This window comes from Gossypium hirsutum, chromosome A06 (assembly GCF_007990345.1).
Source record: "Gossypium hirsutum isolate 1008001.06 chromosome A06, Gossypium_hirsutum_v2.1, whole genome shotgun sequence".
NCBI lineage: Eukaryota > Viridiplantae > Streptophyta > Magnoliopsida > Malvales > Malvaceae > Gossypium > Gossypium hirsutum.
In genome coordinates, this window is record NC_053429.1 from 124,270,458 (window position 1) to 124,342,546 (window position 72,089).

General features: G+C 31.8%; 4 protein-coding genes and 1 long non-coding RNA gene across 16 annotated transcripts; 2 read left to right on the forward strand and 3 right to left on the reverse strand.

Annotated features, from left to right (window-relative positions):
• Positions 1-737: 737 nt before the first annotated feature.
• LOC107928053 (xylose isomerase) lies at positions 738-12,480 on the reverse strand. The gene is made up of 20 exons (XM_041116189.1): positions 12,374-12,480; positions 12,176-12,280; positions 11,942-12,016; positions 11,742-11,871; positions 11,551-11,642; positions 11,396-11,446; positions 10,540-10,616; positions 10,342-10,396; positions 4,761-4,862; positions 4,317-4,368; positions 4,001-4,046; positions 3,855-3,910; positions 3,216-3,267; positions 2,853-2,932; positions 2,541-2,611; positions 2,222-2,262; positions 1,727-1,826; positions 1,531-1,602; positions 1,373-1,450; positions 738-1,067 (listed from the first exon to the last, which is right to left on the reverse strand). Exons 3-20 carry the CDS (start codon positions 11,945-11,947, stop codon positions 1,032-1,034), a joined length of 1,197 nt encoding a protein of 398 aa, XP_040972123.1. The 5' UTR covers positions 11,948-12,016; positions 12,176-12,280; positions 12,374-12,480; the 3' UTR covers positions 738-1,031.
• A 1,410-nt stretch (positions 12,481-13,890) lies between these two features.
• LOC107928034 (integrator complex subunit 9 homolog) lies at positions 13,891-20,681 on the reverse strand. Its single transcript, XM_016859188.2, is given in 12 exon segments — positions 13,891-14,526; positions 14,626-14,677; positions 15,191-15,276; positions 15,403-15,520; positions 16,569-16,660; positions 16,727-16,819; positions 17,798-18,008; positions 18,129-18,306; positions 18,309-18,451; positions 18,783-18,997; positions 19,100-19,456; positions 19,877-20,681. Coding segments are annotated over 12 exon segments (2,064 nt in total). The 5' UTR covers positions 19,886-20,681; the 3' UTR covers positions 13,891-14,016.
• Positions 20,682-43,475: 22,794 nt separating this feature from the next.
• On the forward strand, positions 43,476-47,609 carry LOC107928098 (protein NRT1/ PTR FAMILY 5.1). Its single transcript, XM_016859264.2, has 4 exons — positions 43,476-43,762; positions 44,109-44,326; positions 45,357-45,913; positions 46,612-47,609. Exons 1-4 carry the CDS (start codon positions 43,660-43,662, stop codon positions 47,483-47,485), a joined length of 1,752 nt encoding a protein of 583 aa, XP_016714753.2. The 5' UTR covers positions 43,476-43,659; the 3' UTR covers positions 47,486-47,609.
• Positions 47,610-48,163: 554 nt separating this feature from the next.
• LOC107928096 (uncharacterized) lies at positions 48,164-55,895 on the reverse strand. Of its 12 annotated transcripts, XM_016859263.2 has the most exons (9): positions 55,685-55,892; positions 55,066-55,375; positions 54,115-54,996; positions 52,772-54,006; positions 52,055-52,115; positions 51,841-51,956; positions 51,029-51,119; positions 50,288-50,335; positions 48,164-48,447 (listed from the first exon to the last, which is right to left on the reverse strand). In XM_016859263.2, the coding sequence occupies exons 3-9, from the start codon at positions 54,967-54,969 to the stop codon at positions 48,349-48,351; spliced, it is 2,505 nt and encodes an 834-aa protein (XP_016714752.2). In that variant the 5' UTR covers positions 54,970-54,996; positions 55,066-55,375; positions 55,685-55,892; the 3' UTR covers positions 48,164-48,348. The 12 variants fall into 12 exon arrangements, with proteins under 12 accessions (XP_016714752.2, XP_040972124.1, XP_040972126.1 ...); XM_041116190.1 differs by having other exon boundaries at positions 52,772-54,996; positions 55,741-55,895; XM_041116192.1 differs by lacking the exon at positions 55,066-55,375 and having other exon boundaries at positions 55,741-55,892.
• A 13,069-nt stretch (positions 55,896-68,964) lies between these two features.
• LOC107953183 (uncharacterized) lies at positions 68,965-70,703 on the forward strand. The gene is made up of 2 exons (XR_005928906.1): positions 68,965-69,842; positions 70,414-70,703. It is a non-coding gene; the product is annotated as an uncharacterized lncRNA (long non-coding RNA).
• Positions 70,704-72,089: the final 1,386 nt, after the last annotated feature.

The window sequence follows — 72,089 nt, forward strand, 5'->3', positions numbered from 1 at the left end:
TTAACTACATCTATCTCAATGAGCCGTTCATCGAATCGTTGCAATTGATGTTCGATCCCAAAGAGAGGGAAGTGATATTATCCCTCCAGGACTAGAGCTTCTTGTTTTAGATTTATCAAACTCAATTAACCATTGACAATTAATTTGTAATGTGGGTGGATTTGGTCAGATCCACTATGCGTCCACCAAAGTCTTTTGTTCTTCTTGGTATCTATTGTTTTTGCATCAATCCTTTTGGTTCTTAATAAGAAACGGTTTGAAAAGATTCAAGTGTCAAAAATAAATTTCTAGATTCGTGGATTTATCAACATGGCAATTAGGTTAGTTTAATGAAAAAACGTATGGAATTTCTTTTGCTTGTTTCTATTCTATCTATAGGAATTGCTTTTACCGCATTTAAAACAAAATATGTATGTTGTGAAATGATTATTTGTAACATATGTATTTTTTAGCTGAATATTGTGGATTTTAGTATAGATTCAATGAATATTTAAAATGATTTTTATGATTTTTTTTCAAATTTTTATTGATTGAATATAGTTTAAGATTTGAATTTTAAGTTTGTTAAATGTCAAAACATAAAAAGTTTATGTTATGCTAAAAAATATGAATTATGTTGTGAACGAATTAATATTGAATAAAAAACAAGAATTTAAAAAATTTAAAATAAAATAAAATATTATTTTAAATTAATAAAATGAAATAAATAAATAAAACTAAAAGTTGAACATTTAAAATACAAAAAAGAAACACCATGTCTTCTACTATACATTGATTATTTTTGTTACCTCAAAAAACTAACATTGTTTCAAGTATCAAATCGGACAAAAAAAATTAAATATCAAAATAGGAAAAAGAGTACCAAATTGGACCTAAAAAAATTAAATACCAAATTAAAAAAAAAAGTCAAATTTAGGCACAAAAGACTAAAAAAAGAGAGAAGAAAATTACATAAACTGTACTTATTGATAAAACACCATCAATTATTCCTAATGCTAAATTGCAAAAGACATTGCTAGTCAAGGTCCCTCTTATAGCACAGAGTTGAAGATCATTTCCGCAAGTTCCTGCAACAACATAAACAATATAATCAATTTTCAAATTTGATCTGGTTCAATTTGATTCATACAATATTACGGATTTGTTTATGTCAATGGCTAGTAAATGAAAGTTCGAGAGAACATCTAACATGCAAATGAGTCATGAGCCCTGAACCTTAAACCCTGTACTTCACCGTAATATTCAAGAGACATTTCATAACAGTCTATCATGAAGTTAATTAAGCATATAAACCTATACTGCTCTGACCCTACATTCTTTGAGATACCTTTTATATACACATGCATATACACGAAGTTATATATTCAAGTACCTGCTTGGCTGAAGCAACCGTAGGTTCGCCCCATTCCATTGCTTTCTTCTCAAGCATTTCAAAATCAGCTTTACCAGCCTGTAGGATAATATATTACTTCAATCAGTCATCGGAAATGCCTTGCTTTAGTCCAAAAATGAAATTAAAAAAAAAATCACCTCAATGAGGGCACCGAGTTCATTATGGAAGCTTGAATATCGTTTATGAATAAGCTTAGCCAAAGAACCATCCTATATAATCATCAAGTTCATTAATATCATGTATCTATATCGTATTCGTGTAATTTATCGTGTCATAATCATGTTTAAAGTATTTTACATTTATGTATTTGTTTTATGTTCGTATTGGTATTACCTCAATCAACTTGGCAGCATATCGGAGTCCACGGGCTAAGGTGTCCATTCCAACAATATGAGCAATGAACAAGTCCTCAACATCTGTGCTCTCTCTCCGTCTACAAAACCATGGATGAAGAAAATGAGAGTTGAACTTGTATGTGATAGTCGTATACGGACTATATTGCTCAAATTCCTTGTTTTTCTTAAACTATCCATGTCCGACAAATAAGAAAATTTTGACTAATACCGTGTTAGACAAGTACTCATATCCAATACTCACGACGAGTTCAAGTAACATAGGGTACAAGATGTGTCTGATAAGGATAAGTATAAATTCTTTAATGGCTTTCCACTGATTTGGAGGATGCTTACAAAGTTATATACCTATACCATATCCAGATATGTATCGAACAGAGGAATCAAATACGGATTCTTGAACAAAATGAAGAGTTGGAATAATATAGGATACGATACAACTGCAAGAAAATAACAAGGGAAAGTTGACACTCACAATTTTGCATCAAAGTTTAAGCCTCCTGGTGATAATCCTCCCTGTCATAAACAAAAGTAACCAAATATGATAAATAAATTCTCATCGAACACCAAAGGTCTGTTGGGTCAAACGATAAGAAGCTAGTGTCCCTGAAACAAAGGAGTATTGTGAATGGAGAAAATAAACACCGGGAGAGTTTTCTCCTTGTTTGAGAACAACTTAGCTCAACTTCGAAATATTTGGTCCAATGGCAACTACCGGATACTGAAAAGTCTTAGCGTAAGGAAGAAAATCTCAATGAACTATCAAAAGGTATTAAAAAGAATCAATCACATACATTTTTAATCACACTTAGCATGATCATAGTTGCCTCTCGAGTATCTGTCAAGAACTGATCTGTATCCCAACCTGTATAGCAAACAAATCCGGATTCTCAACTCTAGGAGGATTTTAATACCAAGTTTATAACAAAAAATAGAAACTTTTTAAGGATCTTTGTTACTCTGACTCTTCATTTTTGTTGAAGAACTCATGTTTGAAATTTATGTTAAACAGATATCTGGATATCTATATAAAGATATAATAGAAGATTCACCAGAACATGAAAAGACATTGGTAAGAGAAGAATGGTTTTATTATTAAATAGTACCTGTCTGAGCATCGCCAGAGTTTGCATCAATATTTCCTAGCAATCCATTGATTCTTGCAGTCTCAACATCATGATGGCAACTGCGAATTAATGCATGCATTTGGTTTAGCTTACCCGACGATAGACATCTTCAGGCGACTTGTGCAGGTCAAGCATTTTGACAAGGTGATCTATAATTCAGGACCAATCCAGTCCAAATTACTGTTTTACTAATAAAATATTAAGGGTCACCTCAGGCCCGAACCGAGCTTGGATAAAGAATTTCAAAATATTTCGAGTTTTGACCTGATCTAGGAACACCTTTTCTTTGAAATAATAAGTATATTGAAAAACAAGAAAATTGACACATGGAACATCACAAACCTGTGACCAGAGAGTGTGGCATGGTTGCACTCAATGTTAAGTTTGAAATCCCCTGCAAAAGTGAATGGTGAATAGGTATATATATACATACAAAAATTTATATATGATACTCACACTCGATTAAGGAACATTAATTTAAAACAGTTGACTTCATTATAATGTCTATTTGGAACCAAATACAAAGAAAATAGTTCTGCACCACAAAATATCATAAAACACAATGAGTGCAGAAAGTTGAAACCATGATTAGGAAATTATGAAAGTAGACCAGACCAAGAGTCAGATTATTTGTCTAAATTCAAACACTTACTCAATATTGGAGTGGATTTAGATAAAAACATTAAGTTTGGAAAACAAAATTGGGTAAAAAGTTAGGTCTATGTTGAACTAGCTCCAACAGTTAAGTCTTGAACCTGTTTTTCACATCAAAATTAAATATTACATAAACATTAAAAACATGTTAAATTATCCATCTTTAAATATGGATGAGAGTATTGAAAAATTTTAAACTTATATTTGGACTAAGTCTAATTTTGAAAAATAAGAACAATGTTGATACTATACATAAATCAAACTGAGTCTGTGAACACCTCTATACGATAGTTATGAGAGATGAGAAGAGAACTCGTTAGAGCTTACCAATCAACCCATATTTTCGCAAGAAATTAGTTGTTGTTGCAGCATCCCAATCATATCTGGGAAAAAATTAAGCATAGTTCATAAAACAATAAAAAGGATTTGATTAGTATAAATTACATAAAATATATGGGATTGTTCAAACATACTGATGTTTTGTAGGTTCTTGAGGCTTAGGTTCAATCAATAGAGTTCCTGGATCAAATTATGTTCCACCAGACTTTCAACAAAACGTAAAAAAATAAAAAAGAATCTCGTATTTTATATTGCTCTGATTCCTCGTTTTTCTTGAAATATCCGTATTTGATATCCTTGTCCAACACATATTCAAACATAAATATAAAAATATCTCAAATACATACCAATATACCAACACTCATACATAAATCCGAACAACATAGCTAATTTTCAGGAAGGGAGGGAAGTTTCCATGCAATGTTTAAGATTATTATAATGGATAATTACCGGTGAATCCAATCTTCCTCTTGTAGGCAGCCGCAGCTTCAAGAAATTTTGCCTATCAAAATATCAAACAGTTTAATTTGATGATAACTAAAGAACTGCGTTGGATTATGTTGCTCCGAGATTTTATTTCTAAAGCATTTTTATTCGATATCTGAATCTGACACATATTTGAACATGAGTATTAAAGATATTGTTTTCCAAATACACTAAAAATTTTAGTAAAAAAGAATACACCGTGTTGGAACAAAACTCGATTGTAAGTGTTGGATATGGGTAATTTTCAACTTTTTTTCTCAATTTTTTTTTATTGTATCTGAAGGGTTTTCAGGGGGACATATCCACATACCCATGTCCAGAAACATGCTGAATATGAATCAGAAAAATGAAAAATATGAATAACATAATTGAAAAACATAGTAAGAAATGTAGAAGAAACATAGATACCATATGATCAAGTTCAAATTCCATGTCTGTGTTCAATAGTGTTTGATAACCTTCACGACCACCCCAAAACACATAGTTTTCTCCACCTAGATAGTGTGTCACCTATAGAAAAAAAAAATTAACAGAAATAGGACACCAACATAATCTCTGAATCAAGGAATTAAAAAACTGGATCGGAGGTGGACCTTCATTTCTTCGTTCAAACAGTTAGTTCAACCATGGAGAGATTGTCTTTTAAAAGCAATTTAAAAAAATTAAAGGAAAAAAATCATAAAAGAATAAAGGACAAAAATACACAGCTCCCTTTTGTTGTTATTATTGGAACCCACCCATTGTTTGAAAAGTAAAAAAGGGTGGGCACCGAAAGTAGAAAGTAAAATTGGTTGGCAAGTTGGGTTAAAAGTTGGCATGGGATAATTGCAATTTTGGTCCCTAATTGTATAGGGACATTGCAAGTTGATCCTTGAACCTCAACTATAAATAGGCCTAACCATTTCTTACTTTCTTCATCCCACACTTGCCATTCTCTACTTAAGGCAATTGTTCTCTCTCCCTATTTGTAAACTTTCACTTGTATTTTTGGAGTGAAATATATTTGGTAGTGCCCGAGGACGTAGGCAAAATTTGCTGAACCTCGTTAAAATTCTAGTGTTCTTTATTTTTGTTCTGCATATTTTGCAAGTGTCATTGTAGTGATTTATTGTGCTATTAAATTACGATAGAGGGATATTCTGGCTAGGAAAGATCTGGTATGTAAGCGATCCTCGTGATCCACCTCTCTTTCCTGGGAATTGAACTTAGTGTGATTTTTCAGTACAATAATTTTACTCTTTCACACGCTTCCGCGCAACAATTGGTACCAGAGCCAGGTTCGTACTTGGGGAATACGACCGTTTACCGTACTATTCACGTATACGGCACTATTCACGTATACGGTACTATTCACGTATACGGCACTATTCACGTATACGGTACTGTTCACGTATACAGTAGTTGGGATTGAGGAGAAAAATGGCAGCAGCATCGTCATCAGCAAGGACTACTGTGACAAATGCAAAATTTGAAGTAGAGAAATTTGACGGTACCAATAATTTTGGTATGTGGCAGTGTGAGATCCTGGATGTCTTATGTCAGCAAGAGCTGGATATAGCCCTTGAAGAAAAACCTGACAAGATGGATGACAAGGAGTGGGCCAAGATCAATAGACAGGCGTGTGGTACAATCCGCCTATGTTTGGCCAAAGAGCAGAAGTACTCCGTCATGAGGGAGACATCAGCGAAGAAGCTGTGGGATACATTGGAAGAAAAGTTTCTAACGAAAAGTCTTGAAAATAGGCTTTATATGAAAAAGAAACTTTTTCGGTTCACTTATGCACCCGGTATGTCGATGAATGACCATGTGAACTCATTCAATAAAATTTTAGCAGACTTGCTAAATTTGGATGAGAAATTTGAAGATGAAGACAAGGCATTATTGTTGTTGAATTCCCTTCCTGATGAATATGATCATCTTACCACCACATTGCTTCATGGGAAAGATTCAATCACATTTGATGCAGTCTGTAGTGCGTTGTATAGATCTGAGACTCGAAAGAAAGATAAAAGAGATCACAGAGATACAACTGCAGAAGTCTTAACAGTAAGAGGTCGTTCACACAGCAGCAAACCTGGTAGAAGGGGTAAGTCCAAAGGGAGACCCGCCAAAGATGAATGTGCCTTTTGTCGTGAGAAAGGGCATTGGAAAAAGAATTGTCCTAAGTTACAAAAGGGCAAGTCTATTTCTAATGCATGTGTAGCGGAGCATGATGAGGAGTCAGACTTTAGCTTGGTTGGCATGGCAATGGCATGTCAAACGGATGAGTGGATATTGGATTCGGGATGTACTTACCATATGTGTCCTAATAAGGACTGGTTTTCTAGTCTTGAAGAACTAGAAGGTGGAGTTGTTTTTATGGGCAATGATAGTGCCTGTAAGACAATGGGTGTAGGTACAATCAAATTGAAGAACCATGACGGCTCAATCCAAGTTCTGACAGATGTTCGCTATGTACCCAGCTTGAAGAAAAATCTCATCTCATTAGGGGCCCTAGAATCTAAAGGGCTCACAATCACTTTGAGAGATGGATTACTAAAGGTAGTAGCTGGGGTATTGACGGTGATGAAAGGCACTAGAAGAAATAACTTGTACTATTTAAATGGAAGTACAGTTATTGGATCAACATCAACAGCTTCTGCGAAAGATGCAGATTCAGAGGCTACCAGGTTATGGCATAGGCGATTGGGACATGCTGGTGAAAAAGCTTTGCAGACTTTGGCGAAGCAAGGCTTGTTGAAAGGTGCAAATTCTTGCAAATTGGAATTCTGTGAACATTGTGTTCTGGGCAAGCAGACGAGGGTAAAATTTGGTTCAGCAATTCACAATACGAAAGGAATTCTGGACTATGTTCACAGTGATGTGTGGGGACCTACCAAAGTGGCTTCTTTGGGAGGTATGCACTATTTTGTCACTTTTCTTGATGATTATTCAAGAAAAGTATGGGTGTATCTAATGAAAAGAAAAAATGAAGTTTTGGATGCATTTCTGAAGTGGAAGAAGATGGTGGAGACTCAGACAGGTCGAAAGGTCAAACGACTTCGATCAGATAATGGTACTGAGTACAAAAATGATCCATTTCTACAAGTATGTCAAGATGAGGGCATTGTGCGACACTTCACTGTTCGAGATACACCACAGCAGAATGGGGTGGCAGAACGCATGAATCGGACTATACTGGAGAAAGTTCGATGTATGTTGTCCAATGCTGGATTGGGCAAGGAATTTTGGGCTGAGGCAGTTACATATGCGTGCCATCTAATTAACCGATTGCCATCAGCTGCAATAAATGGAAAAACTCCTATGGAGATGTGGACTGGTAAACCTGCTACTGATTATGATTCTTTACATGTTTTTGGTTCCACTGCATATTATCATGTAAAAGAATCTAAGTTAGACCCAAGAGCAAAGAAAGCATTATTCATGGGTATAACTGGTGGTGTAAAAGGATACCGTCTCTGGTGTCCTGATACAAGGAAGATTGTTTTCAGTAGAGATGTAACTTTTGATGAATCAACCATGATGAAGAACGAGGATTCACAAAAGGATGACAAAACCAGTAGTACTTTGCAGCAGGTGGAGTTTGAAAAGGTTAATGATGATCCAGCTAATATTGAAAGAACAAATGATGAAGAAGTTTCGACCCAAGAACTTCTACAGCAACAAGATTCAATTGCATATAGGAGGCCAAGAAGAGAGATTCGTAAGCCTGCTCGCTTTGACGATATGGTGGCCTATGCACTTCCAATTGCAGATGATGATGTTCCTTCCACTTACACAGAAGCAATAAGTAACTCTGATGGTGTAAAGTGGAAGCAAGCTATGAATGAAGAAATGCAGTCTCTTCATAAAAATAGGACTTGGGAGTTGGTGAGACTGCCTAAGGGAAAGAAGGCAATTGGATGCAAATGGGTATATGCAAAGAAGGAAGGATTTCCTGGTAAAAATGAAATTCGATACAAGGCTAGATTGGTAGCAAAGGGTTACGCTCAGAAAGAAGGAATAGACTACAATGAAGTGTTTTCTCCAGTTGTGAAGTATTCGTCTATTCGAATTTTGCTAGCCTTGGTTGCGCAATACGATCTTGAACTAGTTCAGCTTGATGTGAAGACAGCATTTTTACACGGTGATTTGGAAGAGGAAATCTATATGACTCAGCCTGATGGATTCAATGTTGCTGATAAAGAAAATTGGGTTTGCAAACTGACAAAGTCGCTTTATGGATTGAAACAATCTCCGAGGCAGTGGTACAAGCGATTTGATCAGTTCATGAAAGGGCAAAGGTACACAAGAAGTAAATTTGATCATTGCGTATATTTTCAGAAGCTACAAGAAGGAACTTTCATATACTTGCTCTTATATGTTGATGATATGCTAATAGCATCTAAGAGCAAAGTTGAGATTGAGAGATTGAAGACTCAACTCAATCTCGAGTTTGAGATGAAAGATCTAGGTGAAGCTAAGAAGATTCTTGGCATGGAAATATGTAGAGATAGAGCTCATGGCAGAGTTAGCTTGTCTCAGAAGCAGTATTTGAAGAAAGTACTACAGCAGTTTGGCATGAACGAGCAGACCAAACCTGTAAGTACCCCGTTGGCTTCTCATTTCAAGCTTTCTGCACAACTATCTCCTTCGACGAATACAGAACGAGAATACATGTTGCAAGTTCCGTATTCTAATGCAGTGGGTAGCTTGATGTATGCAATGGTGTGTACAAGACCCGACATTTCACAGGCAGTTAGTATAGTGAGCAGGTATATGCATAATCCTGGAAAAGGACATTGGCAAGCTGTGAAATGGATTCTACGGTATATTCAGAAGACCGTGGATGTTGGATTACTGTTCAAGCAGGATAATACACTTGGTAAAGGTGTTATTGGGTACGTTGATTCTGACTATGCCGGTGATTTGGACAAGCGAAGATCAACCACCGGTTATGTGTTTACACTTGCTGGAGGACCAATAAGTTGGAAGTCTACACTACAGTCTACAGTTGCATTGTCAACCACAGAAGCCGAGTACATGGCTGTAACAGAGGCTGTAAAGGAGGCTATTTGGTTACAAGGTATGGCTAAAACCTTGGGGTTGGTTCAGGAGCATATTAACGTGTATTGTGATAGTCAAAGTGCTATTCATTTAGCAAAAAATCAAGTTTATCATGCACGTACAAAACATATCGACGTACGATTCCATTTTGTGCGGGAAATTATTGAAGAGGGGAAAATTTGTCTTCAGAAGATCAAGACTGCAAATAATCCCGCAGATATGATGACCAAGGTGGTAACAGCAACCAAGTTCGAACATTGTTTGAACTTGATTAATATCCTGCAAGTTTAACAGTTGAAGAAGGCACTATCAAGTATTGTTGTCAAAGGCAGAAAGAATTGTGTGAAGATAAGATTATCCTAATCAAATCTTCAAGGTGGAGATTATTGGAACCCACCCATTGTTTGAAAAGTCAAAAAGGGTGGGCACCGAAAGTAGAAAGTAAAATTGGTTGGCAAGTTGGGTTAAAAGTTGGCATGGGATAATTGCAATTTTGGTCCCTAATTGTATAGGGACATTGCAAGTTGATCCTTGAACCTCAACTATAAATAGGCCTAACCATTTCTTACTTTCTTCATCCCACACTTGCCATTCTCTACTTAAGGCAATTGTTCTCTCTCCCTATTTGTAAACTTTCACTTGTATTTTTGGAGTGAAATATATTTGGTAGTGCTCGAGGACGTAGGCAAAATTTGCTGAACCTCGTTAAAATTCTAGTGTTCTTTATTTTTGTTCTGCATATTTTGCAAGTGTCATTGTAGTGATTTATTGTGCTATTAAATTACGATAGAGGGATATTCTGGCTAGGAAAGATCTGGTATGTAAGCGATCCTCGTGATCCACCTCTCTTTCCTGGGAATTGAACTTAGTGTGATTTTTCAGTACAATAATTTTACTCTTTCACACGCTTCCGCGCAACAGTTATAAATGATTAAACACCTACCTCCATGGCTTTCTTGACTTGAGCTGCAGCGTATACATATACAACCAATTCAGAGCTGCAAAACAGACAGGATTTAAGTTCATCGATGGACAAACTAGTCACCTTCTTCTATATGCATGCATGAATACATATATACATGATATACAATAGATATATGCAAAACATCAGATTCAGGGTCAGAACAATGTAGATGATTACCTTGTAGCAGCACCATGCATGTAACGAGGATGCATAAATAGTTGAGCCGTACCCCACAGTGGACGGATATTGTTTCCCTGCATAGCATAAAAGAGATGCTTAGGAAACAAATACCTTGACGTTTTTCATACAAGAAAAAACTTAAACTCAACATGCAAGAATAATTGTTCATACCAGAAAGACAACACGAAATGCTAAATTATTTTGAGCAATGTGAAATTTGTAGCACGGAATTTTTCATGCCATAATCATATATATATATGTATGATGTTACAAGAGCACGGATACATAAAATGAATATCATAGAACCCCCACTATATGGTTGCTCTGACTCTTCATTTTCTTAAAGTATTCATGTCTAATACCAAAGTTTGACATATTCGGACATAGACATGGAGAAAAACTTAAAAAGAAAAAAGAACAAACCCACATAGTTTGGCTTCTATAACGACATGCACAAAACCTATCTCTGTGCTATTAAACGTGTGAGTTTCTCACCTACTAGAAGTCCCATACTACCTCATAAACCGAAAATCTATGACCCTCTATTGCTATAGGAATACCTTAGTTGACTTGTGCCTGTTCGAATCGGCTCAGTTAACCCTATTACAATAGCTTTGATGGGTGGTTCTTTGCTAGGAAACAATGAAATTGACACTTAGTAAACGATGCAGAGAAGGGTAGTGACATTGATCCACAAGAAACTTGGCAAGCTCTTAGACGGGCTAGGACACCATTTGAGGCTATCAACATGATAGCGTAACGAGTTCCCTTACTGAAAGTATTTCTGTTTAAACATAAATAAATAAGCGTAAAGAGCTCCAATCCAATATTAGGTACTTATTCAGCCAGATACCTGAAGTGTTTTAGCAAGTTTCACCACTTCATCCAAGTTTGAATTAGTTTCCTACAACCAAACATGATAAAAATAAAATTGATTGATAGACATCAATCAAAAGCTTTCTAAAACCAGTTTATATCCAAGCATTTGAATATATAAAATGATCCAACCTGAAGTGTTTTGCCCTCGGGAGCAATGTCCCGGTCATGGAAACACCACCTGTCAACACCAAGCTTGTTTATGAATTCAAAGTTGGCTCTCACTGCAATTTGTTTGGAGAAGGATAAAAAAGAGTTACATGTTGCATATTAGTATCAATCGATGATCAAAGGTAGGTTGGTAATTAACATTCAAATCTTACTTCTTCTTTTTGCCATAGCAATGGAATTGGTACCATCTTCCCATGGCCAAAATTTCGTAGGTGCACCGAAAGGATCAACACCGGTTCCACGGAATGTATGCCAAAATGCCACACTGAATCTCAACCAGTCCTAAAACGATACCAATCACTTGTCAGCGGCCATTAGTGTCCCGAAAAATCTCATAGAAACAGAAACTGACCTTCATTTTCTTCCCAAGAATCACCTCTTCTGCATTATACCATTTATATGCAAATTTATTCTTGGTTTAAGGACCCTGCAACCAAAATTAGTGTCGAATATCAAATGTTTGTATAAAGTACACTAAGGCAATCACAATTAGATTTCGGATTTCTAATGAAATTCGCTAAGAGGAAGAACATAATGCTTTAGTAGTAGCAAAGTATGAAAATACAACCATCATTAGAGTATTTACCTCAAACTTGATTTTGGGAATTCCAGGGAAAAATTCCCCATTCCGTTCACCGGTTTGAGAACATTTTGCATCAGATTGGGCAGAGCAAGCTCGTGATGCAGCAGCCTTAATTAATCAACAACATAATAATTACATAAATGAAACATATAAACATCATTATAAAGGACATAAATTGACAAAGTTTTAAGGGGTTTTTACCGCTAAAAGGGGGATCACATTCATACAAAGAAATATATATGAAATCTTCCCTGCCATACTCTTCTTTACTGATATCACTCAAAGTATCAAACTAAACCCTGCAAAATCTGAACAAAACAAACAGATTACTGAACTTAAAATACAATAAAAATCAACTGATGATTGTCCAAAAAAAAAAAAAAAGTTAAGCACATAAGAGAATTGGGTTAGCATCAAACGTTAAAACATCAAACTATAGTAAAAAAACACAAATTTAAGCTTTAACAACCAGATAAGCTTACATTGATTCATTTTAGCAGATTAAAATATCTTTTCCTTTATGAATACCAATCATCAAATATCACATAAAACCAACAAAAACATTAAAAACATGAATTTTGACAAATACCCATCATCTTATATCACATGTTAATCTCTAAAGAAAAAGAAAAACCTTTTTTGAATATAGAAAGAAGATCATGCACACATGTACAAGCATTAAAAAAAAAGTGAGAAGGGGACGTACGGATTTTGAAAGAAAATATGGGACTTCGAGAAAAAGAAGTGAAGCCATGCATGATTTTATAAGTGAAGTTGCATTGAAAATGATATTTTTTTCAGGAAAAAGTCTTTTTCTACCTGATATTTCGTACTATCTGTTTCAAAAATGATTACATTTAAGATATTAAATCCTGAAAATTTTGTTTAAAAAAATCACTAAAAATATTTTTATAATAAAAATTTTGATTTTCTTCCACGTAGAAAAATTATTTTTGAATAAAATGGTGGATAATTATTTTTAGAAGTAAAACGGAAAAGATGGATAGTAAATTATTTTTCAAATATGACACTTGTATTTTGTATATAAATTATATGGATTTTAATGTATTTTCATATTATTTCATATTTTATATTATGTTTTTAATTATTATTTTCTTGTTAAAATACACTGGAATGTTAAAATAATTTTCAACATTTGATCATTGGGTAGTATTTGCATACAACATTTTAAATTATATCCGTATTTCAATATTCCAATATAATTTAATTATTTTAAATTCAAAGTGCTTATATCAAATTACTAGAAATAAAAAAAATTACAATATTTCATATTTTAGTATCTAGTTGATTCTTCTAACTATGTCTGAATTCGCAATCATCGATTGTCTATTTTCAATAGCTTTAATCACTTCTATGCTATCCGTATGAATAAGTATTATAAAAAAGTCAATAAATAAAACACTAAAATTGGAAATTTTAAAAACTAGATAGAAATATTTAAATGCATCTTGCATCATATACTTGTAATTGGAAATAATAAAAATTAGTAAGTTTTTTTCTTTTGAGATTATAAAAATCAATAATTTTATTAAAAATAAAAAATACTAAAAAATATAATGATTATTAAACTGGCTAACTTTATTTTTTTATATTTTAAGTTAACTTATATAGTATGTGAATAAAACCAAAAAAATTTTGAATAATAGAAATACATGAACCAAATATAAGTTATCGCATAGAAATAATAAAAGCTGATTAAATTTAAATTTTTTTTATAATTATTTGTATTTTTTTCATGTCATATGTGAAAATTTATAACTTCCAAACTTTCCATGTATAAATGGATGGATAAATGATATCAAAGAATGATAATTGCATTTCATTCAAATGCCATCCAAAACGATATCCATAGCTTTGAAAATATGAGAGGCTAAATTCTCATCAGCAGTAATGATAACAGTACCAGTCTCTCGAACATCGATCAAGGCTTTCTCGGGATCATCAATGTCTATAATGCCGGCAGCATTTTTAGATTCAGCACTGTCCATGACCTTCTTTAAGGTTCCAGTAATGCCCATCTTGGACAACTCAGTTAGAAGCCTTTTTAAATCTGGTGAACCCCAGTGTAACAATGGTCTGTGTTGCTTGGAGTCCGCCTGCCCAAACCCAGAAAGTAACCGATGTTTGCCCTGATCCATGAAAAGCTCTCCATCCAGCCTCGTGACTGTTTCCTGCTTCAATGTTCTCCAGTGGAACTGGGAAGCCAAATCTGTTGCTATATCAATTTCTGTGCTCTCCTTGGAGCTTGGCATGCATAATGTTTCATTTTCAGAGTAGTGAATAATCGTGTTTGCTTCTGAAATTTGGATCTTGCACCTCAAATCCTTCGGAAACTGTCTTAAACAGAAGCACAAAGTGCAGTTAGATAAATAAGAATCTTACACAAGTGGATAGAAAAAAAAACAAATATCAATAGAAGTAGAAATGATCACCAGAAGTAGTTTTGGCTGCAAAGCCTTTAGTAAGGGTTGAACTTTCTGCAAACTGCAAGAAAAAAAAAAGTGCAATTGTAGATAAAACCCAGATGAACCCTTTTTTCCATACAAAGAACGAACAATTTGAAGTAGTAAAAATCCATAAATTTCTTGTCATCAGACATTAGGCAAGCTAGACGAATTTGCTAAAATGATTATCCTAATTGCTGTTTGGAGAAAAACATCATTTGCTTGACATAGAAAATGAAAAAACAGCATTCATCTAATTTTATCCTGCAATATATGTGTATATATAAACACGCACATATATAGACCAAGCTTCACACTTCAGTCATTTTCTTCAAGATAGCTTTAGACGGCCTTGCATAGCCTAAAATATGAGAATAGTGACCACTAAATTGCCCCTTTGTCAAGTCAAAGCTTCTGTTGAAAATGTAATTTGGGTTCTCGTCTCAATCTAAAAGGAGCATGCGAGACGGACGTTTTAAAAGGCTTTCCTCGGGCTTGAAGTTCTTTATGTGAACTACTTGTATGTGCATCCTTAGAGAACAAGAGATCTTACCTTATTCCAGACAGAAAGGAACACTGAAGAACCTTCATTGCCATTGGCTTGAAAGGCAAGAGAGCTAAGTTAGCATCATCACCACTCTGCAAAATTTACATAACTTCATTTCATTGCTCAAAGGCATTGTAGTAAGTTCATATTAAGTTTAGTATCCAGCAAATAAATGAATAACAAAGATGCACTGATAAAACATAGATGCAAAGAAGAACCTCAAGGATAAGTAAAGAGTTTGGATCTGAGCACCAATATCGAAGCAAATGAACGACAGGACCGAGTCTCAGGCTCCAGTGAGGACAGAACACAACACAAGGTTCCTGCCAATTGGTTCTGCATACATAATGTAAGCATCTCATGGTGATTACAAATATGTGATACATGATAACCATTCAAGCACTTAACCATACCAAACTGATTAGTAAGTTCTAAAGCCATTTTAATGCTTAATCACTAAGTTACATTTTGCTTCCCTAATACATCTTTCTTTCAGAATGGCATCTAATTGATGTGTTAGAACCTGAAGTCCGTAGGAAATGAAGCATTAGCCATTTGGTAAAAGATACTTCTCAAAAACCATGAATGTGATGTCAAAAAAACATGACACTTCCGTTTAAACTTTCATTATGGGTAACAAGAAATTTTAAGCTGATATTATAGCAGTTCAGGCAAAATTGTTACACCACATCACTTATGAAACATGGTAAACGAAGGCTGACAAAGTTCATGCTGAGTTAATCCCCACACCAACATGCAGCAATTTGCAGATTTCTTCAACCCCAGGAACTTTATACGCATTTTAGCATGCAAAATAGGCCAAGTGCTGAATTATCCTCCACCATACTTAGTTCTCTCTACTTAAAATCAATATTTTATGAATTTTAAGAAGTTGGATTATTTTTTCTGTCTCTCCCCTGAAAAGTTTAATTTCTGTTTAAAACATTAGTTAAAGATCTGGAACAAGAATAAGAAGAATGGCTAATATAGTAACAAAGAGAAAAGTGCTCAAAAAAAAAATCAGGTAGTGAAAGGTAAAAATGTCAACATAGATCAAACAAGAGACTTTCAAAGACCCATGGAATGAGCATGTAATACTGTTCTACCATCTCATCCATTATCCTAGGAACCGTTTTTGTTTCAGGTGTGATTTGTTATTTGAATTTCAACAAGGAGATTTGTCTTCTCGAATTGGACAAAGTTATTGGTTTGTAATTCTGTAAAGATTCTTACACTTCTGCAGTTAATGCATTCTTATTTTGCTCTTTATTTTTCTCCCATTTTGGTTAAAGTTCTGCACCTATCAGCCACAGTTAACATTTTCCGTTTACAAGAGTAAACAATCAGCAGGAAATAGAGACACAGACAAATGGGGATATCTTACAATAATTCAACTGAATGAACTGCAGGGAACACGTGAATTTTCCTCTCTTTTATGAGTTTGACATGTGCAAACAATGGCTCACCAGAAAAAAGCTGTCAACAAGAAAAGGAATGAGAAAAGGTAAATATTGAGACGATAAGTCACTGATTAAGATGTACCTTCTCTTGCCGCTGCTTGCAAAGCCACTCTGGAATTATATTGGTAAATGCTAATAATTCTTCTGCTACAGAAGATATAATGTATATCGGAACCTGCACAAAAAATGTATGGCATATGACTGTTTGCGGCCTCACTTGAAGCAAGTATACAAGTTAAAACATTATTATTTGTTCTTCTATTAGACAACTGCTCAACCGGGAAGCTTAAGCTATAAGGTCAATGGCCTAGAAATAGGTTATAGTTGCTAAAATGACTATCCATACACAAGCCTTCGGTCTTAAAAGTGTGGACAAAGCCTGCTGAATCAGGAAACTTAAGCTATAAGAGCATAGCCGACCTCAACTTGTGATTATCAAAAAGGTCCAATGGTGAAGGCCACAGTTCCGAGGTAAACATATCAACCATATAGCTGGAGAATACACCTTAAGTTTTAGTTAGTAGAAATTAGTTATTATGAAACAAGAATTTTCACAAAAAAAATGACTCAGCTGAGAAACATCAATTCCTCTCCCTGTCTCTCATATCTGTCAGCTCCTGTGTTCCTTTTTTGACGGTATGCTTCTGCTTCTAATGTTTTGCTTGGTAAGATGAAAAGAAAATTACAAAGACGGAAAGATGGAAAATTGGAGTAGAAAGATAGAAAATATATTTTGTCTTTCAATTGGTAAGCTTTGTAGGAAAGATGGAAAAATTAAAAGAACAAGTAAATTTATTTTCATTCAGTGCTTAGTAGACTTGAAAAATGAGAGGAAGAAAATGATTTTTTTTTTTAAAAAAGGCAAAATTTTGAACACTTAACTTGAACCTCTCTCATTTCCTCTCCTCTTATTTTTCCAATTTGGAATCATTTGTTTTCATACACTGGCAAGGAAAATGATAATCTTTCTTATGTTCTTTCCTCTTACTTCTCTTTCTTACCAAGCACGTTAAAAATTTGTTTTCTCTTCTCTTTTCCATTATCTTCTTCGATCATTTTACTTTTTCACTCAACCAAGTACACATTAATGTGTTCATGTGAATGAGTAGCTACATATGCTAATCCAAAAGAAAGGAAAAGAAAAATGCAATACCTTTAGAGATGAAGACTCCAACAAAAGTGACATTTGCTCCAAAAGGCATAGAACAATTCCAAGTCGATCAATGGGGACAAGAACTGATCCACCTGCTCTAACAGAATCGAAGGCACAAGTACATATAAAAGCAAGTTTCTCCATTTCCTCCATACTTTCATCATCCTTAAGCAAGGATGCAGCTATCTCTTCCAAATTGTACAAATCATCACTACAAACATGATGTATAGATTTCACTTCTATAGATCTAAAGAAATATATATAGTATTTGCTAAATAAAAAGCATCCAAGTAAAACTAACTTAATATATTATTACCATCAGTAGAATTACCTAGCATTTGATGAAGTAACTGGATCACAGTAAGTATTATCATTCTCCATATTTTCAGTAGTATCAAGAGTTGAGAAATCTGAAAATATTATCAAATCATTCCCTTGAAGACCAAGGAAATTAAAATCCATCGCGTGTGTAGAAACAAAGATAGAGCTTGAAATATAAGCTATATTTCTTTTGGACCATTTATTGTCCAATTGCAGGTCCCTATTTCCAAGCCAGAACTGAAGGCTTTTATGACCAAAGTTCCATTGTAGCAAGCTTCTTCTGCATATTTTAGTGTTTGAACCTTCCTCATGCAATCCTTCACATCAACTGCACTGAAAAGCACCCTCCATTAATATCTTATATATCAACTTCTACATACAATAAGCTGTAAAGGGATAAATCTGGAAACAAATGGCTTTTATGGATACAAAACTGATGGTGATCATAAAAAAGTTAAAGGCACGTTAGCATTCTAAAAGAAGTATTTAGGTTACAAATTCGCCTATTGGATTTGTCCTGAAAAGAATCTCCATTCTACCTTGACCAATCAGAAATGACGCCTGAAGACTAACATGATACTTCTACAAGCCTTTTGACCAAAGTGTGCACCAAATTAATCTACAGATAAATAGATACATATGATTTCTAAGGAGTGATAATTACCTGTACAAAGGCATCCAAGCTCCCAGCTCCTCACAATCTGTGCCTAATATAATTTTCTTCAGTTCAGATGGAAGAACTTCAAGCCCTTCCCACCTCATCCATTGAAGGAAAGCAGAATCCTCAGGTCCATAAAATTGCCTTAATTCCATGTGCATTGATACAAGATCCTCCATCATAAGCTGTCCTATTCTCGCTGCTGCTTCAGTCACATATATCTAACCAGGTTAAAAAGCAAAGCACAGATACAACTGTCAGCTAAGCTAACAAACATGACCACTTAATATTTGAAAAGGAAGCATTTCCCAAATTCTATTTACCTTTGCAGAAAAGTCTTTAGTTCGAGTAAGAAAAGGCAACCCAAGCATTCCCATAGGACTCGAGATCAAAATAACATCAATAAAGGAAGCATCCCATAGATGCAAACTTTTTACAGTTTTATACCAAGGCTCTGCAAATACTAAATCATTTGCATCGAGAGTTTTCTCAATCTTCTGCTTTTTCCTAACAACCGAGTCTGTATCCAAAGATTCATGGGCCTCCAAAGCAATCGGAACAGGACTGAAAATGGCAAGAGATGAAAGGTCCAAGGGGCAATCAAGTAAGATCCTAAACCCGGACACACTGAGCATATGACAAGGTGGGAAATGGAAACCACCTCCTTTACTAAGGCATGTCTGCAAATGCACAAACTAAATGAATTCCCCTAGAACATAACTGAAAGCACAATAAGACGTCTCCACAAACAGACACATAAATATGTACATTGGATATATAAAGTACAATTTTCTCATACACCAATAATGAAGTTTAAAAACTAAATAATGAACCTACATAGATGTTGCACATTCATTTAACTAAAAATGTTAAACTTTAAGTACCCTCTCATTGTTACTTTCTACTTGCTTTGTTGCTTATCAAAAGCAAACAAGTGTAAGTCTTAATAAAAAGTACACTTTTAAATCATAGAAAACCCATTTGCAAAATATTTTCTAAACTCCCATCAATGTATAGCACAATAATCCATTTAAATAATTATCCTTCCAAGTTGCAACCAATCCCTACTAAACAAGAAAGAAGCAAAGCAGTAAACTTACAAACTTCATTTGAAGAAATGGATAGGATCAGCCAAGTTAAATTCAGCTGCAAAACAGAAATCACATTGAAAAAAAGCCAAATTTGTGAAGGAAATTGAAAGAGAGAACGGGTTGTGCGCCTTTGTCAATAGCCTCCAGCCTAGGCTCCCCACGCTGCAGTCTCCATTTTGTATTTTTATAGGCTCAGTAGCTGCCTTGGAGCCAAGATTGTGAATAGAAATCAACCAAAGTCCTCAACTTTCGAGCTTAATTCAACTCAAGGACGTTACTTTCGGAAATAGACATCATAAGCTAAGTGCATAACTAAAAAAAGCAGATGAAATTTTTTCGAACGCTTGGTGGGCATTATTTGACTAAGCTCTTTTCATGGTGCAAACCTGTAGTAGAATTACAAGAGGCAAACTGCCTATATGGCTATATTCCCCACGCAAGTATTGCCATTCAAAAGTCTTAGAAAATTAATAGTTACATACGAATATACAGAAAATTAATAGTTACATACGAATATACATACATATACATATCTATCTATGTATGTATGTATTTATACCTGAATTTCACATTCGAGCAAAATGCAAAGGTTGTTTGGCGAAAATGCAAAGTTTTCAAGGTTAATGGACTAGTGTTGTTGGACCCAATTGAAGATCCAATCTATTAAGCCCAATTAGATTTAAAGCACAAAGTTGCATTAATATTTAAAATTCAAACATTGTGAAGAACCCTGGCTCATCAGTTAAGGGTGTTCACCTCGTACCCACATCATAGGTTCAAGTTCTAAGAATTGTCTATTATTGCTAGTGCTAGTATTTCGGTAGCAAAATGTCCATTTTAATTCCTTTAAAAACCTTTGAGCCTTTTAACCCTTAATAGCACCATCACTCTTGACATTTCTCCGTTGATCATTCTCTTTTTCTCTACATGAATTTACAAAAAAGATTCATGCTGGTTGCTGAGCATCAGCAATGCCGCTTATATCCATAACATTTGCGTTTCTACTAACAGTATGACTTGACTTTCAGTCATGCGTTCATATCTTTTTCTTTTATATGTATTTCTTTGGGTTTTTCTTTTTAGTTCCAATGTATTGAAGCCCTTGGCTCGTTTCTTTTTATTATAATGATTTCTAAATCAATAAAATTTAATTTCGAATAAAAAATACAATATAATAAAAAAATGCTAAGTATACTATAATAATGAAATGATTTAATGAAAATGGATAAAAGTGATTAATAATGAGATAAACTTATTTAAGAATAATTATATTTTAATAAAAATTTATGATAATTAAAATTATTAAAAAAATGTACTAATTTTCTTAATGTAAAATAGAATTATTATTTGAATAGAATTTTGAGCATATTAATTATCACATAATTAATCATGGAGTTAATTATATTAATTAGTTATTATTTTAAATAATGTTATTTTCCATTAATTACATAAAGTAAAACTATATTGAATGTTGAATATATTAAAAATGCTTTAATTATTTTTTGAAAATTTCTATTATAATATTTGAATCGATAAGTTAATATATTTTAATTATATTCAACAAGTCAAATAAGAAATATTATTTTACACTAATTGCTGCAGTTAAAAGTACAATATTTTTTAAAAAATAATTATATATTAAAAGCATAAAATCACATGCAACACATGTGATATTAAATGCTAGTATATATAAACGTACGAGTTTTAAAAAAATAAAACTTTTGAACTAACTGAATAACATTTATTGTTTATTATATTATTGAATTTTTCATTTTAAATATTTTTATTATTTATAAAATTTTAATTTACTAAAATATTTGGTTAAATAAGATCACTTATAAAAAGATTTATTATATTTATAATTAATAAGAATCATGTTTTTATTAAAAAAAAGTTTTCTTAAATGATTTTATATAATAAATAAAATATAATTAAATTATCATATTTACATTAAGTAAAGAAAAATATTACTAAATAGAATATTTAATTATTTATATAATAAGTATCTTTATATTATGTATGTAGAATTTTATAGATAATATATTTATATAATCGAATATAATATATTATATTTTGACATATCTATACTATCATTTAAATTATTTTTTACTCATAATTTATATTAATTTAATTTTGTATGTTATTATTAGTTTCATACCATATATTTCATTATTTATTGATATTATTGTTTGAATTTACACCTGCATTTTAAATACATAATTTCCATATGCATACATGTGAGATAAAATTTCTAGTCTAACAAAATGCGAGTAAGTAAATGGTAATAATGTCTTATGCTCAATTTAATTCTTCAATTCTCAAATAATATAAAAACCAAATCCTTCTACTTTTTCGATTTAAAATCTTCCTTTTTGACATCATTAAATTTTTTTCATTAAAATTTACCGACTTAACATGTTTATTAGTATCTAATCCCAAATTAATAAATATGACAAGTTAGTAAAATTCGATAGAAAATACTAACACAACAACGATTAAATTGAAAATTTTAAATAAAAAAAGTAGAAGAATTAAATTTTAAGTTTTTAAAATAACGACACTAAACCTTAAATTTAAGGAAAGTTCAAAGATTATAGACTTGTTTTTAGGTGAAAATACTCAAAAAGTCTCTCTATTATTGGAACTAAATCAAATTAATCCCCCAACTATTTATTTAATTCATGTACTATTAAAAAGAATTAAATAAGGTCAAATTGAAATAAAGTTAAACAACATGATTTTTTTTCATTTATAGTTCAATATAGAGGTGCTCATGGTTTGGGTTGGGCCGGGTTCAAGTCGGTACTAAGCATGATATTAACATACTTTATGTTTGCCGAAGCCCGATCCGATCCGAAATATGGGCTCAAACTCTTCCATATTATTTTTTAAAATATTTATATTATATTATTTTAATATTTAATAATTTTATATTTTTTATTTATCGAAAGTTTTTATATCGTTATCTTAACATTATTTTAATATTTATATTCAAATAGTATTAAATAAATTACATAATATATAAAAATAACATAATATAAAGTATTATAAATTTAAAAACGGATCGGGTTAGGTCGGGCTCAAGCCTTGAATATTTAAGCTATGCATGACCCGTATTTTAAACAGGCCTAATTTTTTTCCCAAACCCACTTTTCGTGCCTAATATTTGTCCAAACTCTCTCAAATTTCAGGTGAGATTTTACGCCTACACGGATAGCCCAACCTTTGAACAGGTCTAAGTTAATATCAAATAAAATATTTGGTCCGTATAATCATAAAAAATTTCCAAAATATAACTTTATTAAATAGTAAACGATAATTTTTTTAAACTATAAATATTAATTCTATTAAAATTTAGTTTTATTTAATCCAACCCTTATATAGGGGACTACGAAATGAAAACCTACGTCATTAATAGGTCACCCTAGCCACCAAAATTTTTCATTTTGTGGTGATTCTCAGTCACCAATTTTAAGTCGTTCGACGACAAAACATAGTTGAGCACTTTACATATAAAAATTGTTGTCCACCATAAACAAACCAATCTCGAAGGCCCATATTATATACATATAAAAATTGATCTGTCGTTTTCATGCAAGTTTCATGAGCAGCCATGTCAATGGCAGCCTTTATAATTTTCAATACAACAGTATCACTTTAGTTTTGGTGATAGCCAATCGCCAAGCTCGTTATGATTTCTTCTTTGGACTATATATATTGAAATGTGTATGCGTAGGAGTTGCTATAATAGGCTGCTTTCAAGAATTTCTCCATTCTTATTGGACATCCATTTCAATTTGATATCTCCACCTTATCACAATCTTAAAATGGTGGGTCGTTTTTGTTTGGGATCATTGTTTTGGTCTACCATTTGTATTGAGAAATCAGAAAAAATAATAATTAATATATCATTTCGTACTTGAATTTCAAATTTTTTAATTTGATACATGTGTTATTTTTTTGTCCAATTTAGTACCTATATTTAAAAATATATATATTTTAATATCCAGATACAACGGTGTTAACTTTTTATACTACGTTTGGTAGGGTATTATTTTTTACACGTGTTTTAGTATATGTGTTAGCAATAAACTAATTCAATCGGTCATATTTAGCCACTCCCATAACTAGGGGCGAAACCAGAAATTATTTTTAGCGGGGCCGAAATTAAATTGTAATTTTTAATAGCTATATCTTTATAATTTTTAAAGGATTAAATCAATTTTTTTACTATTTTTAGGGGGCCAAAGTGTAATTTTACCTTTACTATTTTAAATTTTTAAAATTTCTGAAGGGCCTAAATGGACAGTTTTACATTTTAAGGGGTCGGGGCCCTTGCCAACCCTCTAGATATGGCACTACCCATAACTTATTTTTAGCAAAGAGAAGGAAAAATTTGTACTAACTATCCTTTATTTAATGTCTAACTATTGTAATACATATGCAATGAACAAGTGTTCTCCTTATGTTATTGCGCTAGTAACCAAACGAGACATTAGTGTTTAATACAGGTTTTAGAGTAAATTTGATGAAAGTTAATTGATAATATTGTTAGGTTTGAATATTTCATGATTTTGTTAATAGAATAAATTTAGTATTAATTGTGAATTTGTTTAATTTTTCGTTTAGTTTGTCAAATACAATCCGATTTTACAATAACATTATCTTCTAAATAAAGTGAAATTCGAATCGATCGTTATCGAGGATGGAAAAACAATGAGCTTGAGAATCATCTCGCATGGATCACATTTTTTTCTTTTCTTTTTAAACAATCTAATTATAGGTTCTGATCATATTTGCTCTTTTTGACACAATACTTAGAACTACCCATAGCCTCTCCCCAACCCATAAATAGAAGGATGATGCGCTTCAATACACTCGAACTTACATCCTCTTATATTAATAATAATACTCATGCTAATCGAGTTAATACTCAATCGGCAGCATGTGTCACATTCTAAATTGCTTGTGGTTTATGTTGAAGTTATTACGGTAATGGTCGTAACCTTAGTCCTTAAAATTATGAGCATGCCAAAAAAGAAGATCAACATCATTCTAATGGAGGAAGCAAGATTCAGAATTAAACAACAAAAAATCATTGGCCAAAATATTATAGGACGGTGTAGCCACCAACATAGGATAAGGTTTTCAATGACATTATTCTTCTTTCTTTTTGGGGAGTATGCCCTCAATGCTATGCAACAAATTTTTGTCTCCTTTTTATAATAACAAAGAAGATCCCATTCTTGTTGGAAAGGTCACCTTTGGCGAATGCGATGTTTTCGGATTATTGTATTATAATTTTATGCGGTTTTTTAAATGGGCGTTTATTTCTAGTGTGATATGTTTAATTTTTATTTATTTATCTCATGTTATAGTATCTAATCTCATCGTCATCGTTGTTTTTACACTAACCGCAAGTAAACACACCGTCCATCCAAAATGACCTGAGACAATCATGCCGTGAGTAAAAAAAAAATGGTCTATATAAAATAACATATTTATAAAAAATATATATTAAAATTAAGTGAGATTTTAATTAAGATAGATAAGTTAAAAGTTTAAAATTCAGGTGCCATAAGCTCAAATTTTATCACAGTATTATTTTACTAAATAATAGGAAAAGACAAAAATATCCTTGAGTTAATATTTGTTATTTTGCAAAAGTAAGGGTATTTTAATACTTTCTCATCTAAAAAGAAAAAAGATACTCGTATGTTAATATTTGTTACTTTGTAAAATTACATGTATTTTAATACTTTCATAACTGGATTAATAATGGATTTAACTCGTGAAACTAATTCAATAAAAATTTTAAAAGAATAAATAAAATTCCGATTATCGATAGATATGTGTGTGAAAGATTCCATTCAATCATTATTACATTGATAATGCCAGTTAATAAATATCTATACTAATAATAAAACTTTTGATTGAGTTGGTGTCACGGGTTAATCGGGTACCAACTCAGTTAGAAAATTATGGAAATATCCTTTTGTAATTAAAATAAGTCATATGATTCGAGAGTATTTATGTTGTTAATTGAGTTGGTTTCACAAGTCAAGCACTAACTCACAATCGATGACAGCAACACGATAAACAATTATAGTGCATTAGTATTGTGAATATGATGTATTTATGTATTTAAATTTCGTTTTAATCTAATTTTTAAAATTTTAATATCGTATATAGTTAATGTGTTATTATGATTAATTAGTTTCAAATCATTCGTTTTATTAATTATTATATATTACTTTTAAACACATATATATTCTAAATCCGTAATTTTCACACACATATGTGTTCATTAATAGTATATTTTTTTAGGTCAATGATGTTGACGACAGAGCATTGCAATCGAAGTCCTTAACAACTGAATCTTCGACTCATTCGAGGTATTACCTGGGGTAGGGTAGCTAAACAATAATATTATATATACATATATTTATATAATACTAACATATTTTCATTTAGTTTTTTGTGGCTAGTTTAAGATATAGACCAATACTACATTCGATTATTTATTGCTGCTATTTCTAACTAGGGTTAGACTAGATATATGTTACTTGAATTCGGGTCTAATGTCGTATATGATATTACTTTTAATAATTTGATAAGTAATTTTTTCGTGTTTATTTTGAAGTGTTGGATGAGAGTTTTTAAGATTAAGGAATTCGGAAATTAAAGGTTATATATATATATATATATATATATATATGAGGATTTTTAGCAATTCATTATTGAAGATAATTTAAGCAAGAGTCAAGTTAAGTACGGATATGATCGGGGTTTTCAATGTGATCAAAGTTCTTGTAATAGGAGGTTTGATTTTCAAGGAGTTTAATGACAAGAACTCTAAAGTTATATTCTTGGGTAAAGTACTGTTAAAATAGTCACTTTTGTTTTCCTTATGTTACATTTCAATCACTTATATTTGAAATGTTACGTTTTAGTCATGTTATCATGTTGTAACATTTTAGTTACTAAGTGTTAATTGCCATTAACGGTATAATAATAAGCTGACATGGCACGTTTAATAATCATTTCAAATGAAAATTTTAGATTATATTATACAATTTGTCCCTATATTTTTTTTCGTTTTGAGCAATTTAATTTTTTTCTTTTACGTTAAAAGAGATGGAGAAAGGAGGAAAATAGAGGGAGAAGCAGAAGAGAATGAAAAAAAAAAGGAAAGTTAAAAGAACATAAAAGATAAAAATTTGCTCAAAACGAAAAAAATATGGGAACCACTTTTATAATTTAACCTAAAATTTTTGTTTAAAATGATGATTTAACGTGCTATGTCAGCTTTCCGTTACACCGTTAACGACAATTAACGGCTCAGTGACTAAAATGTTACAACACGTTAGCGTAAGTAACTAAAACGTAACATTTCAAACATAAGTGGCTAAAATGTAACCCGAGGGAAACAAAAATAATTATTTTGATAGTTTACCCTATATTCTTTATTGAATACTTATTTAGAGCTGCTTTTGTGGAATTAAATATTCACATTGATTCTTATATATAGAACGAGGAAAGGGGAGCACTTGTTCATTGAAGAATTAATTTCTAGTGCAAAATTATTAAAGTAAACTAAATCATATATCGGTTTACATCTAAGTTTACAAAGTGAAAGACTCGCAAGAAAAGTGATTTAGTTTGAAGTATAGGAGTGAGGTTACAACTTCCTAAGTGAGTTAAACTTAAATCACAACTTATACTTTTTAGATAAAACCTCAGTAGAGATAAGAAAGTCTGCATCCATTTCTATTTTTACAACTAGTAGTAACTTCTTACAATTGCAATTGAACAGATATCTGACTAAACATGATACAATGCCGTGATGGGCTACAACTCTTCAATATGATCGTATAAACTTACTTCTAATAAGGATAAGTCTTCATCTTGATTTGAACGCTCAATCGAAGTTTTTTCTATGATAATTAAAACGATAATGACAAGTCTAAAGTAAAACACTGCCAAACTCCAAAACTAGATGCCTAGACTACCTACAACATGTGGTTCGTCATGTGCTAACACGTTAAATCACACTACAAAACACACAGCAAGCTATGCATCAACATTATATACATAAAATTTTATACAATATATTATATACAGCACGAATATATATATGTAATAGTAAAATACATTATATTTTTAAGGGGAGATATAGGTTTTAATTTTGGAGATGACATTGTTAGGAAAAGAAACCACAAATTTTAAACATGAATCAGAAAACAGACATAAAGAATAAAAAAAAATAAAAAACTGAAAATTTTAAATATGATAGGGTTTTTTCGGGGCAGGCTGTAACTTACTGCAATCAATTAACCTCTCATGGACCAGAACATGTGTTTTATATATCTTAAAAGATTCCAAAAAGATATGTAAATGCTAGCCTGATAGTAAGTCGATTCATCCATGTATAGTCATGTCCTTAGCTGTATATAGGCTTCTACAACCATTTAACCCACCAAGTTGGTGGTCCTTGTTTTTTCTAGCTAAGTACTCTGCAAGCATTATTGAAGAGCTCTTATTTTGGCCACAAATTATTGCTGTACATTGGAATCCTTTTTTGTTTTTGGGAAGAAGAAAAGGTATCTTTGAATCATTGAATTTGATCCCTATTCACATGTATGTTTCCTATATGAATTTCTTGTTTCAACATTGAATGGTTAATGATTCAATTCCCAATGCACCGTTGAATACTTATCTTTAGATTCTTTTGCATTGGCTATAATCATTAAGATAAAAGTGTTTTATGTAGTGGGAAAAAAAAAGCTGAAAGGTGTTGGGATTCGGTTTTCATTGAGCTATCTAATTAGAGATGACAATGAAACGGGTGGGAGTATGCTTTGCTAAATCCACCATTGTTTTATAGTTGATATGTTCTGCTCCGCCATTATTCTCGTTTTATTATAGATATTTAATCTTGAAAACTTTTACCATTCCAATAGATATTGAATGTATCTATCCTTCACCCCAGCCCAGCCCATTCCACTCCACTCTAATTTAATTTTTTAATTATTTATAATATTTTCAATATTTTTAAAGTCAAATATTTAATTCTTAAAAAAAAAGTTAAACATAAAACATATGAGTTTTCCTATAACATTTTATTACAATTTTATTTTTATAATAGTTATACATTTACTTAAGGGTAAAATGACAATTTCAGAAAAAGGAGTGGCACGGAGCAGGATAAGCAATTACTATATTCGCTCCATACCCACTTATCCCCAAAAGAATCCACCCTACCCCGTTTAATTTTTCTAATTATTTATAATATTTTCAATCTTGCATATAATACTTTTAAAAAAAAGTTAAACATAAAACATATGAGTTTTCCCATAACATTTTATTACAATTTTATCTTTATAATAGTTATACATATATAGGGCTAAAATGATAATTTTAAAAAGTGGGGTGGGACGGAACATGATAAGCAATTACCAAAACCGGTCCTTACCTACTATTTAAAAAAAAATCCACCCTAACCCGCCCCACATCCACTTTTAGAAAAAGAAAAACAAATCATTTTGAAATCCGTCATATAATTCAAATTTTGCCATCACCATAACTATTTGTTGCCATATGGTTGTAAGTCAATGGTCATAGGTGGCACATGATCTCCAATGTGCAAGTGGCATGACCACCGGAAGCTTAAGAGGCTAGCACGTATCATTTTAAATACTAACCTAATTATAAATTGATACATTTAATAATTCATGTTATATTAATTTTTTTTTTAATTTTAAAATATTCATATCGTATTTGTATTATTTTTTATGTTATATTTTAATTTTTTGTGTGCCTGTAAATAATATAAAGTCCAAAATCTCAAAAAAAAAACACTAAAATTTATTTAACCTAAGATTTATTCTTTGCTTACAAGCAAACAATGATAGCACCCAATTTATGTGAATAGGGTTTTGAGAAAAAAAAAACTAAAAATTAAAAACGTCATGTTCAGAAAAAAACAATATTGCCCACCAAAAATATTATAGGACAACTTTTACAGTTGGTATAATTCTATATATATATATATAAGTATGAATATGGATGGTTGATACAAGGAGAAGGTTGTGGTGGTCGGTGACGATTCACCTAATGGGCAGAGATCTGTAAGGGGGTTGAAATGATTAGAATATAGATGTCAGAAAAGGGTTGGAGAGGAGACGAGAAGCGAGAGTTGAGAGTTGAGAGCGCTAGAGGGAAGAGTATCTTGAACTCTTTTCTGGGACTCAAAAATCTTTAATGATGTTATCTAATAATTCTCGATGGGTCACGTGTTGTCTTCATATTGATTATACACTCCCTGTCCAAGTTAGGTTTATTAATATTTTGTGATTATTTATCCGAAGTAGATTTTAATATCTAAACTATTATATCTAATAATTCTCAATGGGTCACATGTTGTCTTCATATTGATTATACACTCCCTGTCCAAGTTATGTTTATTAATATTTTGTGATCATTTATCCGAAGTAGATTTTAATATCTAAACTATTATATCAAGAAAATCACAAACATCTTGTCCATATCAAGTGTATAATCTAAATAGATTAGGCTCACTAAGTAATCTTTCTTAATTAAAAGCACTGATCCATGAGATCACAAGCACCCATTATGAAATATGGCATATATATATATATAAACTAGTAGGTATAAAGGATGACTGACTGTATTGTAGTCAACTCCCTTAGGAACAAGATGATAAAGAATGAAGTAGGTCCGTTACTTTTTGACCCCCAAAACCGACAAATCCCCAACATTAGTGTGGGAAGTGTCCTAAAATTGTGATGCCCATAAATATTAACTTTTAGCATTGAACTTACAGTCCATATATTGTTGTGGTCGACAATCTATCTCGAACCTACCAACCAAAAATTGTCGGTGGTGCCATACTCACTTATATTACTCCTCGATTTATTTAATGGCTGTTGACCTTTTTTAGTTTTACTATCATATAATATTGAACATACTAAATCAATAGCATACGCACATAATGAGACTGAAGTTACGTATAGTGAATATATATTTGGTGAGATTTGAATTTGAGTATTTATTATTTAAGAGTTTAAGATTTAGATTTTGATTAGTTAAAGTTTATTAACTTTACATATATAAGTTAAATTCTGCTATTAGTTTATGTATTTTGTGAAAGCTGTGGATTGAGTAATTTGTATTTAAATTTTGTTAGTTTAGTCTTTGTATTTTTTAAATTTTCAAATTTTAGTCTTTACTAAAGGATAACTGTTAAATTCGTTTAGATAAGTTCTGCTATTTACAGAATTTGATGCTGCAAACATATTATTATGGGTAAAATATCAAAATAATCACTTTTGTTTCTCTCAGGTTACATTTTAGTCACTTATATTATTGTATTGTAACATTTACGTTAAAAGAGATGGAGAAAGGAGGAAAATAGAGGGAGAAGCAAAAGAGAATGAAAAAGATAAAAGAAAAAAGGAAATTTAAAATAACATAAAAGAAAAAAATAAATTGCTCAAAATGAAAAAAACATGAGGACCAATTGTATAATTAACGGCTCAGTGACTAAAATGTTTTAACACGTTAACGTGAGTGACTAAAACGTAACATTTCAAACATAAGTGACTAAAATGTAACTTGGGGAAAATAAAAGTGACTATTTTGGTAGTTTACCCTATTATTAGATGTGTATTGTCGTGTCAGTTTGTTATTTTCATATATTACTACTAAAAATTCAGTAATAGATTAACGACTTTCATTTGCATCAAGACTTAAATTTTAAAATTTAAAAAGTATAGAGACTTAGAATGATCCAATCAAAGAATATAGATTAAATCTACAACTGTATGCATAGCACATAACTAGTAATTCAATTTAATAGAATGGATTTACATGCTACTCTTTGGATCAGGACTAAAATTTTAAATATTGAAAAGTATTGACTAATTCAAATAATACATGGACTAAAATTGATCAAATTAAAGTAGGACTAAATCCGCAAATTTTACAATATATTGACTAATAGCATAATTTAACCATATATATAGAGTTTATTAATTAAAGTAAATATTAATGTTGATATTGAAAATGAAAAAGAAATGAAATTGTTGGATACATAGATGGCAAAATCATATTGTGATTGCTATTTACATTCAATTACCAATTTGTAATAGAATAAAAATTCATATAGCTTTGTTTCGACTAAGTTCAGGAGTAGGAGATAAATGGACTTGAACTACTGACATCCGCCACAGGGTAAACCATCACCACTCAAGCCCCCGATTGATTCTACCATAAAAGTCAACGATAGACAATAAGTACTCCTCCCCAAACACAGCTTATAATTTTCATCGTACTATGCTCTCCAAAGAGCAACTCTTCTCGAAGTCTCAAAAGGCGTTGAGTTGGAATCCCATTCTAATTAAGGATTCTTATGGTTCCGGAGGATTCTGCTATAGGAGAACGAGGAACGGCAGAGAGCTTTCCCCCATCGACTCTATGGTCTTAAGAATGTTGATTTTAAGAATGAGTGATTGTCGTTCTCCGATCCTTACTGCCCAACCTGAGAGCAGACAACTAATGCATTCCACTTATTGAACAGGATTCTATGATTGGTTTGCGACCTTTGGATACCATGTTTGATTTTTTAAAAGCAAAGTTCAATCTTAATTATAAAATAAATCAGACAAAACATAATATTTATTAAGAAAAAAGATTAATCAAACTCAAATCAACAAAAATTAATTAACCCTAAACTTGATCTAAGTGATGTTAGGGATTAATAATTCAAATTAAAATTTTATAGCTCTTAATTCAATAAAAAAATTCATTTTTGGCCTATTCCAAAAGTTAATAATTTAATTTAACTCCATCAAAAACTTTTTTTTTCAAATTTTGGCCTTTTAGAGTTTTATAATTTTATTTCAATCCTTTTAACATAAAATTCTGAACTTTGCCTATGGTAACGAGTTTGAGTGAATAACCTTATTCTTTAAGGTTTTATCTCTTTTTTAAAGTATTTCCCTCCTCAACCCATAAATAGGAGGATAATGTTATTCAGCGCACTCGAATCTACGTCTTCAAACCTACGCCCTCCTACATTGACAACAATGTTCATACCAATCAAGTTAAGACTCAATTGGCGACAATAATTTTTTTTTTAATTTACAAACAGGTTATCACTTTTATAAATTAATGCTTTGGTCCCAGAGGGAAGATTTCTAAACAGTTTTAATCTTAATGACTTGTCCACTTCAATGCAACTTTACAATCACCAAATTGTTGAATGAATAAATTACTTTTATGTATTTTTTTAAAAATCTCTTTGATTTTTTTGAATAAATAAAAAGTTGAAATTGTTATCAATTGTTAAAATTTTTGGGTATCATTTTAGTAACAAACATGAGTTTTGCAAATGTCGATTGAGTCTTAACTCGATTGGTATGGATATTGTTACCAATACAGGAGGACATGGGTTCTAGTGTGCTGAAGCACATTATCCTCCTATTTATGGATTGAGAAGGGGCTATGGATAGTTCTAAGCATTGTGTAAAAAAAAGATATAATCAGAATTTATAATAAAATTATTAAAAAAACATGAATTTTGCAAATATATTGATATAAAAAAATCTATCACGTCTTTTAATTATTTTAATATAATTCATTTATAAAAGCTAGAAATCTCAGTGTGATCTAATAAATTCTCATATAATAATATTTTATTGCATTAGTATAATTTTTAATTGATAACCAAAAAAAATATTTGGAATAATTTCAATAGGCTTTTTAAAGAAAAGGAAAGAAGATATTTTGGGTATTTGATGTAATTTTGTTTCACACTTTTTTCCCGTATTATTTTAAACTTGTATTACATAAATTTATATTTTTTTTATTTTTATTGGACCGACCGATGTATATTTTATCCCGTAAACTTAGTCACATATACTTTGTTGATATTTAAATTGTTTGAACTCAATTGGTAAAAAAATTGGGTTATGTTACACATTTTGATTTTTTTAATACTTTTAAAATATGATGATGTAATACTAATATTTAATAATATAATGACATGTGACAGCCTTATATTATGACACATGATAAATTTTAATAAAAAAATAAAATTATATCAAAATTATAAATACTATTTCACGTTCAAAATAAATTTAGACAAATAGATATTTAGATACAAATGAACCTAAATGTCATTGTGTCTAAATTCATTTCAAACATGCTTTCTTTAGTATTTTTATATATATATTTATAAAATATAGGATTTTTATTTATTAATATTTTGAAATTATAAAATATATAAAAAATTTAAATATATAAATTTATTAAAAATATAAATATTTATTAAAAATCAAGCAAATTTTCAACCAAAATAATATAAAACCCAAAAAATGAATAGAATTAAACTTACAAATGAATGATCTATTTAGTGTATACAAAGAGATCAGAACAAAAATTATTTAATAAATTTATATATTTAAAAAATGAAAAAAATATAAAATTGATAGTTTATAAAAAAATTAAAATTATATAAAAATACTAAAAAAGCACATCTAAATGAATTTAGACAAATAGTCATCCAAATGTATTTGAATATGGACATCCATTTGTCTAGGTTCATTTTGGAAGTGAAATTTTTTTAACAGTTTTTTTATAAATTTATATAAATTTATATATTTTTAAATATTTTTTAATTTTTTATTTATATTTACCACATGTCATCATATTATTTGTGGTTAATGTTATGTCATCACATTTTAACAAAGTTGTAAAAAAAATCAAATTCCTTGAAGGAATTTAAGCCCCAATTAAATCCGAAAATATCAATATATGATATTTTAACTATTATTGTCTTATCTTATTTTGCTTTTTTTCAAAATGGTTTTCATTTATATGATTTTCAGTCAAAGTCTATTCCTTAGGTTAGGACCATTTGTTTTTTGATTTTGGTACATAGGGCCAATCTATCTGTATAGGTAGAAAAAGAGATACCGAAAAAGCAAGTTAGCTAATCATCATTAAAAAAGCACCAACTTGGCTGAATTCACTCTTTTTTCTTGTGGAGGTGGACTTATTTATTTGTTGGAGTGAATTTAGGTAGGAATGTCATTGGGCTGGTGGATGTGGAGATATCCCTGTCAAGAATTATCATCCCCATCCTCATCCCGTCCCGCAACCCGTTGTAGGTACAAAACCTAAAATCGCGACGAGATGACGTGCCCCTCAGGTTTCTTAATTTTTTTAGTTAAACTCTATTTTAGTTTTCTACGTAAACTTTGATTGACCTAGGAATATTCTAGTCATAAATGCTACGAATTTCAGCCTATAAATAGACTTTAGTTACCCTAGGTTACACAACAACAGTTCTTTGAGTTTGAAGGGTTTTTCTTTTAGAATTCCGGGTTTCTTGGTTTTGATTCTCTCCATCTTTTATACTCTTTTTCTACTTAGTGAAATTTCCTTTTGCCTATGGTTTTTTATTCTCATTTGAGGAGTTTTTCCACGTAAAATTTGTGTGCTTGATCTTTTCAATTTTCTACTTTATTTACTTGTTCGTTGCATACACGGATTAATTCCTAACAATATTAATATTTTTTTATAATTAAATTGTATATAAAATATATTTATTGTTAAATAAATATGGCATAATAAAAGAAACTACACTATTTCATTTATTATTTGTGCTTGTTATTCATTAAACAAGTAGGCATTACATTAGCATCAATACTTTCTTACTATACTAGAAAAGCATAATATGTACTCCTTCAATCATCAATGTCTTCGGCCAGACAACATCGTTTTATCTTGTTAGGTTTAGATTAGATACTTTCAAAAAGTAGACTGCAAAGATCGATTATTCAACTCATAAATTTAATGACATATTTGACAACCTGTAAGTGAGACTCCATAGTGCTGTCTTGGTACCTAACACATACACTTACACTATAACATAGGTTAGGCCTGCCTAAAGTGAGATACAATAGCCTTCCTACGATACAGTGATATGTCTTTCGGTTCATTGCAACACCTTGATTATCTTTGGGTAGCTTGTCATTCATGCTCATAGGAGTTCTCATTGGTTTGGCACCCTCAAATGCAAACATCAAGTAACCAATTTCTTGATGTATCTCTCAAGTGAAACAAAGATCTTAACTTTGAGTTGGTTTTTTTTCGAGTTCTAATTTCATGACTTGTGCAAACTCATTCTTAGCAATAGATTATGTCATCAACATAAGTTTTTGCTTCTGTAATGCCTCATTTGATCTTTTTAATAAAGAGAGTTTCGTCTATACTTTTTCTTGAATAGCCTTTCTTGAAGAGGAACTCGGATAACTTTTCATATTTCAAACCACATAGAGTTTTTGTTAATTTCTTGACATACTTTGAATGGCGAGGATACATGAGCCCTTCGGATTGTTTTACATAAATTTCCTTTGTTCAAGATACCATTAAGGAAAGTGCTCTTAACATCTATCTAAAACAGTTTTATACCTAAGCTACTTACCATAGCAAGTAGCAATCTTATGGATACTAATTGAGCAACATGAGTAAAAGTTTCATCAAAATTAACCACTTCAACTTTGTGTGTATTTCTATACAATTAGGGTGAGTTTAGATGGATGGTGTGTTTATTTTCATTTAGTGTAAAAATAACAATGGGATGAGATTAGATACTATAGTGATACTATAACGTGAGATAAAAAGTAATCTAAATGCACTACATCACACCCAATCGTCCATCAAAATCCACCGCTAATCTACTTTTGTTTATGACGATTTTACCACTTCTTGCATTGCATGGATTCAACATTCATCATTCAAGTGGTTCTTGGAAAAAGAATAACATGTATACCTTACCACATCTCTATAATTTGTTGGAGACTTTTCTCTGATCTTCATCCCATTAGTGTTGGTCACAATGTAGTTTATGATATTTCTAACACCCTATGCAGCATTATAAATTTCATAATAAAAAAAGAAAAAACCTAATTTAGAACAAATTATCATGCAAAATATTGTCTAAAGCAAAATCTAAGTTGCAATATATAAACTTAGTGGAGATGACTTGGAGTACTACATCATGTTTTTCGTGTAACTCAACTTAATCATTGTTATTATGATTATCAATATTATTATAAATTCTAATTATATCTGTTTTTTTAACACAATACTTAAAACTATCCATAATTCTTCCCAAATGCATAAATAGGAGGATAATACAATTCAGTGCACTCGAACTCATGTCTTCCTACATTAATAGCAGTACTCATACCAATCGAATTAAGACCCAATTAACTTTTTATTTGTTTTAAAATTTTCTCATGATTAAGTTCATGTACTTGAATCATATTGTTTAAGTACATGCATCAATTGAATTTAAAGCAAGTTGAAATATCTAAAATACTTTTTTCTTCTTTTTCAAAAAAGTTGTAAACATTTTGAGATTTATCTAATTAATTATTTAATCATTTTGAGTGGACATTTAAAATGTTGGCTTTCATTTCCAATAGAGAAATCACTAATTAATGGAATGGAGTGAAAAGAAAACATGAAATAATGCTTTTATATATATATATTTACCTTTCAAATATTGAAAGGTTATAGTTGAAAATATTTAATAAAAATATTAGATTCATTTCAATATGGATTGAGTTCGAAATTTTATATCCAATGTTCAAGCTCGTTTTAATTTATTTTTGAATTTCATGTAATTTTCTTTTATTTATAAGAATGAGAATTATATAAAATTATTAAATATCAAATAAAAATTAACATATATTTATTAAAAAATTTAAAAAGAAAGAGAGAAAAGTATTAACCAATATAAACGGGATTGAATTAACCATTTTTAAATACAGTCCAGGTTTAAATAAAATTTGAAATCTATATATGAGCTTAACGCAGTCCAACTCAAACGATCAATATCTAAAATTAAAATGATAATTTTTTAATAAAATTATTTTACTATTCATAAATCTCTAAACCGAGAAATTATTTTTTATATATATATTTTTATATATATAACCTATTATAGACACTCTCTTTTTTTCACAAGCATACTAAATAGTCCAAAATTTTTAAATAATATTTTTTTGTACCCTACTTTTTAAATAATAATTTTAAGGCTAAAATTTCACGTTTCATGGTTGACGATATTAAAATTGACTCATTGTAACATTCTGTTCTTGGAATTAAATTTTTTTTTTATTTTAATGATATATTAAAATATTAATTTCATAGTCCAATCCTAAGTAGGTGAAAAATCTTTGTCCTGATCCGACAGTCTGAACTAAATTGAAAAAAAGAACCCATCTATTTCGTGGCTGAATTTATTTGTCGGCAATAAATTCTATATTTTATAAATTATTTTATTACTCCTCAACTAATGATTATTTATATAAAAAATATATTTTTTTTTACTTTTTCTGGTCAACTCAATTTCTTTAATTAACCACTATGGTTTTGAATGGATTCTTATGACAGCTTGATTTGTGAGGCTCTTAAATAACCTCATCTTGTCATTATTGTATTTATAATTGATTGATATAGTTAGTTTGATTAATTGATTCTATTAATTGTTTATTTAAAAGTGTTTAGTAAAATTTAATTAAAAGTTGTTGTGTAAAATAACAAAAAAAATATGAAACATTTTTAAGCAAGTATGGTCAGATATATGTCACTCTATATATTTCATCCCCAATTAGCTGTTAAAAACATTGCCTATCCCTGTGTTTTCTGTCGTAGAGATTTTAACTCAGTAAAATCTTACAAACCTCACTTTTATCAAACACTACAATTAAAGGATTTAATTACTCAATCATTTATTTACAACCAAATCAGTTAAAAAAAATACCAAAAACTCTATTTACCAAACATTCTATTATTTTTATATAATTTTATATTATAATTTTTTATAATTACATATTTATAAAATTATTTAATAACGTTTTTTTATTTTTTATATGATGGGGCACATTACCTTTAGCGGAAGGGAAGCCATTATTGGCGTGATGTGGCGCCAAGCTTTAACCTTTGAGTGTTACAACTTTATTTTCCTTTTTATATATATATATATATATATAAAGGAAGTTGAATTATTTATCATGTAAAATTGCATCATGCAGTATCAGAGACGGTTGAGCAAAAACAATTAATTTCATTGTGCGTCCTCTGATCTCTTTGGTTATAGCATCAGCAGTCATGTTTATTGAATTTTACATAAAATTTAATTTAAATAAATTAAGAGAAATGATTATTGATTTGATGACGTGTGTATATATAAATATTGTTGGTGGTACTTTATATGTGTTGGGTTGGATATGGATAGGTAGGGTGGAGAATGATGGACCAGTTGTTCCTTCCAACGTGGAAAGTGTTTATTTCATAATTGTGACCCATCGAAGTCAGTCACCATTATTCCTTCTTTTTAGGTATATTTAGACGCCATAAAATAATAGAATTTTGAAGTAATTACATCACCAAAAAAAAAATTAAATATATGTAGATTGAAAATGTTGATACAAGTACCAACAAGGAGAAAGTGGTGAAGGAAAGTGTCGGTTCACCCGTGACAAGTGGAGAACTTGTGCTAAAGAGCTAAGGAAAGGAGAGAGTTGGGGCTATTGTTTATGATTTTTAGGGAGAAAGAGTCGATCCTAGGTCCTTTATGCATTAGGGCCTATATGGGGTCTTGTAGTGCCACATAATCGACAATGCAGTGCCTTGTAAGTTTATATGTGCCTGCTAGATGGTAAACCCATTACAGGTTAGTTGTCTCCATATAGCTTACTGTGTGGTCATACTTTGACATTCTTGTCCTTGAGGTTGTACGAGGTTGTTATGCTTTTGTGGTCTCCGCATGGGGTGTTTAGTGGGCCATCTCCAAACTAGCTCAGACAAGATGCACGAGAGGTCATTTGCAGATTGTCCTACACAAAGAGTTGTATGCGGGTTGTTCCAATAGAGGGTCGTTTGTAAGCGGCCTCATGTCTTGCCACGTGTCATTGTCAATGTGAGGGTATAACAAGTAATTATCACGACTAATTACCCCACACGATACTTCCAATTCTCTTTCCCTAAATTTGAAAAGTGTATTTGAGATACTCCAACTTCAACTTCTTGATCACAAACTTTTATTTACATTCGATGGGTATTTTGTCCAAGAATTTTTAGAATTTCTTATTTGATTTAGGCTCGTTTGTTTGCCAGTAAAATAATTTTTGGAAATGATCTGCTTTTCTGGTGTTTGGATGAAACTGTGTAAAATATTTTCTGTTGTTTGGCAGATTTATTGAAAATATTTTTCGGAGAAGCTATTTTAAGAAATTTAATCTTTTCATTGTTTAATTGAGTTTATTATATATATTAACAAATTTATATTTTAAAATATTTTTACATATATTGCAATGATTTATATATAAATAAATAAATCATTTTAAATATATAATAATGCTCAATTATTAAACTAAAATATTAACCGTCATAAATTGAAAACAACCAAAACCAAATAAATTATTTGTAATTGTGTTATAAAAAATAAAAAAAGGATTGAATAATTATAAATTAGCTTCTAAACCAAAATTAATACTAGAAATTAATAATATTATCCAAATGCATAATTAGTAGTACACCATATGATAACAACAACGTTGTCCAAGTGCATAACTAATATTACACCACATTAAAAGTATCAATATCTTCAACCTTGAGAAAATTTTTGAAGCCAAATTTTTCTATGCTTCTTACTTTTAACTAAAAAAGCTTTTGTCTCATATTCATGACTCACTAGATAATCAAACACAGAACAGAACACAGGAAGTCATCATCAAATCCTTCTACCTCCATCGACATCACTTTTTCGTAAAGATGTGGTGTCTTATCCGCAATAAATTGTTCCAAAGAATTAGCAATTTTGGCAAGCTGTTTACCCACAAATTTAATTTGTTCATCAACGGCACTTTCTGGAACATTTTTACCAAGTTTGTTCACCTACAATTTTTCCAAGTTTGTTGGAATGTAATTCTTATGGTTAAAATATGCTATTAGTCCCTATACTTTTACAAAATTTGAGATTAAGACCCTATACTTAAAAGGTTGCAAATTAAGTATTTAAAAATCACAATCTAATTATTAAAATTATAAGTATTTTCTATCAAATTTTATTAGAAGAAACGTAATTTACATGATCATATTAATGAGTAATAATATTAGAGTAAGGGTTTGTATAGCTTTCTCTATGTAAGAAGTAGAAGTTGTAAGTATATATATATATAAGGAGGTGTAAACATAAGCCAAAGGTGTTGTGGGATATTTTTTAATTCCTTTCCTAACATATTATTCTATACATTATCAGTGTTGGGGATCGACCTGATTAAGTAAGGAATAAGTAAAAATAGAAGAATAAATTAAGAAATTGAACACACAAATTTAGCATGGAAAAATCCTTCTAAAGAGGATAAAAAAAACCACGGGCAAAGATAATTTTACTATAATGGCAAAAGAACGAAGAGTACAAAAAATGGAGATAAAAACTAAATCCCGAAAATCCGAAAACAAATAACTCTCAAAATGTAAACACAAAAGTCTCTAAAAATGTTGTGAGTTCTAATTTCTAATGAGTGTTTTTTTCTAAGGTTGTAAAAGAGTCTATTTATAGGCTAAATTTATAGGTCAAATAATAATAAAATAATCTAGACTAACAAGAGTTTGATTAAAACAAATAAACAGAGTTTAACTGAAAGATTATTTCTCAAATTTGACTGAAATAAGAGTTATACTTAATAATCATAAAATCAAATAATAACATATTTATCAAAAAAATTTAAAATTAAGTTCATTTAACTTCATTTTTAGTGATGTGATTTAATCAATAATAATATATAAAAAGTTTAAGGGTGTAAAAAGCCCTCAAACTTTTTACAAATAGTCATTAAGTCCCTTTTTTGGCATTTAATTGGGTATTTAAATTTTCAAAATGCATCAAAAAGACCCTCAAACTTAAAAAAAAAAAGTAATTAAGCTCTGCTATTTTTGTACACTTAATAAAAATTAAAAAAATTTTAATTTTTAATAAAAATATTAAAAATTTATTAAAAATTATAAAAATTGTAAAAATTATAAAATTTTATAAAGTAGTAAGAAAATTATAAAAATGTAAAGAAATATGAAATTCGTAGAAAAAAGTACAAAAATTATCGTACCAAAAGAAGTATTTTATAATTTTTCATAACTTTTATTGATTTTTTATTTTTTATCATTTTTCATCACATGTTAAGCTATGTTGCGACAGGTGATGGCTTTAACTGAAAAAAAGGGGTCGTTAACTTTAATGGTCAACAGTTAAAATTAATGGTTAAAACGTTTATTTTATGCATTTTATAATATTTTTTTCTAATCTTTAATAGTTTTTTATATTTTTATTAAAATTTAATAACTTTTATTTTTTTTATAATTTTTTATCACATGTCAAGTTGTAGTTGTAATACGAGGTGGCTTTAACTGAAAAAATTAATGTTAACAAGTGATTATTAAAATTAATTTGATTTAATGAAGACAAAATATTGATAGTAATGAGAAAACTGATTGATTGATTGATAGTAATGGGAAAACTTACTTGTTTCATTGATTTCTAAAATTATGATTTTACTCTTAAATATTATTTTTATTTTTATACATTGATTAAATATATATAAACTAAATAATTATAAAAAAATGTTATATATACTCTATAAATGTATATGATAATTACACTAAAAAAGTAATTTAAAGTTACATTAATTTCAATAAATCAATTATTATGAATACTAAATTTGAAAATAAACTGAATGAAACTCGAAATTCAAAATTTTAAAATTTCTGAAACTATAATTATTTATAGATATTATTTAAATTTATTCTAATATAGATTTTAATAAATTTTAATTATCAGCTTCATTGTGTTTTTTAATGATTTTTTTTATTTCTTAAGGTATTTATCGAAATAAATCAGTAATTAATCGTCCGTATTCTGTAAACTTATTAAGGGGTAGATGCTGACCACGAATTCTAAAACTGTTCCATACCCAAAGAGAAAATTAAACTCTTAATCACTGATTAATGATTTATTTTAATTATAAATATTTGTAATTGTATTTATAACTTGTATATATATATCTATATATATAAACATGCAATTCTTTTGGAAAAAAACAAAGCAATTCTAATGTGTATACATATCATATCTTATTTATTTATTTATAAATTTGTGTAAATATAAATACAACAAAATATATATATATGTATGAAAAATTTTAAATATGAGCATTTAAAAAAATTAAATATGAAATATTTATTTTAAATAAATCGTGTTAATAATAGATTATTACACTATTTTTGTGTTTAATAAAATTATTGTATTTGTATTTAATATTAATTTTTTATATTCTTTATATCTATTTTATAGATTATATTTAAGATTTGTAACTTGTCCTCTTATCTCCAAAGTTTAATTCTAAATTTTCTTTTTGAAAGTGTAATGTGTCTCTTACCATTACATATAATCACTAGTCAAATAAAAGAAACAATATATATATATATATATATATAAAACAATATTTAATCCAAATTAATGCGGCTATATAAAGGCGCAGGCTTTGGTGAAGCAAGAAATAAGAACAGTGAGCCAAAACTTTCACCACATACATGCATACATATCATCAATAATATATATATTAAAAGAAAAAAACAGTAAATCTTTCTATAAATTCTTTCATCTATTCTTCCATAAAAACATATCTCCCATAAAAATGGAAACCAAAGGTTTCACTCAAGATGGTACTGTCGATCTTCGTGGTCGCCCCGTTCTTGCTTCCAAAACTGGGAAATGGAATGCTTGTGCTTTCCTTGTTGGTAAGATACTTATACATATATATATATATGTAACTCTCAGCTTTTTCACTTCTAGCAAAACTTGTTTGTGTTTGGCCTTTGGGTTTCATTAGTTTTCCATTTAGAGTCATATATATATATATGTAACTCTCAGCTTTTTCACTTCTAGCAAAACTTGTTTGTGTTTGGCCTTTGGGTTTCATTAGTTTTCCATTTAGAGTCTAAAAACTTTCATCAAAGCAAGGGTTTTAATTGCAGCTCCATGAGTTATTCTTTTGCACTATAATGAAGACTACATGTTTGAGTGTTTGCTTCGTTCAGTTGATTGCTTTGAATTGATTTCATGTGTGTTTATAATCTTAAACAGGTTATGAAGCATTTGAAAGGATGGCTTTTTATGGAATAGCTTCCAACTTAGTGAATTACTTGACGACCCAACTCCATGAAGATACAGTTTCATCTGTAAGAAATGTGAATAGCTGGTCAGGATCGGTGTGGATCACACCAATTCTTGGAGCTTACATTGCTGATACTTACTTGGGTCGATTCTGGACTTTCACTGTTTCATCTCTTATCTATGTCATGGTAAACTCACCAATTACTTCTCCCAAACTCCAACTTTAAGCTTTTCTTTTCGTTAGACATATTGATCGACTTTCTCTAAAAACATGAAAAAACTTCAAAAAAATTAGATATTTCTATATTGAATACATATATTCATGTTTGAGTAACATTTTTATCTTTCACATGAAATTAAAACCTATTTTCTACCAAAGAACTGTGAATATGGTGAGGGGTTATATTCACTATTCTATAAAAGGAGGCCATATCTTTTGGATGGACCATATTTCTAGATACCTACTAGGAGAAAGCCAATTAGATTTATTAATTTTGGTTGGTTCTTCTTCTAGTGGATTCAATGAATAATAGCAAGTCACTTGGCCTAATCAGAATGGAGATATTAAGATGGTACTTTCTTCCCCCCCACAAAGCATATCTGATTTTCATTATACACCCCACTAAAAAAAAGTTGCCATCATGTCTTGTTTTTGCACTTATAATTGGGGAACTGTTTTGTTATAGTGTTTAAATTTATGGAAAATGAGTTTCAACCAAATGACAATGACTTGACTAATTTGTTTTCATTGATAAAAACATTATATTCCACAATATCCAATTGTCTTAGTTGATTTTTAAATCTACTTTTTTGGTATCCAAATTTCTTTATTTATTTTTTTATTTTCATACAGCAACCTCTTTTGAACTAAAATATTACTTGGCGACAAAAAAATGTTTTGTCTTTGATGATAAGAAGAGAGAATTGGTGTTTGATGCTTGAGGCAACTTTTTGTAATTGCTTAATATGGTTTGCACATGCTCACAAAACAATGAATCCTTTTCATTCTTTTTCTTTCTTTAATTTTTATGTATGTAATGTTATTCGGATCTGAGTCTTAATGTTGGGTATAGGTGTACGTTGACAAGAGTATGTTCATTCTTTCTAAATTTTTTATTTAGACATTCTCATATCGAAATATGTACCAAACATTAATATTTCAAGAAAATATAGAGTAAAAATTTGCATGTCTAATATACCATGATTTGATGTGAACAGGGAATGATAATGCTCACAACAGCAGTTTCATTGAAATCATTGAAGCCAACTTGCACCAATGGAATCTGCAACAAAGCCTCTACATCACAAGTAGCTTTCTTCTATATCTCTCTCTACACCATAGCACTAGGAGCAGGGGGAACAAAGCCCAACATATCAACCTTTGGGGCTGACCAGTTTGATGATTTTAATCCCCATGAAAAGGAGCTCAAAGTTTCATTCTTCAACTGGTGGATGTTCAGCTCTTTCTTGGGTGCCTTGTTTGCTACTCTTGGCCTAGTCTACATTCAAGAAAACTTGGGTTGGGGGCTTGGCTATGGGGTTCCGACAGTTGGTCTTTTGGTCTCCCTCGTTGTGTTTTATCTTGGAACCCCAATTTACAGACACAAAGTGAGGAAGACCAAGAGCCCTGCCAGGGACCTGATTCAAGTCCCCGTTACAGCATTCAAAAACAGGAAACTTCAGCTCCCTCAAAACCCTTGTCAGCTTCATGAACATGAGCCACAATATTACATCAACAGTGGGAAACGGCAGGTCCATTACACTCCAATTTTCAGGTGATTTTTCCCACTAATTTCCCCACTGTTTTAAGATAATATAAACAAAGGTTTGAAAAAAAATGGGAATAATAGTACTGTCCCATTTCTTGCAATCATTGTGGCATTGAATTTAGTAAGGGTTTTAGTCAATTTGAGATCGTACAATGCAGCAAAGTGCTTTAAATCTTTTTTGTGCTAGAAACAGGTGCAATAGGGGACCTCTAAATGCATGTGCATAACTAGGAAATCTCCTGTGCCTAAGGCAATGGTGGGGTCAAGGATTTAAATTGCGGTCCCAATTACACCGAGTTTAACACAGTTACAAACGTAATGCATGCTACCATAAAAATAGCGACCGTAGGGACACCTTGCAGGCTTAATTTGGGTACTTCCTTTTAGACAACCTTTAATGATAAATATTGGTCATAATTGTTGGGACCAAGTTGGTTTCTGTGACAGTGAAATGGTGACCCCACTCTATGGAGTCAATCAACAAATGAAGACAAATGATTTGTGAAAAATGTTTGGTGGAACAATGAAACTGCATTGCAATAAATCGAAATATGAAGGTCAACATCAGATTAGAATCTTGAACATGATTAGGATCGCATCTTATCAGCTAATGCTCTGATTAATTAGTACTAATTATTGGCATTAAGTGCTTACGAAATTCATCATGACTTAATGGTCTGTCATTCATATTCGTGTGTTCACAGATTCTTAGACAAAGCTGCAGTGAAAGATGGCAACTCAGGTAGACCACCCTGCACTGTAACTCAAGTGGAAGGAACAAAGCTTGTCCTTGGGATGATGTTAATATGGCTAGTTACCTTAGTTCCAAGCACCATCTGGGCTCAAATAAACACATTGTTTGTTAAACAAGGAACCACCTTGGATAGAAGCTTAGGTTCAAGCTTTCAAATCCCAGCAGCTTCATTAGGTAGCTTCGTGACACTCTCCATGCTGATCTCAGTACCCATGTACGATCGCTATTTCGTGCCATTCATGCGCCATAAAACAGGGAATCCGAGAGGAATCACGCTCCTCCAAAGGCTTGGCATTGGTTTTGTCATCCAAGTCATTGCGATTGCCATCGCATATGCTGTAGAAGTCCGAAGAATGCATGTCATAAGAGTGCATCAAATCACCGGACCCAAACAAATTGTTCCAATGAACATATTCTGGTTGCTGCCACAGTATGTTCTACTTGGAATAGCCGATGTGTTCAACGCTATCGGTTTGCTGGAATTCTTCTATGATCAGTCACCGGAAGACATGCAAAGCCTAGGGACAACATTTTTCACCAGTGGTATTGGAATTGGGAACTTCTTGAATAGCTTTTTGGTAACAATGGTGGATAAACTTACAGATAGAGGTGAGCATAAGAGCTGGATTGGAGACAACTTGAATGACTCTCATTTGGATTATTATTATGGTTTCCTTTTGGTCATATCAACCCTTAATTTAGGGGCATTTATTTGGGCATCAAGTAAATATGTGTATAAAAGGGAAACCAAAGAAGTGAATGAGGGTTGTATTGAAATGGACAGCAAAGCCTTGGAGATATCTCCACTAGGATTACAAGTATGAAAAATAAGATAAAAGAAATTAGTCTGATAATAAAAAGGTGAGTGGTAGAAAAAAAAAATATTATGATGTTGGTGTAACCCCCCTTGGATATGTGTAGCAATTAATGTTTTAATTTCTATTTTAATGACAATAGTGTAATTTCCACTAGTTAGCACCCAGGACTTAAACAAAAATATACTACCCATAATTTCAGTGGTAGATTATCATTCATATACATGTTTATACCTAACTCTAACAATTCAAATTTTCAGCAGAAAAAAAACCTCTCAACTGTGTAAAATGTGTGTATATTATATGGCAATAAACTATAAAATCCAATCCAATTTACATGCAAAAATACACCCATGATTTTTCTTATGGTTCTTCAAATGACACTAACAAATTTAGAATCCGAATCCCATAATTTGTGACCCCTCTTCCTATAAAAAGAAAAGTAAACTAGTAGCTTTGGCCGGTTTTTAACCGGTTTCTTCCTAGGTTTGGGCGGTTCTATAATTTTCCGGTTCAACATAGATGATTAAACATTTGGACCTCCTGATTCCTAATTCAACCTATTGAATCGGTCAGTCTGGTCCGACTTTTACAACCATGGACATACGATAGAAATTTAGGAAACCAAACGCAGGAATTTGCAGGCAAGCCAAAGCAAAACACCAAAACAGAGAACATGAAAGCCAATGCCTAAATACTCTTTCATACTTCATTTTCTCCATTATAATACCATGGAATGCAAGTTAACCGTTAAGGAAAATACCTAGTTGCAAAATTGAGGTCTTTGGAACTGTTAAGGAATTTCGGATATACAAGATCTTTTCAAGGTAAGCTGTACAGATGCTCCGGAAAAATTACCACTGCCACATGGCCTAGCTCTTTGCATTTCTCATATCACATTTACGGTCTTGCGAAGTGCAGTTGTTGGTCCGATCTGATTTTCGCCGATCAGCTGATAGTCGTGGTCTTAGCTGCAAAGAATGTGAAATATTAACAACACCCTAAAGAAACTAAAACAAATGGCAGAGAGGATTTGGAGAACTAATATGAGATCCATAGTACGTTCTATGCAAGTAGGAGAGTAATCGAGCCAAACCGATCATGAATAATAACAAGCGTGATCTTGATTCCAAATTCAAAGCAATACTCAGCTTGAGCTCAGTTGAGCATAATTTTTTTAAGTTCGAGCTCGGCTCAAGATATAAATACTTATTTGAGGTCAAGTTTGATTAAGCTCATTTATGGATTCCCTAAGCTTGATTAAGGCCAAGAGAAGAACCAAAAACCCAACACCGGGTATTTGAATCTTAGAGACTAATCTCAATTCATAAATATACTAATATAGTATATCAGATCATACTTCTCTGTTTCCCAAAATTATGGGTCTTAAACCCTGAGTAAAGGCCTCAAGAGACAACGAAGAAGAGCATCTCAAAGTCTAGGAAGCTTCCACCAACAGTTGTTCTTGGTTCTTGGTTTCACTTGATTTTCTGCTATTTTAATTGAGAGAGCTGTGTGAATGAAGGACGACAAACAAGAATAGGCGAAGGAGAAAGGAAGAATGAAGAGAAAAGGCCAGAAAACCAGGAAATTGGAAGAAAGGGAAAGAAAAACAAAAGAGTTTCTGGGAGGGGGAAAATTATGACCTTGTGTTAGTTTTAATAATATAAAATATTTTAAAATTTTTAAAATGAAAAGCTCAATTAAGCTCACAAGCTGTTCAAATGGATACTAAGATGCTCGAGTTTGACTCAATTGATAGCTCGAGCTGCTTGAGATTGAGCTTGGCTCAATATTGAATTTAAAAATTTTTCCAAGTCGAACTCAAGTACTTGCAAGCACAAGTATCTTATTTACACCCCTATATGTAAGAATATGAGGGCTTTGCTTCAAGGCCAAAGGCTATTCCAAAGTCCAAATTGCAAGGTTAAGTGAATTAACAATCAAATTTATTTTAACATGTCAAAGAAATTTTGGTATATTGAAATTACTTCATATCGGACCCTAAATTTCTATTTATGTTGATACAACTATTCATTATTTTAAGTACCCAGGTCCAATGCATAATCAGACATGAGAATGAGGATATTATCCTCTAATGACTCAAAACATGGAAATGTTGGAAATAATTGAACATGCCCATAACAAGCACTTATCCGTGACTGATACTCAAACTTGAGTCCGAGTAACATAGATTACTGTTTCATCCATCCAATAATTAGAAGACTAGTTTCTCTAAAAGCACCAAAGTCAAAAGCCCAACTATAACAAACTCAACTAGATGAGCCTTCCACATAGATAGTAAAAACACGGTAACAAAAAACAATAGTACAAGCATAACAAACTAAGCAACAAACAACCTCAGCTCTAATAACATTTTAAGAATCCAACCTACAACCAATTAGTAATAAATGGGAAGGTCAAAATTGAATATATTTTTCCCCTTTGAACCAGTAGGTCCTATATCCCCCTAAGAGAACCCAATAACTCAATTTCAAGCACCTAATAGTTTATGTAAGAATGCTGTGTGTTATGTTAAATAACTCCTCTTGGTTACAAGTTCGCTTCTCTGAGAAATGTATAATGTTAAATGTAGAAATTTTTGTGCACACTACATCTCAAACCTAGGATCTTTGTGGCTCTACCACAACCTGACTCCACTCTTAACACTAGAGCCAAGCGCAAGTTGCAAACATGGCTGAAGGCTTGTTTAATACACCCTCCATGCATTGTTTGATACAGAAAGATAAAACGCAATAAATTGAAACCAGTAATCAGCGAAGATAACTAAATGGGTGTGTCTTTCCATACCATCTCTAGATACTTGAGTTGCTTCAAAACTTCTTCTGTTTCCAGCTCCTGATGGAATAAATACATCAACAAGTTCAATTAGAGGACAAATATGATCAATACTATTAACAATTACAACAACTAAACTTGAACTTATTATATCAAAAGAAATTACTTCTTCCTTTTCTCTTGGATTTGTAACCTTTTTATTACAAGACTAAAACTGCAGATATATTCTATAATGACTTGAAATAAAAAATCAAAATAAAACAAAACTGGTATTTGTATAATACAACAGCAAAGACAATACATAGTACATCCTGTAGTTGCAATTCCTTGACCAGGATTAGCAGACTATAAGACACAATTCTGTTTTGGACACATTAATGGACTATAACCAAGATTCTTTCTACTTCTTGGGATGGCATGGCTTCAGTTTGGGTCTCCACTTGACATCTATGAGAAACACAGACTTGCATTAACTAATCACAACTTGATGACACATTAAATATGATCCACCTCTAATATTGAGCTTCCAGATGAAACATATTTACATGAAACCTGGAATAGTTATTCAGTTTGGAAAGAACAAAATTAAAAATTTTAAAATAATTACTGATCCATGAAGAGATTCCCTAGTAATACAAAATTCCAAAATCCAAGTTAGTTAACTCAAAAGCCCAAGTCAAGCACCATAACCTGAAGGTTGAAATCCGAAAACAATAACATCAAATAGAATGAAGTTGTTAAAAGGGTTACCACCTGAGGTACGGAACAATCAGCAAGTGATGGATCCCATTGGACACAGCAGAAGCACTCCCAGTTATCAGTTTGGACTTCAAGAAGAGGAGCCCTACAAAAGCAAGAACTTTAAGAACTAAGCATCTTGCATGAGAAACACAAAAACCAAAACTCCACTGAGAAAGTGAGTTAACATATGTGCATATTAAGTTATAGCAACCAGGTAATAAAGTTCCACAACTCATCTAAGCTATACCTGGTACATACTCTGAAGGTAATAAAGTTCCACAACTCATCTAAGCTATACCTGGTACATACTCTGAAGTGAATTCCTCAAGCTCTTCAGAACAATTTAAACATCTTTATCCTCTATAATTATCTACACTATCTTAGCAGTACTTCATTGACCAATTCACAGATAAGAAAAGTGATATTATGTACTTACATCTCATCAATTTTCAATTTTTTAATATGAGAAACAGCGTTATCTACTAACTGTTAAGCATAAGATAACAATAAAGAGGGTGCTATAATACATGTACCCAGGCTTGAATTCTATTTGGGTTAAGTAATCACTACTAGAGGATCTCCTATACCAATATTTATTATAGTGTAGATTTACTTGAGGATATGATTACCAAAGGTCAGCATTTGAGATTTTAGACACTGAGTTGATATCACTTCAAGTTTCAACAATAATTCATCTACATGTCAACCGGAGTAAATTGATTACTATTCCCTAGACAAAATTGCAAAGAATTTTAGCAAATACCAACTTTTGCAAACAGAAATAGCAAGAAAGAAAGTAAAATATCAACACAAGCAAGCTATACCTGCGCCACTTTCCACAGATGGTTCCTTTAGTGCCTCCTACACCTTCTATAAACTCTCTACATTGAAGCCAGTTCCCTATTAAGCTTAATTTAGATGACTTATTGCAATTTGCTCCCTATTTAGAAAAATGTGTCAATTATCCCCAAACCAAAAGGTCACATGTCTGCAAAATATAAATGCAAACCAACAAAAAAAAAAAAACTGAGGTCTTACACGGAAATCAGTAAATTCTGAAGGATCCAATTCTAGTGGTTCACCAATATTATCAACATCACTGCATCATATAACAATATACTGTTTATGAACAACACATGTGAATCAAGAAGCCAATGATAGCATGTAACCTTCTTTTACCATTTCTAATGTCAAACAAAGTAAATTCAATGAAATTTATATTTGAGGAAAAAGAAACTTGAAAACAAATAAGAAACATAGCTTACAGAGTAGAAAATCAAAATTCAATAAACCAAACATTGTCTTTGTCACTAACCAAGTCAATCACTTGAGGAACCTGTAACTACATTTTACTTTGTAAAGCCAACCAATGATGAATCAAAACATGCATCATACAAAACGGATAGTTGAATGTATTATTCAATCCAACCCCTCCCCCCCCCCCCCAAAAAAAAAAAAACCCACACACTGAAACCTAGATTCAGGACTTCAAGTTATCCAACCTGGAATTTCCTTGCAATGAATCAGAGAAACTAGTTTTGGGGCAATATGCAAGACCATGGTATAAATACTGATCATAAACAATACTAGGAACATGAAAAAACCCAGCAATAATTATTGATGTTTCACCCAAGATTTTGTCTGAGAAATCAATTCTGGTGCGGAAAAAAGAAGTGCCTTTGACATGGCATAGAGAGCCTAAACTTAAGCATTCCACAGAGAATAAACTTATATATAATAATTTACGGAACATACTTATCAATTGGACCAGACCAGTCAGGAATTTCTGCTTGAAAGCCCTTTCCAATTCGAACGCTAGTTCTATAAGGTTCAGTATCTCTCAACATTAATTCTATTGGACTGAATTCCCCTTTAGGTGATTTGTCTCTGGATCTTCCCATTACACCAGTGATACTTGAAGCCTTGCTTGCAGTTGTCTCTTTGAGCATTATTCGCTTCTGTTTCATACACATAATACAGTACCATTCATCAACCGGTAGTTTCTTTATCCTGGGAGTGCAGCAACGTACATGAAATGCTTCTTCACAACTATCACAAATTAGCATCTTTTGAACAGTTCCTGAACGACTACAAGATTTACAAAACCTAGAACAACTACCACCACTGGTAATCCCAGTTTCCTCATTAACACAATTCCTAGAAGGCCCAACTTCATCTACATTCCCCTGGTTCCGAAGTATATTGTGGCACGCATCTTTTTCAGATAGATCTTCCATCGCAACTTCAGCAGCTATTACACTAGAGGAGGAGCACTCACCGTTTTCATCCATCTCATCTTTTGTAGAAGCTAATGCAAGTTCCATATTTGACTTTGATGATGAGCAACTATCATTTATACTGTCAACATCTATTGTTTTCTGCACAACAGTTTTATGTACATCATCAGAAATGTGGTCATACACACCAGAACATCCATTAGCAATTTCGTACTTTGAAATGTGAGGCCCTCTACTGCAAGCAAGAGGCATCACAGGAGCTCTAACAGTTGCAATTTCATGTTCAACTCGAGGAACTCCCTTTTGTCCCATAACTGCCTCTGAAAGCACATCAGAACTAACAACAGAAAGACAATCTGTGCTTCTCTTTGAATTAACCGGCTCCTGTGCACAAAAGTTGGCAACAGCAGCGCTAGCAATGCTGCTGCTGCGCCACCGTTTTTTCCTCCTACTGTAAACTAAAATCGGCATAGGACTTTCAAACATCACACTCACAGATAACCGCTGAGAACCAGTTTTGGGTAAGGGAAGGCGTGAATCCTCAGCCTCTTTACATCCAGGTTGTGAAGTACCATCACATTTAGGAGTCATCCGGAAAGTTTCATTATCAGATATCCAATCACATAAAGAAATCTTTATTGCAGTTTCATGTTCAACTTGAGAAACTCCCTTTCGCTCCATAACTGCCTCTGAAAGCGCATCAGAACTAACGACAGAAAGACAATTCGCGCTTCTCTTTGAATTAACCAGCTCCTGTGCACAAAAGTTGGCAACAACAGCGTTAGCACTGCTGCTTCTGCCCCACCGTTTCTTCCTCCTGTAAATTAAAATCGGAATAGGACTTTCAAACCTCATACTTACAGATGACTGCTGAGAACCAGTTTTGGGTAAGGGAAGGCATGAATCCTCAGCCTCTTTACATCCACTTTGTGAAGTACCATCACATTTAGGAGTCATCTTGCAAGTTTCATTACCAGACATCCAATCACATAAAGAAATCTTTGTTGCAGTTTCATGTTCAACTTGAGAAACTCCCTTTCGCTCCATAACTGCCTCCGAAAGTGCATCAGAACTAACAACAGAAAGACAATCCGCACTTCTCTTTGAATTAACATGCTCCCGTGCATAAAAGTTGGCAACAACAGAGCTAGCGCTGCTGCTGCTGCCCCACCGTTTCTTCCCCCTACTGTAAACTGAAATCGGCATAGGACTTTCAAACATCACACTCACAGATGGCTGCTGAGAACCAGTTTTGGGTAAGGGAAGGCATGAATCCTCAGCCTCTTTACATCCAGCTTGTGAAGTACCATCACATTTAGGAATCATCTGCCAAGTTTCATTACCAGACATCCAATCACATAAAGAAGTCTTTGTTGCAGTTTCATGTTCAACTCGAGAAACTCCCTTTTGCTCCATAACTGCCTCTGAAAGTGCATTAGAACTAAGAACAGAAAAACAATCCACACTTCTCTTTGAATTAACCAGCTCCTGTGCACAAAAGTTGGCAACAACAGCACTAGCACTGCTGCTGCAGCCCCACCGTTTCTTCCTCCTGTAAACTAAAATCGGCGTTGGACTTTCAAACATCATACTCACAGATGACTGTTGAGAACCAATTTTGGGAAAGGGAAGGCATGAATCCCCAGCCTCTTTACAACCACTTTGTGAAGTACCATCACATTTAGGAGTCATCTGCCAAGTTTCATTACCAGACATCCAATCACATAAAGAAATCTTTGTTTCCTGCATTCAAACACATAATAGGATTGTTTCAATTGAACTAGAAATTTGAAGTCCCAATCTAAATCTCACCTAATATAATTCAACAAACACAAAATCAGGGTTTCTCTCTTAGAAATCTTTGTTTCCTGCATTCAAACAAATAAAATAAGACTGTTTTAACTGAACTAGAAATTTGAAGTCCCAATCTAAATCTCGCCAAATATAATTCAACAAACACAAAATCAGTGTTTCTCTCTTAGAAATCTTTGTTTCCTGCATTCAAACACATAAAATAAGACTGTTTCAATTGAACTAGAAATTTGAAGTCCCAATCTAAATCTCAACAAATATAATTCAACAAACACAAAATCAGCGTTTCTCTCTTAGAAATCTTTGTTTCCTGCAGTCAAACACATAAAATAGGACTGTTTCAATTGAACTAGAAATTTAAAGTCCCAATCTAAATCTCACCTAATATAATTCAACAAACACAAAATCAGGGTTTCTCTCTAACTTCCACCAATGAAAAGGAAAAACTTTCTTTTTCTTGCAATTACAAACTTGGGTTTCAGTGCATCAACCTAGTGGTTATCAAATATTTGTTCTATTCCAACAAGATTATTTAAGAAACTACTTAAACAAACGATATAAACAAAATATACCCAATTTGCAGAAAAATAAATATTTCATGAGAATTTGGCATACATACCCTTTTGCAAGAAACACAAATAAATCAGAGCAGTTGGAGAATTCAAGGGCTTAAACCTGGAATTGCAATCGAAGCGTTGAGGCAGAGGGCAAGGGATTTTGGTGTTCTTTAGTGCCCGGTGCCTGCCTCGCTGGCTCAACCGGTGGGACAAGCGTCTAGTGGGCTTAAGGGTGGCTTTTTTGTACCATGTCCAACAAGTATTTTCAGCCTTCTAATTATGAATTTATGCACTTATGTTTACGCTTTGTATGGTCAACCGGTTTGAGTCCGGATAAAATTTAACGTTTAAATTAAAATTTAATATTTTTATTTTATTTTACAAGGGTAATTTTGTATTTAAGAGTTTAAGTAAACTTTGACTAAAATATAGAAAATTCAGTCATCTTCTTCACGTGTTTTGGTTTTACCGAAAGAAAGAAAAAATAAATAACACCATTAGAGAGGAGAGCAAGGTTCGGTACAGTGAGCTCCTTGCATGTAAGTGTTTTAGCTCTTATCTTTGTTATTTTTTTGTAGTTTTAGGACCCTTGAAGCTAGACCAATTTAAATTAGGGGTCAAATTGAAAAATGGTGACATGTTTAGGGATTGATTTTTTTTGAGACTGTTGATGGTTTGAAGTATTGAATGTATTAATGAGTTTTGTGGTGTGATTGAACTAATTTTTGTGTAATGATTTTTGCTAGAACTTATCTTTAAGGAGTTAAATGTTACAAAATTAAAATAACAGGGATAAAACTGAATTTTCGATGATTAAGGGACTGCTTGGGTACAGTATAGATTTGGTTAGCTGGTAATTAATTCAAGGAAATTAAACAATTAAGGTTTGAGGTAGGATGGAATTGTACAAGAGAAGTGTTGAATACAAATGTGTAAAATTTGATTAAAAAGGGGTTGAATTCTTGTGTTTATATATATATATATTCTTGGTGGATGAGTTAGTTAATTAATTCTAATTTATAAATTTTTAGATCGAGAAACAAGAGGATCAACTGATAATGGTGGAAAAGAGAAGGTTGCCAAGTAATCGTCTACGATCGTTGTCGAAACTATTTTTAAATCGAGTTTTGGAAAATGGGAATCGACTTTAAGAAAAAACGAAAACGGGAGTCGCCACCAATCTTTTTAGGTGTGATTGGATCACCTTATAAAATGTTTTGTTTTAAAACATTAATTTTGGTCTACGAAAGTCGAGAAAACGGATTCGGGAGTCGGTTATGTACGAGGAAGGATTAGCACCCTCGTAACGCCCAAAAATTGGTACCTAATTGATTATCAAGTGTCTTTAATGTCAGAAACTTGAAAGTTTTAAGGTGCAAACCTCTTTTAATTAGAATGTCTCAATTTTGAAAATTAAGGCTCACTTATTTCAAACGAGTCAAAACATCACATCCAGTAAGTTAGGACGCAACATTTTAAAACCTTCGAAACTAAGCTCGTCTTTCGAAAATTTCTATTTCGAAATAACAAAACGTCATATCCAGTAAGTTAGGACACTATGTTTTGAAATCTCAAAATAATTGTTTAAGTTTTGAAAACTCAAAATCACTTAGAAGGGTGCTTGACTATTCGAATTCAACGAGAAAAGTCGCAGCCCAGTAAGTTAGGGCACTACCTTTCTCGAAGTTTCCAAACATCAAGCATTGCCTTTTATTTTTTTTTAAAAAAAACCTTGGAATATTATTTTAAATGACGTTTTAGGATGATATATTAATGCATCATGAAGCATAGATGTACAAAATATTCTAACATTTCCATACAAACATAAATAATATCATTAAGACAAAATTAAATAACATTAACATACGTTTAATGAAAAAATCATACTAGGGTAAACATAAGATAATAAACAAATAAAAACATGAGTAAACTAAAAGAAAAACATAATACATGCAAAAATTATACAACGATATATATATCATAAAATAGCACATAAAAGAAATAATTAAACATAGCATATAAAAAAAATGAAACTATGCACAAATAAGATAAATGACATACACTAAAAAATGAATAAATAGAACATTTACAAATTATAAAAATATAATGCAATAGTTCAAAATACATGAAATGATAATATAATATATATACATGCATAGAAAATATATATTTGAAAATAAACTATATAAAAAGGTTAAATATTATAATATATAAAATACATAATCAAATGTATAAAAGATAGGAATAAATATACATATTTGAAAAATGAAGAAATTAAAATAAAAAATGTTGAAAAACTAAGATAGACAAAGAATAAAATAAGAACAAACCACAGAGAGTAAGAACGCAAGAGGGAGAGAAATTTGAGTGAATGCTCTCAATAATTCTTATTGCTTCCCAAAACTCAAGTCCTTTACAATGAAGTGAGAGGCCTCTATTTATAGTTGAGCCTCCCCAAATCTAACGGTACAGATCAATTACATCAACGGTTAAGATTAAAGGATATCTACAAATTAAATCTCCAAGATTACAAGATCATATCTTCAAGATTGCATATCATATCTAAGATTGCTTATCATATCTAAGATTGCATATCCTTAAAGATTATATTTCCATATGAGTCAAGCTTATAGATGGACCTTAAATCCTTTCAAGTAATGGGTCATTCCGATTGGGCCAAATTATATGTTTGTAATTTTGTACTGGACTTGGACTTTGTTTTATTTTTATTTTTTGGGGGTTTATTATTTTAAATACTGAAATGGGCCGGGAAAAAATGGGCTATTACGATCGTAATTTCGGTAAGTTTGCGGTCTTAGAACTCGAACATTAATTACTTAATTTAATTAGTTAATTGTTAATTATTATTTAACTATGTTCTTAATTGTTTATTGAAAAATTTCTATTGAATGGATATTGATAAAATTATATATATATATATATGAAATGTGCCGCTATGGAATGAATCAACGAATAATTTCGTAGATAATTAAAGTGAATGTGATATTGAATTATGAAATGCGATATAGAGTTTAAAAAATGTGATATTATGGACTTGCAAGAGTGAAATTGATATTGTCGGTTATTCGACTAGTGTTGGGCGCATACTTTTGTCGATTCATTCGACTAGTGCTGGGCACACCTTAATCTTCGTTGGTTCAACAAGCTAGCGCTGGGTGCAAAATATTATCGATTCGTTTGACTAGTGCTGGGCACATCTATCGTCGATTATCCAACTAGCGCAGGGCGCAAACTTTGTTACAATTTATCCGTTAGGCACTGGGTTCCATCCACTGATTGACCTATAATGATCAAGTATAATGAATCCAACAAGAAGGTTGATATATGAAAGTTTTCGTAAAAGATGTATGAAATGTCTATTTGAATTGTATGGTAAATTTCATGAATATATATATGTCACGGATTATAAAATCAAAGCTATTAGTTGTATTTTTGGTTCTTTGGGTTAATAAGCTTACTTAGTATTTGATTGTTCTTTGTATGCAGGATAGGTACTTAATTTTGTTCGACAACTCAGCATCCAACGACTAATCTTGAACTCAATATTGGTGATGTTTTCTTCTATGTTTTGGCATGTACTTAGGTTAATGATGTTTTGGGTGTTAGTATTTTGTTATATGGTTGTGAATGAATGTAAATACTTTTTTAGAAGTTGAATCTTTGAACTCATGTATACAGGTACATATGTGTATAAGTACTTTGGTTGTGAGCTTTAAAACTAAGTGCTTACCATAATGTTGATAATGCAATATGATATGAGAGTTTTTCATTGATCATTTTGGCTAATATTTAGTTGTGAATAAGTGATTAATGTTATGTGTTATAACAACTTGTCTAGTTGAATGCTTAATTCTTGTTTGAGGTGCCTTTGAATGGCATATTGGTTAGGCTTAGAATGGGCAATAATATGGTATGTAATTGATGTTTAAAAATGAGTTTTTGAATATTTATTTGTAGGTAATGTTAAATGTTTAAATTGTTGTCGTAATACCATGTGACCTCAATTCGGTAACAGAGATGATTTAGGGGTGTTACATCATTGATAGTGTACACCACAGTGGAAATGCACAAATTCGATTGAGTGATATGACAATTCAGGTTTAGGCAAACTATTCCACTACCACCTTAAGACATCAGAGCACTGCACAAGGTCGACTTACGGAGGAAAACAGATGAAGATTGACCTAAATTTCATGAGAAATATATAAACATTCGGGAGCATAGGTACAATTTCTTACCTATTCGAGAACCAATTGTCGCTTAGGAATTGACGAACAAGCCAGAGTACATGACATAGTTTAGATACTATGGTAAGTCATATCTATAATCAGAGGAGGTGAGGGTTAAACAACGTCATCCGAGGAAGCCACGACAACCACATCAGGATCTAAGGTCTGGAGCAGGTTCATAATCAGCTCCAACCTAAGAAGAGCCACTGATGGCTGCACCACCTCACGGTCAGTATGGCTCAACTTATTATAATGGTTTCACTAAACCCATATTTTTTGCACAATCACCACACTATGCACCACTCTATCTTGCTTCAACACCTTCTGCAGGTATGTTTTTTGCACCACCTATGTCTCTAGCATATTACACGCCAGTGTCAACAACAGCACTGATGTATCCGCCATCTCTGACAATTCCACCATATTATTCACAACTGGTGTATGTATCACCATACACTTATATGCCAATCGTGTCACAAAAACCCCCACATCATTATTCTACCAAGGTGACTCATCTTTACAACCCCCTATTCATACAACGGAGGACATATGATGGAAATCTAGGATGACACTGCACTTAACCATGAAGGAAGGAGATGAAGAAGAGGAGGAGCCGAAACCCCAACTTATACAAAGAAAAAAATTGATCTCGCAACTGGCACCCACAGGGTTGTAGCACACATTCAGTTCGAAGAAGCCGATGATTTTGTTTTCTATCTTATCAGGTAAATCATACATGTAAATTTGATACTTTAGACCAATATTCAAAGTTAAGAAAATTTGGAAATAAACAATTGTATAGAAAATAAAATTATATTGTATTGTCCAACTGGGCGTGCTTTTAGTACATCTTTTTGCCACTTCACTGAAAGCGCTCCTTGAGCAAAACATTTTCACTCTACGATTTTCAACTCTCCTAAAAAATTTTACTGAGCTTAGAATCTCTGTAACACCTTTATACCCGGTCTAACTATATGGACCTGGTATAAGAGTGTTACATTTATTGGTATCAGAGTTTAGGTTTTCTGATATCTGAGTTGGAAACAAGTTTAGACGTACATGCCATATATGATATATCATTGTGATGAGATAGGATTTAGTTATTCAATTGTGTAATTTATGTATATTGTAGACTCAAAGATGTCAAATAGACCTCGTGAAGAGTCGGAAGATAAAGTAAAGAGTAGGGCCCCAAGCCTTGAAAGAGAAAGAAATTAAAGAAGAGCCCAAGCTCGAAGTGAATCAATAAACTTAAGGGATGGTAGGGAGTCTGAATTGGAAGAGAGGACTCAATTTGAAACTGAACATGTATTGCCTGAAGAAAAAATTCTAGTCACAACAGCTCTTTTGCATACTATGAACCAGTTGTTGCAACAACTATTAAGAACAACTAATGTTCCTCCTGTTCCACCACCTCTTCCTCATGTTCCACAACCAGAACCATCCGTAATAGTCATCGAAATCCATTAGAGAATATTAGAAAATATGAAGCAAAAGAGTAAGGGAAAGAAAAAAGATGACCCAATTGAAGTAGAAAAATGGCTAGAGAATAGTCAGCAGATATTTGAAGAGCTACAATGTTCAGAGGATGAAAAGTTGAAGTGTGCAGTGTCATTATTGAAGGGTGAAGCTTACCAATGGTGGATTACTGTTAGAAATATTCATCCTATTAATAGAATTAACTGGAATTTCTTTGTGTCAAAAATTAAAAAGGAGTATGTGAGTCAACTTTACTTGGAAAAGAAGAAACGAGAATTCCTTAATCTGAAACAAAAGAACATGTTTGTTGCTGAATATAAATGTGAATTTACCAGGCTGAGTAAATATGCTAAATAGTTAATAGCAGATGAAATAGATATGTGCAAAAGATTTGAATGGGGATTGAATGGAGAAATTTATGTTCCTCTTTTACCCTTGCATCTACAAGAATTTTCTATTTTGGTTGATAGAACACAACGACTTGAGGAAGGATTAAGTCATTGAAAAGAGAAGAGTCTAGGAAAAAGGTCAGCAATGAGTTCTTTGCCACCATCTTCATTTGAATAGAGTAGATATTTTAGAGGTTCTAGATACTCAGCATCGGTTGGAGGATCAAAAATCAGAAGTCAGACTAGGCCAACACAGCAAACCACATCTAGGACAAGAGGCTTAGGAAGAAAATCAATGACACAGTTTGAGCAATAGGGTAGATTTTATTAGGGTGAATGTCGAATGATTACTAGAGTTTGTTATCAATGTGGATCAAAAGATCATTTAATGAAATATTGTCTGAAGATGCTTGGGAATATTGTAGAATAATCAGTAAAAAGTATTCTAGCTCAACAAGGAAGGAGACGGTCTAGAATGGTTAGTCATGTCGGTAAAGAGCAAAGGTCAACAAGAGAAACAGTTGGTAGATTTGAGAGTCGCATGCCTTGAACATATGCCATTCGGACTCGAGAAGAAGGTGATGCTCCAGATGTAATCACTGGTAAATTCTCTTTATTTGATACTTTTGTGATTGCTTTAATTGATCTGGATTCCACACATTCTTCCATTTGCACTGCATTAGTAAGAGAGAAAGAATTACTTGTAGATTTTACTGAACAAGAAGTCATAGTCACAAATCCTTTTGGATAATACGAGAGAGTGAATAAGATTTATAGGAGATGTCCTTTAAAAATTCAAGAATGTGAGTTTCCAACAAACCTTATTGCTTTTCTATTTCGTGAATTTGATGTGATATTGTGCATGGATTGGTTGTCCAAATATGGATTTATGGTTGAATGTAAAAGGAAGAGAATTTCTTTGAGAACTTCAGATGGTAATGAAATGATAGTGGCTGGTGAGAATTATAGTGCCTTGTTTAATGTTGTATCGATGATGAAAGCTTTTAAGTTGGTGAAAAAGGGACACATTGTTTATCTTGCTTACATTTTCGATTCTCATGTATCTAGTTCGAAGATTGAAGAACTACCAGTGGTTAGGAGTACCCCGACGTGTTTCCAGAGGAATTACCGGGTTTATCACCTGAGAGAGAGGTAGAATTCGCTATTGAGATAGTTCCAAGAACAACACTAGTATCGATTATTCCTTATTGAATGGCTCCTATCAAGTTAAAGGAATTAAAAACTCAACTACATGAGTTATTTGATAAAGGCTTTATACGCCCCAGTGTGTCACTGTAGGGTGCTTCAGTACTGTTTGTAAAGAAGAATGATGACTTTTTACGGCTTTATATTGATTATCAGCAATTGAACAAAGTAACAGTAAAGAACAAGTATCTATTACCAAGAATAGATGATTTGTTTGATCAGTTGAAGGGTGCTGGTGCGTTTTCAAAGATTAACCTTATATTAGGATATCATCAGGTACGGGTAAAAGAAATAGATGTGCCAAATACTGCTTTCAAAATAAAATATGAATATTATAAAATTTTAGTTATGTCATTTGGGTTGACCAATGCTCCAACTACTTTCATGGATGACATTTTATAGTAGTGTTCATAGATGACATTTTGTTATACTCTAAATGTGAGGAAGAACATGAAAAGCACTTGAGGATTGTTTTGCAGACATTACAGGAGAATCAATTATATGCAAGTTGAGTAAGTATGAATTTTGGCTAAGAGAAGTCACATTTCTGGGGCATATTGTATATGCGGAAGGTATTCAGATAGATCCAAAGAAAATAGAAGTTATATTGGAGTGGAATCCACCGAAGAATGTAACATAGTCAGAAATTTTCTTGGATTGACGGTTACTATAGAAGATTTGTTAAGGGATTTTCTATGATTGCTTTGCCATTGACCAGATTGTTGCAAAAAGATGTTAAGTTTGAATGGTTAGAAAAATGTTAACAGAGTTTTGAAAGATTAAAAACAACATTGACAGAAGCTCCCGTATTAATTCAGCTTGAGTCAAGTAAAGAGTATGAGATTTACAGTGATGCATCGTATAGTGGTTTGGGTTGTGTATTAATGCAAGAAAGAAAAGTAGTTGATTCTGCATCCAGACAGTTGAAGCCGCATAAAAAAATTTTCTGATGTATGATTTAGAGCTAGCTGTAGTGGTATTTGTATGAAGAATTAGAGACACTACTTGTACAGGGAAAGGTGCTTTATTTATACAAATCATAAGAGTTTGAAGTATTTTTTAACACAGAAAGAATTGAATTTGAGATAAAGAATGTAGATTGAATTGTTGAAAGACTATGACTGCGTAATTAACTATCACCCCCGTGAGGCAAATGTAGTAGCAAAAGCTTTAAGTAAAAAATCTTTGGAAACTTTGAAAACAATGAATGTTCATTTGAAAATGGAAACACCTGGTGGGTTGATAGCTTAATTGAGAATACTTTGTTATAGAGAGTGAAAAATGCTCAAAAGGGAGATGAAGAGATGTTGATGATTAAACAAAACTTGAGGATGGAGATAAACAGTGAAGGAACCTTGAGACTTCATGTTAGGTTATGTATCTCATTAAAGGGATTTGAAGTAAAGTATCATTTTTGAAGCTCATCATGGTTCATTTGCTATACCCCCGGGAAGCAACAAGATGTATCAAGATTTAAAGCCATTTTATTGGTGGAAAAGAATGAAATGGGACATAGTTGAGTATGTTTCAAAATGTTTAACATGTCAACTAGTGAAAGCAGAGCATCAAGTTCCATCAGGCTTGCTACAACCAATAACAATACCAGAATGGAAATGGGAAAGAATCACCATGGATTTTGTAATTAGATGACCACTCTTACCGAAGAACAAAGGCTCTATTTGGGTGATAGTCGATTAGTTAACGAAATTTGCTCATTTCTTGCCAGTACGGACTAATTATTCGATGGAAAAATATGCAAGATTGTATATAGATGAGATAGTGAGGTTACACAGGGTGCCAATATCAATTATTTCTGATCGAGATCCACGGTTTACATCAAAGTTCTAGGAGAAACTACATAAAGCTTTAGGCACAATGTTAAATTTCAGCATTGTATTTCACCCTCAAACGGATGGGTAATCTGAACGAGTAATTCAAATTTTAGAAGATACGTTGAGAACTTGTATTATCGAGTTTGAGGGTAGTTGGGAAAAGTATTAACCCTTGGTTGAATTCACTTACAATAACAGTTATCAAACTAGTATTCAGATGGCACCGTATGAGGCATTGTATAGAAGAAAATGTAGAACTCCGGTGTGTTGGATAGAGTTGAATGAAAATAAGTTAGTCGGTCTGGATTTAATAAAGGAAACAAAAGCGAAGGTGAAGATGATCAGGGATCAGTTGAAGGTAGCCTCTGATAGACAGAAATCTTATGTTGATCTTAAAAGAGTAGATATTGAGTACAGTGTGGGTGAAAAAGTATTTTTGAAAGTTTCACTATAGAAAAAGGTTCTTCAGTTCTGGAAGAAGAGAAAACTGAGTCCAAGGTTCATTGGGCCGTATGAGATCTTGGAACGAGTTGGTCCAATCACTTATCGACTAGCATTGCTGCCAGAATTAGACAGAATTCATAATGTGTTTCATGTATTTATGCTTCGATGATATCGGTTTGATCCGTCTCATGTGATTACACTAGAAATGATAGAGATTCAACCAGATTTGACTTATGAAGAAGAACCAATAAAGATACTTGCTTGAGAGGTTAAAGAATTGAGAAATAAAAGAGTTTCGTTGGTAAAAATCTTATGGAGACATCATAATACAGAAGAGGCTACTTGGGAAATAGAGGAGACTATGAGACAACAATATCCACAGTTGTTTACACTAGGTAAAATTTCATCCTCAAAATTTTTATTAACAGGGGGAGAATTGTAACGACCACGTTTTGATTTAGAGCTAGGTACAGTGATGGACCGGGTCAGAAAATAGTAGAGAAATTTTGAAATTTACTAAATAGGGATTTTTAGTATTAAATTAAGAAGTATTTAGACTCGATAGGAGATTAGAAAATATTTCCGAGATAGAAAAGATTTAAATAGAAGCTTAGACTAAATTGAAAGAGTATAAAAATTATTGTGGTGTAAATAGGATAAAAATTATTGTAGTGTAAATAGGAATTTAGAAAGTTGGGAGATACATAGTGGTAGTAGAAAGGAAGGAAAGATTAAAAAGAAATTTAATCAAAGTGAAGTATGAGTCATCCTAGGAATTATAAAAGATGAGTTGGGATAAAATGGTGAATAGCCAACTAGATATTTTAAGGTGTAATGACGATGGGTAAAAGTGTAAAGATGAATGGTTTGAGGACTTATTAGCAGATTTTCCAACTATTTTTGTGTCATTATGGCCCAAGGTACCGATACATGAGGATAATGTATCAACATCTTGACCCAAGATTCAATTTTTTTGAGAAACAAAGAGTAATTTTGGTATCGTTTTTGAGGTGGGTATCGATATAAGTGCCTAAGGTATCGTTACCTTCATCAAAACTTGAATTTTTGGATTTCTAGAATGCTATTTTGGTATCGATTTTGTGTAGCGGTATAGAAACATTTCATAAAATATCAATACCTTTTGTTTAAGTATTAATATTTTGCCTCAGTTTTGAGTAAAAATAATTTTTAAATCATTACCAAATGCAAACGAACATCCATTAATAACCGCGGGATGTTTATATTAATAAGTTTTGGATTAAATAAGTTAATACACTATATATGAATGATTGGATTATACAATGTCTAGCCAAAACCGCTTTGGCACCAAATGTATCGATACCTTGGGTTATAATGACACAAAAATAGTTGGATAATTTGCTAATAAGTCCTCAAGTCATCCATCTTTACACTTTTACCCATCATCATTACACCTTAAAATATCTACTTGGCTATTTACCGTTTTATCCCAACTCATCTTTTATAATGCCTAAGATGACTCATACTTCACTTTGATTAATTTTTTTAATCCTTCTTTACTTTCTACTACCACTATGTATCTCCTAACTTTCTAAATTCCTATTTACACCACAATAATTTTTATACTCTTTCAATTTAGTCTAAGCTTCTATTTAAATCTTTTCTATCTCGGAAATATTTTCTAATCTCTTATCGTGTCTAAATACTTCTTAATTTAATACTAAAAATCCCTATTTAGTAAATTTCAAAATTTCTCCACTATTTCTTGACCCGGTCCATCACTGTACCTAGCTCTAAATCAAAACGCGGTCGTTACAATCGCAGTCCTTTTTTTAGATATCTCGAGAATCCTAAGATATTTTCATTCATTGAAAAATACATTTTAAATTTTCCTCCTCCACTTGTTGCCATCCGCTTCCCTATATAAAAGAGGTTTCTCTCTCTAGTGTATAAACTCTCTCGGTCACCTCCCCTTACCCTTAAAAACTTCTCTACACCATTGTTTATATTTTACTTTCAATTTTTTTAACTTTTTCAACTTATAGAATTATTTTTGTTTGAGGTTTTCGGTGTGTTAATTTTAAGGTGTGTTTGAGTTCACGATGATATGGTGGCGCTCCGAGACCCACATATTTTATATGCTTGTCGAGGCTAAACCATTGCATTATAAGCCCATCTCATTGCAACTCAGGCTCCAAGTTCGCGGTGCTTATACAGTCATGGGGTGTAGTCTGTAACAACCCGATTTTTAATAGTGTCAGAAATAGTGGTTCGAGGCCACCAAATCCGACGAGCAAGTTCGTAAATGTTATTATTTAATATTTACAAGTCAAATGTGATTTTTAAAAAGGTTATTGATTTGATAATTTATGTGATAAAAGTGATTTATTAAGTTCAAGTGGTTTTAAAAAATAAGATTTCGGAATCTTGTTTTATAAACTGAGTCGTAAATATTTTTATAAATATTTACGAAGTGTCATTAAGGTGGTATTAAAGTTTTGTTAAGAAATTTTAACGTTTTGATGGTTAATTGATTAAAAAGGACCAAATTATAAAAAAAAAGTGCATTCCCGGGACTCTGTTCCAGTAAATCAGACTTGTAAATATTTTTAATAGATGTTTACGAAGTTAGTTGTGAGTTTAATTAGGTTTTGTTAGGTAAATTAGCTTAAAATAGGAGTAATTATAAAAAAAGGACTAAATTAAAATAAGGGTGAAAGTTTAATTATAAATTAAAAGAAAATAAAAAAGACTAAATAGGGAATTATACCTAATGCATTAAATGAGGCGTCATATGCATTATAAAAAACTTAGAGCGTGTTTGGTTCGCCGTATTACCCAATCCATTACGCCCCGATTACGCGCGTATTACATTACGCCCCTAATCCGGCGTTTGGTTCGCTGTATTAGCCATTACGCGTGTATTACATTACGCCCCTAATCCCCAAATTCCCGTGTTTTACAATCCGTTCCCAAATCGTTGTATTAGCCATTACGCCCGGCCTCCCTCCCCATCTCTCTGTTTTACCCTCCCTCCCTACCCGACCCTCTCATCTTCCGTCCTAATCATTTTCTCCTCCCATTTCCCACTGATTCCATTGATTAATCTGTCATCATCGTTTCTTCTCGTCTCGGGATCAAATTTCCCTTCCCCATTTCCTCCCAACACTATCTGCTCCGCACACCAAAACCCTCTCTTTTTCTCTTCAATATATTCACAAAATTGGAAATTCTAGCTTAATCCATTGAAGAAAGAGTGAAGCGTTTTTTCTTTGATTTTTCCATTCTTTTTAACATTTCTATTCTGTGTTTTTTGTCGGTTTTTTAGCCATGGTTCTCGAGGTAAGCTATTCAATTTTAGATTCCTCTTTTGATCTCCTTCTTCTAAATTATCAATTATTTTAGTATTTTTTTTCTTCTTTTTTCGTTACTCAAAAGGGTTTTGTTGATTTTTCTTTTTTGGTTTTCAATTTTCAAATCGGTCAATTAGGCTACCATGATATGCATTGATAACTTAGAATGGATGCGAAACGACGATTATTCTCTGTCTCGATTTGAAGCACAAGCAAGAGCTCATAGGCTAGGCCAGAAGAAGGATGCACTTGTTTTACGTTTTGAAACAGTATGTTCCTAATCATTAAGTAGTGTTTTCTGTTGCGTACCATTTTGTTTTACCTTGAATTGTGTTTGATTATATTTTCTTTGATAAGGTTCAAACTGTGGAAGAACAAGTCAGAGCTTCTGCTGAACACAAATTGGCAGTTGCTAATCAGAGGATCACTGTCGGTTTCTTCGATAATAATACAAGGTAAATTGGGTTGTTTGTTGAGCTATAGTTTATTGCATGGAGCACAAGCAGTTTCAAGAGTGTTTTGACTCATGCTCTTAAGTAAATTTCTGTGATTTTATCGACAGTGCTGAAGATTGTAGGGAGTATTTAGGGTCCCTCTTGTGGGAGTGTAAGAAAGAGGAAGTTGCTCCCGTGTGGGATGATGATGCAGTTTACTGGAGAAATTCAATGCATTTACTTTTATTGATCTGTTTATGTTTTTTTTTGTTGAAAAACCAATGATGATGAGTAATGGATGTTTGGTTCTGGAACATCTTGTTTGAAGAAATTGTAATGACAGTTGAAGAGGATGTGAAAGGAGACATTGATGTGATGATTTTGCAATTATATATTTGTCATTGAACCATATTTGACTATAATCTTAAGTTTTGGTGCTAAATCGTCGTTGGTACAACAGTCTAATAGATTTCTACTTCAAATTAGACTGTGTTTCTAGTTTGGATTGTTTGTCACTTTTAGAAGGAAATCTGATTATAAGCATAGAACATATGTACAGACCTTGAGAGAAAATTACAAAATTTTACTGCTGTATACTTCCTTGGCCTCAAAGTAGATGGTTAAAATGCTTAAAACCCCCACAGTTTAATCCTTGAAATTGTTGAGTTTACGGTTTTCCTTTGAAATGATTGGAAAGTTAGGCTATCTAAATTTTAGTTCTGACAAAATTCTTTTATTTTTTCTATTAAATACTTCTTTCAGCTCATGGTGACAAATTTGCTGCGAAAAGAATGAGAAGGCTGACCCAAAGGAGAGCTGTTGATTATACTAGTACTGTTGTGCGATATATGCAGGTATTTTTTCATGTTTAGTTGTTTTCATAAGTGTTTTTTTCTATATCTTTCTATAAGTTGTTGCATGGTCAAAATGGTGAATCTGATTAACATGGATGCTTATGTTTTTTCTTAGATGGCTTAAATGTCTCTTTATTATTGTGGTTGTTGGCCTTCTCTTTATCAATACGGGCATTGATTTCTCTATCATAGAAATCAGTTTGCTTTTTTCTTCTGCAGCCTTTTGCTCAAGTTTATTATTCAATGTACTTGGCTGCTATATTTTAAAGTTTATAAAGGTCCACTATTATAGCCATAATTGTATCTTTATGATAGCTTAACTTATGGAGTTGTGTTTCAGATTGCTGCTAGAAAATCCATTAATATAGAGGCAAAATGACTTGGTCTTGCTTGCCATTGATGTATGGTGTTAAGATGTTCTTTTTTTGCTTCATGGGAAAAATAAGTTGATGTCTTTTTATGTCATATTTTTCCTAGTTGCTAAGAGTAACTCCTCTTTATCATAGTTGTATGCTTGTTGAATCATATTGAAATGCTAGATACTTGACTGACTGAACTTGTTTGAATGTAGGAACTACAGTTCCATCAAACACCACTACTGCAATTCTTGCTGCTCCCAATTTGTCGAATCCCATGGCTACAGTTGTTGGTGCTGCTTCAAACCCATTAACCTATAATTTGTAGTTGAATTTGAATTATGATCCAAAATGCAACATATCAATGATGAAATACGGCGATGCATCTGCTTGAATTTCTCTGTCTAGTTGGCCTTTTAAGTCCCTTCTGATCTGGTATCCTTGGAAAATTATTTGTTTTGCACTCTTGGCATTTTAATATCATATTAGAATAACTAGTTTATAACTTTGGAGTAATGATTCATTGTAATTTTACCCATTTTTATATATTTCTTTAATTTTTTAATTCATCACAAGGTTCATGCCATAGGGGCAAAGCTAAAATCAAAAAATAAAAAAGAACCTCATTGAGGAAGAAAATTCAGAGAATAAGGTAAGAAAACCAAAAAATATAGTAACTGAGAGAATATACAGAGCTATGTTTCTCCGACTCTTCATTTTGCTTGAAGTATCCTTTTTTTATACCCCTGTCAGAGTATTCATTTTTCTTAAAGTATCTAGTTTCAACACCCATGCCCGACGATGAAAGAACCTCTTTGAGAAAGTTATACAATAGATTTATTATATAAATTATTTTAAATTATATAAATTCATATAAGAAAATTTATTATCAATAATTTTATGAAATTATATCTTATTAAATTATATGTAATAATAATTATTTTAAATTATACAAATTCATATAAGATAATTTATTAGTTATAATTATTTTAAATTTTATTAAATCATATATTTTAATTAAAATATATTTAATATTAATCATTTCAAATTATCTTTTATAGTATCATATATTATGATTTGAGTAAATTCATATAAGAATATTAATTATTAATAATTTTATTAAATTATATATTTTAATTATAATATATTTAATATATTTAATAATAATTATGTTTAAATATGATTAAATTATTTATTTTTGATAATAAATAATCTTATTAAAATTTAAATAATAATAACAATAATCATTTACCAAAACAAATTTATGCTAAGGGTATTCTGGTCATTTTAGTTTTCTCCATTATGCTATTACACCTCTATTACATTCAACCAAACACAGTTTTACTATTACGCCTCTATTCCATTACATTCAACCAAACAGTTGATTTGCTATTACACCTCTATTCCATTACACCTCTAATCCAATACACCTCTAATCCAATACAGCGAACCAAACGTGACCTTAGATTTTTATGTTTTAAATATATATAAATATATTATTTAATTATAAAGTATTTTATTATTTTATTATATTGTAATTTATATTAAATATATATTTTAATATTATAAATAAACTAAAAAGTTGACAAATGTATGGTGGATATGATGAAATGTGGAAAATTGAAATAAATATATTAGTAATTATTACATATTTACTTATTTTTTAACTAAATAATATTATATTATTATATTATTGTTATTATGTTAAACTAATTAAATAAACGAAATAAAAGAAATAAAAGATAGAAAAAGAGACAAATAGAAACAGAATAGGCAAACGAAAGAGAGGAGCAAAGAAAAGAAAGAAAGAAAAGGGAAAATTGAGGTTTTGAGGTTCCAAGCTCAATTGGTAAGTTAATTTAAGTCCTTTTTCTTGTAATTTTTGAGTTTT

Coding starts and splice junctions, on each gene's coding strand:
- LOC107928098 (XM_016859264.2), top strand. CDS start 43,660: ATGGAAACCAAAGGTTTCACTCAAGATGGTACTGTCGATCTTCGTGGT. Junction 43,763..44,108: donor TGCTTGTGCTTTCCTTGTTG/GTAAGATACTTA, acceptor AATCTTAAACAG/GTTATGAAGCATTTGAAAGG. Junction 44,327..45,356: donor CATCTCTTATCTATGTCATG/GTAAACTCACCA, acceptor TGATGTGAACAG/GGAATGATAATGCTCACAAC.
- LOC107928096 (XM_041116190.1), bottom strand. CDS start 54,969: ATGTCTGGTAATGAAACTTGGCAGATGACTCCTAAATGTGATGGTACT. Junction 52,116..52,771: donor TGGTCTGGTCCAATTGATAA/GTATGTTCCGTA, acceptor TATATGATGCAG/TGATGTTGATAATATTGGTG. Junction 48,448..50,287: donor AACTCAAGTATCTAGAGATG/GTATGGAAAGAC, acceptor CATTCTTTGCAG/CTAAGACCACGACTATCAGC.
- LOC107928053 (XM_041116189.1), bottom strand. Junction 4,863..10,341: donor AAGTCAAGAAAGCCATGGAG/GTAGGTGTTTAA, acceptor TTTTTTCTATAG/GTGACACACTATCTAGGTGG. Junction 4,369..4,760: donor AATTTGAACTTGATCATATG/GTATCTATGTTT, acceptor ATATTTTGATAG/GCAAAATTTCTTGAAGCTGC.